Below are 60,948 nucleotides of genomic sequence, written 5' to 3'. Positions count from 1 at the left end.
AAGCCGAGAGTTCGATCCAAGTACTAACCCTCTAGTTTTGATTTCTAAAGATTGAATTTCAACTTAGAGTAAAACATAATAGTTAACACTAAACCTAAGCAACTCTTACTTTTCCATCAGCAACTACTTCCAATGGCTAAGAGTAAGCTCGTCCGGACCACTCCTATGGCCCTCTCGGCTGGACCTACTCCCACCCTATCCGACTCCAATCCTTATCCAACTTCCACTCAATCATCTCCATAAGAGTAGACTTAATAGCTATTGTTAGCCTCACTTTTGGAAAACTCACAGGATTGCTAGCTTTTCATAGAACCTGTTATCAAAACTTTCAAACTTATGCTTTCAATATGGATAAGAGACTTGCTGCCCTGCCCTAGGAAGAGTGGCTATAAAAAGCTTGCAAAAAACACTCTTGCTTGGTTGGAAGGTATGGTAAAGGTAAACTGTATCTATTTTTTTATATAAAAAAGGGAGTGCTAAAGGAGTCATTCAGAAGTGAGTGAAGGGGCAAAAAAGCTCATTTCTTTCATTCAGGAATGGACACTGGACCAGAATGAAATGTGGGAATATCGGGATTGGCAGATTTGTTATATTGAAATAAGCCTCAACTCAACACGACTAGTGAATTCAAATTATAGTCACTTGCGGATTTCTTCAAATTGTTGTAGTGTAGTATTGTGGTTTTTCAGTAAAGACCCCGACCTATAAATATTCACAGCCCGGCTCATACGGGCGGACAATATTCACCCAGAGCCCCGTTGCGACCGCAATGCTGTTCTTGAAGGACCTTACCTTAGAGCAAAAAAAGGGAATAGAAGTTAGGAAGACTACTGACGTAGGGCGGCGGGTGAGCTCAACCTCGAACCAAACAAGCAACGGATTGAGCAACTAGCGCGAAAGCCGTTGCGCTAACGCGCATCCTCTTGCTCCTTAACGACCGAGGGATGAAATCTTTCGACGACTAGGGAGGCGTCACCCGAGACCGATTCCTGTGGATCACTATAGAATCTTCTAGAAGCAAGCTAGGCTACCTTCTGGCTAGCTCTGCCATCTTAGAAAAATTCCTTCGCGCTTAGCTTAGTAAGCTAGCTTGGTAAGCTAAGCAAGCCTGGTTCTCCGGGCACTATGGTAGGACGTGGATCGATCATGACGAGAATGGACTTCTCCGTCATGTAATGGTTTAGAAGAGTCACGGTCCAGTTCCCCGCCGGGCTTTTTCCCTTCTCGACTAGACGAAGGAGATATTCATTCCATTCAGGCAGGTGAGGAAGGGCGGCGTCGGCTTGACCCTGTCTTCTCTCTTGGTCGGGAAATTGAAACTTCACCAAAGAGCAGCACATCATTTTTATCGAACATGCAGGAGAGCTGTGTATCATTATATTAAGAAGAGTAAAGGAATGGGAGATGATTATCACCCACTGGCACAGCAGTGTCACCTCCCTTTTGAAAGATCGGTTATAACAGTTGCTGGACATGACATGATATGCTGATCGTGCATTTCATCCTGGACGGAACCAATGTGCAGCAAACTATTGGGCTCCAAGTCTGATGGGAGATGTGCATCCCTTTGCAGGTACAGCATGACAAGCGCATGCAAGGCCTCACATTTGGTGAGGGGTGTGAACAGAGCAAGCCAAGCTTCAGCTTCTCCTCCACATAATCATCTAGTCTTGGATCGACGGCATGGGTAATGGAACCACTTCGCCACCCTCAAGCACCCAGTCGCCCAGTGCAAGGGGCTTTCCATGGATCATGGATGTTCACCCAGATTTGTCGTTTTCCACAAGCGACCTCCATCATCAGCACACCAAGGGCAAATACATCAGTTGCTTTGGTTGCCTTACCAAGCCGGGCCAGCTCAGGGGCAATGTAACCCCATGTGCCTGCAATACGTGTGGTGTGAGCATCAGCTCCATGATCATGCGACCTTGCGAGTCCAAAATCACCTAGCCTCGCATTCATCTCACCATCAAGGAGGACATTGCTGGTTTTGATGTCTCGGTGGATAACAACCTGCTCCCAATCCTCATGGAGGTAGAAAAGACCAGATGCCATACCTTTGATGATGTGGAAACTTTGAGCCAGCATAGATTGGTGGTGTTGTGATCTTGAGTGTGTAAGTAGCAATCAAGGCTTCCATTAGGCATGTAGCCGTAGACCAAAAGGAGTTGTTGCTCATGGCGATAGTACCCAATCAGCTGCACAAGATTGCGGTGGCGAATATGACTAAGGATGAAGATCTCAGCCATGAACTCCTTCATTCCATGCTTTGAATCTGGCGACACCCACTTAATAGCAACTGTCTGCTTGGAGACGGGCAGCACTCCTTTGTAGACACCCCCAAAGCCTCCTTTGGCAAGAAGCATCTTATCCTTAAATCCATTGGTGGCAGCCAAGAGATCTTTGTATGTGAAAGACGGAGGCCCATACTCTCTCTGCCATTCTAATTCAGTTTTCCTTGCTCCTCTTCATGTAGACCTTAGCAAGAGCAGCAGAAACAAGTATGGAAATTGCAACAATTGGCAGTATTGTCTTGAAGCTATGTGGGCGAGCATGAACTTGCTGCGTGAGTTCTTGGATAGTCTTGACAGATAAGGCGGAGTAGTTAAGTGCTGCGGTTTGTCCTTTGAGCTTGAAGCTGCAGCCAAGAACTTAATGCTATACCTAAAAATTCATAGAGGCTCAACAGTAATTTGCACTGCTTCGGTTTGGGTAGGGGACTGGAATGAGGAGATACTGCAGGTGCAGCAACCAAGGACGATGCATATTCAGCTCGACAGGAGAGGCAAACCAAAGCTGCTTCGTTCTCTTCTCCGCAATATCGATGGATAGTCTCTGGAAGCAAATAAAGCTTGACCTGGTGAGCATATAGCTATAAACTAAAGCAGGGATAATGATGGAAAGCTAATACTGTATGTCGTATCCACAAAAATCCACACAATTGAATTATGTATGGGGCCGGCCGGAGACCGGTGCCCGGTCAAGCTTTCTTTACTTCACTGCAGCTCTGGCCGGTTACCCAACTTTGCTAGACTGGTGTTTTTAACTGAATGATAGAATGCTTGGGTTTTCCCCACCAATCGCGGTGACATTTCGATGTGGAAGGCCATGGGCAACATATTGCTAATAAAAAAAAGCCTCATGGCCATTTTCAGAATCGCGGTGACTGCATTATATTGATGATGGATCCCAGAGCAGATGAACAGACACTTTCCTATTGGAACCAAAACGGCGGTCCAGACCAATGCTCTTCCAGATTTGGTAGTCCTGCCTGAAATTTGTGACTTCATCCTTCTGGGCTGTCACTGACACTCTGAGACGTGACCTGCAACCTGGGCTTTGATCATAGTATCTGCTCGTTATGTATATATTATCCACTCTGTTGGAGGTAGAATAGAAACCAATTTTGTCGGCTATGTACTGTTGTTACTCCAGAGTGTAGACAGATGGATGGACCCGTTGAGACAGTTGGATGCTTCAATGTACTATGATGGCAGCTGTGACTTCCGACTGCAGTTCAGTGAGGCACCCAGTCCCTCCGTTGATGTTGAGGAAGCAGAAAAGTCCTGTATCTGGCTATAGTATAGTAATAGTTTGTTTCAATATTTATGAAATAGATTTCAGTTTTTCCTGATGAATTTGACATAGACCAAATGTGAATCAGTACATGTTATATGAGTCTTTCAGCAGAGTGGCAGGTCCGGTGGAGGTTCATCTAGGGACTGCAACGCCCTCATCCATTGTTGTAAAAAGATCCTGGCTACTCATGCATGCTACCATCCATGATTAGGTCCTAATTGATCATTTGAATTCAGTAAGCGGAAGACAGAGACATGTTACTGCAATTGGTAAGGGTCTAGTCAAATGCTAATGCAGAGATCATCCTCTAAGCAGAGTGGCAAGTCTGAACAGAAAACATGTTGATAGCATTTAGAAAGCTTTAATGGTAAACAAAACATCGACAACTAGACTGATTGGAAGCAGCTAGCTCTTAGATGTCCCCGAGTAATAATCATCAGAAAAGCATGAAAGTTGACCAAAACTTGCAATAAAATCCTGAAAGGGCAGACCCAGAAGTCAAACAATATGCTGGCTGGCCGGTTTGGTCGCCGGGCAGCGAGGCGCTACCCTGACAGCGACCATGGCTTGCCTGCTGTCAAAGTCCATCCACTGCGTCGGCTGTCCACTGGGGAAGCTGAAGCTATATGGAACACACCGTCGTCGTCAGAGGTGTAGAAGCCTGCGGTCAGGGATGTCCCTCCAGACGGTGTTGAGCACGACGGGGAAGCGATGGTCCGCTGTCTTGTCACCACAACGATTCGAGTAGGGGTCGAGAAGAAGGCTAGCATTCTGCCAGATTGGTTTTGTCGTCGCTGGAATAGGAGTAGAGCACGAACGCGAGACCATGGGGGCCGTCGTCGGTGCACGGCGGCGGCCCCTGAATGGAGAAGACGAATGTCACGGAGAAGGATGCCGGGTTGGCGTAGCCATCTCATCTGTTGTCTCAGGAGGTGTGGAACAAAGTACGGTCTGGAGGGATATATTTAGGTGGATGACCGTAGAGTGTCTCAAATGGTGTATGACCGTGAGAGGAGTGATATGAGGTGTTATACCAAATCTGGGTTTCCGGAATCCATTGTGCCCATTTAGTGGGACAAGCGTGAACCATGCATCGCAAGTATGTCTCTAGGCATTGGTTGAGGCGTTTTGTTTGGCCATCAGTTTGTGGGTGGTAGGCAGAGCTCATATTCAGGGTAGTATCAGTTAGTTTGAAAAGTTCCCACCATAAGGCGCTGGTAAAGATACGATCCCTATGTGAGATGATAATGGAACCACAGGCCGTGTAGCCTATAAATATTGTGTTAAGGAAGGTTTGAGCTACGGTTAAGGCTGTGTAAGGATGAGCCAAACATAAGAAATGGGCATATTTGGTGAGTTTGTCGATGACTACAAGGATAGTGTCAAATGACTTGGACCTAGGCAAACCCTCGATGAGCTCCTCCAGCCCGTCACTGCATCCCCCCTCCTCCCTCCTCCAGTCCGCCACCGCATTTCCCCTCACGCTCCTCCCTCCCCTAGCCCGCCCCGCACCCACCCCATTAGCCATGGCCAATCCTCTCCTGTTACCGCCTCCGTCCTCCTCTGTCTGCTGCCTCTTGCTCTCCCCCCGAAACCCTTCCTCTCCACGGTGACACATATAAACCAAGGACTCTCGTCAGTCACAGAATCTCTCGGTTCCACCACATAATCTCGCTGTGCTCTGAGTTCATCTACACGGTGAAGGGCGGCAATCACGTTTTTGGGGAGTGTCGTCTTTTGGCACCACTACTCGCTTCTTCTCGGCTTCATCGCCTTCTTCCTATTGACAGTGCCGATCGTCACTGCGACCTATCTTCGCTGCATCGAGCGGGTCAACTACAAGTATCGCTATGGTATTCGTGCCGATCAATTTTTTTCTAAAAAAAAATGACTAGATTTGTAGAAATATGATCATCATTTATATCTCCAAATAAGTTTATTATGTAAAAATAAATTCAAGAGTTAAATACACTAGGTGCCATCGAATCAAACTTAAGCCTATGTCGCATAAGTACATGAACTTGAAAAACACATTTTTGGACCCCCATCAATTTGTTAAGAGGTACACCGCATGCCCATGCGTGGCAATTTTGGCTGACATGGCATGTATTTTACATATAACCCCTTAGTTTTATTTTTGTCTTCAAAATAGCCACCCCGATCATGATGCTCCCGGCCCTCCATAAGGACTTATCTGTCGGCAAAAGCTGGGGCTGACAGTGCAACCGGGAGAGTCATATGGCTCTGACTTTAGCTCAGTAATAGGACTTTTTCTAGCTAGTTAGAGGTTACCTTTTTGGCGCAAATGGGGCTTGCCACGTTGGGTATAGGGCTGCCTCTGTTCCTATGAGTATAGCCGCGATGGATATGTGACATAAGAAAGGGGGTTCCTACATCTGCCTGCCAAGGAAACCTAGCGGCCCTAACTTGTTAGAGAAACCTATGAAATAGCTTCATAGTGTACCCTGCCCGCTCACCTTAGCAGTGACATGGGAGTAATTAACCCGGGCATATGTGAATCACGACTCGCGGTGAATGTGCACCACCTCTGCAGAGGGTAATAAACTGTTATAACAGCCGTGCTCATGGTCACGAGCGGCCCGAAAAACTCACAGAATAACTGGCTACTTGTTGTTGATCATTTAAGTTGTTCTATAATAATATATGATACACTTGACCCTGATATCTGTTCATATGGGATTAAACGGGAGCTTAAGCATAATTTGATAATACCTGAGAATAAAAGCTTGACTTACTAAAAATGCTAACTGCAGTAAACCAGAGTCAACCTTTTTGAGCTTCATAACCCCATATTAACTTGTTAAGTACGGGATGTACTTACGCTTGTTTATTTTCTTTATTTGGATAAAAATCCCAGATGGGTAACAGATGACAACGGGTATGAGGAATTCCCAGAGGATTTTTAGGCTTGTGGTCAACCAGTTGACCTTCCTTGTGATGAAGCCCCACGAGAGAGTTACCTTTTTATATTCCGCTGTGTAATGTAAGACTAAGTTATATTATGGATCTGATGTAAGGACACCGTGATGATACTTTATGTAATTTGTCAGCTTGTGTGTGTGATTGATCCCTGGACACACACGAGTTTTGTGCATTCAATTTTATCCTTAAAATTGGGTGTGACAAAAGGCCCCTGCTCTACTTTTAGCCTCATGTATATTTAAATGTATATTAAAAACTACTCCCTTGGTCCCTGTCGATTTCGTTTCCCAAGGAACAACTTTGACTAAATATATATTAAAAATTATTAATATGTATGATACACGATTAGTATCATTTGATAGATATTTGAATCTAGTTTTTTAACAAAATTATTTGGAGATAGAAATGTTACACATATTTTCTATAAATGAAGTCAAAGTTATCGGTACGTAAATCGTGGTGACAAATATTTAGGGACGGAGAGAGTATGTTTTAAAATAAATCAAAACATAACCAACGTCAGAAGCATATTTGGTAGCTTGATTGAAGAAATGTATGTATGCAGTGGACACACAAACAGTTTCAAAATAACTAATGGCATACCGAAGTTATTATTAACTAATAAGAGGTTCTTCAGCACATCCGAACGCAAACACTACTCATAAACCCAGTAAAACACAGACTGCAGCACAAGCGCTCAAGTACTAGAGCTACACAATGGATATTATCCATAATTATGAAGGGCAGAAACTTAGACCCAGCATCTAAAGTTCAACAGCATGGCATCGTCGGCAAGTCTCGACAACACTTAGCTTTACCGTACAGGGAACTTTAGGTTCAATGTACGTCCTGATGGCCAACAGCCCTCGTTGAGCTTCCATGAGAACATGAATGGGCAATGGGGCGCACTTGTTAGTTTTATCAGCAGGCTCGAAGCACTTAGTAGAACTCTGATGGGTCTCCAATGTAAGGCATTCAAGTGATGTCATGCTCTCAACAATATGGCATGTTAGCTCAACAAGACTCTTTGCTGACGAGAATCCTTGGAGCTTCACTGTCTTCATTTTGTGGTGCTGCTGTCCTTGCATCTTCCTCAGCTCTGAGGGATCTGCGAATATGGAGACGTGTTCCATTTCATACTGGGATACCTATAACAGATAAGATGAAAAAGGAAAAAAAAAGTTATAGTCATGGTTCTGCAGTGTTAGCTACTTGTTACCATAGAAATATGAACGGCAACTTACATCCAAGACCAAAGTTTCCAAGGAAGGGCAACCATCAAAAAAGGAAACAAGAGAGAAATAATCGTAGGCCGGAGGAAAGGTTGCAGCGAAAAGTAAAATAATAAGGCTTTTGAGGTGGAGATATTTGCTATGCAGCAATGGTCTATTGATGATCTGCAAAAAAGATGAACAGGCTAGTTATACTCCAAGGCATATGACTGCTGTAAATATATGGAATCAAAATATGAATATTGCTGGTCCAGCCAAGACGAGTATACCTCTCTTCTCGAAGATATAGTGGCAGCTTTAAGGTTTGGCATGCTGGAGGGAAGTTCAACACAAACGTAACGAACTGCGCCAGAGAAGGACAAACTTAGCTCCTTCATTTGCAATGCTTCTCCGAGTGACAGTTGAGTGCGGTATCCTTCGTAGTCAAAGCTGAAAATATTTGGAGCTTTGCTTTCTATCATTTCCAGCTTCCAACAACCTAAAACCTCTAGGTACCTTAGGCGCTGCAGCGTGCAAGGGATCTTCAAGCGACCTATCCCATCACAATACCGGATTCCCAACACCTGCCTCCAAGGCAAAAGAATTGGAGAGAAGGCACCCTAACTCATCCCCAGTAAAACTGAAATGATAAAGATGCAGTTTTGTCAGGCTTCTAAACAACCAAGCTCAGATGTGGGACGGAAGGAGCAACCAGTAAATTTTAGGTATCGGATTGAGTCTCCACTCCCATTAGATAAGAGCGAGCATGGGAAACTGTATTTTGCTATCATTGGCATTAAAAGTGAAAGTTCTTCGATTCCTGATTTAACAGCAACCTGGAGCCAACTGTCGAGATAACCATTGTAACCTTCACACATCTGAATGTTGAGTTTCTTGACACCAATGCCTGAGTGCCTTTTCAGAATCTGGTCAACTTTGCTACAGAAATATCTCTTCTTATTCAATCTCAGCGTCCTGGGACTGAAAGTAAGGTTGGGATGGCATCTCCAGGAACGTAGAAAAGCTCGAGACACACAGGCAGCTCGAGCAGCAGATCGCATTGGCATTAGGGAATGTATATAACACCAGATGTCCTGGACGCATGTTACAAAAGCATGGAATAGAAAATTCAGCATTAGAAACATAAATGCAAATGGTTCCTCTAGATGGAGGGGAAAAGAACTGAAGAAAACTATGACACTGTAACCCAGGTGCTACGCGCATTGTTGCACAATGGGGTTTCAGTAGATGCTTAAAAAACAAAATCAGCGGCCAGAGGTGATTAGATACTTCGAAATCTATTCATACCTCTTTACTTACAAAAATATGCATGCATGTATGGACAGTGAGGTCCATACATGCTTCAAAATCAGGGCAGATTGGACACAACAAACATGCATGTATGGAATTATGGACAGCGTATGTATCATCAAACTACAAATAGAGCATCTGAATTTAAAACAACAGGAGGACCATGCAATTGTGTTGTATCGATCAACTTCGTCAGCCGCAGTGCAAGAGATATGATATAAACCTTAGTCACTGAAGTGATAGGATAATATACTGAACAGGACAGATAAAAGAATGCTATCCTACAAGGGTATGCACTATGCAGGTCTAAATCACAAGTAATTGCCTGTAATGGTACACATCAAGGAAACGGTACTAAATGAAGCTGCCTTCAGAGACATGTCAAGAAAGGCAATCATTTTATTAGATCATACTCCCACCATTCCAAATTCTAAGACATTTTAGCTTTTCTAGATAGATACATAGCTTTATCTAAAAAAGCCAAAACGTCTTGTAGTTCGGAACGGATGGAGTAGATTCTAAGGAATTTAAAATCTGTTGATGGTAGGTTGAGAGGCTCCAAGTCCAAGAAATTCCAGGTTTTACACATTGGAGGCCAGAAGAAGGTTTCAGCATGCTTAGGAGCAAAACACTAGCTGTTCTTAAAAGCTAATTATGCACAGTTGGAAAAACGCAAGGGTTTGGGAGCCATTGTGACACATGGTTTACTGACATTTCAGTAGCACTAAGCCTATCATTAACAATGGCGTACCTCTGGAAGGCTCGGTATCTGTATTTCAACTCCCTGAGAATCAGCATCTTGCTGGCAGGGTGAGCCCTTCTTATTATCTCGTGATGAAGCAACCAACCCATCTGAAGCACAGCAAACATGGTTATGAATAATTCAGAAATTTGCCCGGCGCAAAACAACCAATGCACTAAGATGAATCCTTTTTGTACTCTTGTCAAACTTTTGTTCGATAATAACAGTAACACAACAGCTTGTCAAAACAGAGCATGCAGGGTTTTTTTTTTTCTTTTTTTCTTTTCCCCAGAGCGTGCATGGTCATGGTATAGTAGCCTCTCCTCTGGTTTTGTCAATCTGGTGGAAGCCAAATGAGCAATACAGTGCAGGCCGTCGTCAGCCACTGCGTTCAGTATCAGGCTCTCATCTCCAATCTTTACTTATACATGTATAAAAGAAAAGTAACGAATTCAATTGGATGCACTACTGTATGTAGTAGCAATATTTTAACAAAGAGAATCTCCTATGCTCACAATTTTTGTTTCTGCAAACAGATTCACATCGGAACTAGTACAGATGGGTGGAGAAAAAGTTTTCATCAACCAGATTATAACAAGAAGAAAAAGCAAAGCAGAGGAAGGGAAGTCGGCGGCTTACGGGTGGTCTGCGCTCGCCGCCGACGGCTGTCCGGCTGCGGCTCCATGGAATACAATCACGGCAGTAGTATCCCTTCCTCCCCTCCTGTGGAATGTGGAATATAATCTTGGGCCCGCCTTAAGGCGGAATCGAATCGGTCTCTTCATCTCTGCCTGCCTTGAATTGAATCCTCTCCCTAGTGGATAGGACTAACCCAACAAATAGTTTGACTAGGGCAGCTACAATGTGTAATAATCTTTTTAAGCAAGGGCTGGAGTTCGGTTCGATTTTGTACCCCCCCCCCCCCCCCCCCCTCCATATAAAATAAAAATAAATTATAATTCTAGATTTACAAGTCAAACTTTAAGAAAGGGATGGAGTTCGGTTCGTGTGTTAGTTCATACACAGTCATACATTTTATCATTGTCGTGGTACAACAAGAATTTTTTTATAAATGATATTTTTTAATAATTAATTGCAAATCTAGCTACTGTTATATAAAAATTAAGATACAGCATACCTGTTGGGAACCGAGAATCCGTCGGCAACGATAGGGCCGAAAGGCCCTACGTGGAAGGGACTTGTCGGCCGCTGAACTACAATTTTTTTTTTATATAACAAATGCTACATTTGCAATTAATCATTAAAAAATATTATTTAAAAAATTCTTAAACTATCGTGGTCACGGCTTTGGTTCGACTGTCAAACACCTCAGTGACTTTTTGTGTGCTCTCGTTGCAATGCGCGAACAATCACCTAGTCATTAATAACAAACAGAAGACAAACATCAGGGATTCGGATTCATCCCCTCTCAAAATCGATCAACCTGAGCCCAGATCTCAGACAAAGGCGCAGCACCATACGTCCATACACGCTCTCTCTGGACGGGAACTTTCAGCAATACGTGCAATATACTTTCTGAACAAATTTATCTGTACCTGTACTGTTCCCGTTCAAAAGTTTTGCATGCTATTGCAGTATGATATATAACAATCTGACCTATATTATTCAAAGAATAAGCTCAGAAAGACCTACAATCTGACCCAAGGAAACATCCTGCCACATTCCAGGAACAACTCAGAACTTCACATGATATATGCAAGAGATCATTATTCACAAACTTCTGTCAACCAGACAAATACACGTCCCAAAACACTTTGAGCAGAACAACTCTGTACAGCCGGCAGCAACCAGGTCTACGATTACAGGGAGGACACGCATCTCGTCTCACTATCTCCGGCCAGCACTCAGAAACTACCAACAGCTACTTTCACTCGTCTTTCATGGCCATCTCATGCCTTCTCTTCTGTGCAACCTCGACAAGCAGAGTCAGCAGGGCTTCGCATACCTGCGACGTGTCCGCCTGATCCCCGGGCTCTTCTTTCAGCGACCAATACACCATCCACGCGTGGTCTAGCTTCCGCTCCGGCCGGACTGCCACTGACCCAGGAACCTCGGCGTCCTTCCGCGTCACGAGACCGTCGCTCTTCTCGCCATACCTTGCCACCAGCAGTTGCGAGCATGCTGCCATCGCGGCTGAAAGCGGCATTACAACTGGGATCCTGGTGGAATTGCCGTCGGCAGCAATCGGGAGCTCCAGGTGTGCAACGTGAGAGAGCGCTGTGAGCACACTGGGAGTGATGCTTGCCTCTGTGTGGAATGAAACGATTGGAACATCCTGAGGCAACGGGTGCTGTCGCAGGAATTCTTTCCGCCTTTCGTAAGTCAGATCTTCTAGAGCCTGCAGATCACCCTGAAGACAAGGCAACAAATAGAGTCAAGAACGCTGTCATTCAATAGGCAAGCTGGTTATCAGTGGCTGGAATGATCAAGGCAAATACCTTAAGAACCTTGGATACTAAGATCTCCATGATCTTACGCAGCCTGACGTAGTCACCAAGCTGCCCCTCCCGTAGGATATCTGAAGCAACCGGGCTTCCTCCATATGGACTTTGGGCTAATGCTAAACCTGCGACTTTGTCTTTGAGTTGTGGCCAGTAGAGGGAGAGGGCTGCAGCCGCATCAACACCGCCCTTGCTGTGACCAAGAAGTAGCACACGTTTCCTTGATCCCCAGTATATTTCTTCTATGTATTCCTTTATCTCTCGTGCATTTTTACTCACTGAAGACTGCAAAGTGTGTTTTTTTAATGTACTGCTTTGTGAAATTAAGTATTAGGAGCAAAGTTCACGTTAATTACCTCACTATGAATTTTGGCAATATGGCAAGCTAAACCCATCTTGGAGAAATATGCCTTTGTCTTGACAAAGTAAAGCGGTCCATGGTTACTAAACAGACCTATAAACAGCCAGAAATATAATGTTATCATAAAAAGTTGGAAACTGAGAGCTCATAATAGGAGAGGTAGCTGACTAACCTGGAACCAGCAAGTAAACCACTGAATCAGGTAGCTTGTGCTCATTTTTTCTGAAGAGAAATGAAATGGTCCATATGAGATAGAGCTCATATTAAATCTATCACTAAAAGCATGTTTAGATATCATCAGCATCAAGTTCGAGTTTGGTACTTCAGCTGACCTTACAGAGTCCAAAATCTCCAAGAATCTGGCTGTCCCATCCTCAGTTGTAGGTAAGCTTTGATCCCGCTGGAGCCAGCCAATATCATCTGCTGAACCACGGACTGTTTTCCGAGCACGCTCAACAAGGCTGCACAAGATATCAGGGACATCTTAGGGGATGCTATGATATCCACTATAGTTTGATTTAGCATCCAAATTTGATATAAAAAAAATATAATTGCATCAGAATGGCATACAATTTCAACTCACAACATACAGTTTTACTTTTTAGTAGGGGAAAGATAGACCCACTGTGTATCAAATTTTAAGAAAGGTGCTGCACTGAGAGACACTGTGTCCAATTCTAGTAGGATTTGCATGATAGGATAAAAACATAAAGATGCCAGAGCAATCTTGTACCCTTGGAACAGTGAAGCTCCATTCTGAAAAACTTGTGAAGGCACCATTTGTCCTGTGTTTTCTTGAGAGGGGCTTCCACCACTATCTGCCTGACCAAGGGATGAATTGGTGCCAGCAGGCTCTACTGAAGAAGTCTGAACAGAAAGCCTGCCTGAGGCTGATGCAAGGTGGCAGTGTTAATAATTCTTGGTCCTCCTCAGATAGGCCTGCATTAAGATGGTAAACATGACCTAGCAGTTAAAATGGAATTATCATAAGAGTTGACATCTCTTACACAATTGAGATGAGGGAATTATTTTCCCAGAGTAATTAAACGAACTAACCCACATAACCAGGTACAGGGAGGCACTGGGTGAGGAATGAAGCTGTCTGAGCAAGATAAGATGCAGCTTGGTTTAAAGTTGGCACGGAGCGGAATAGTTGTGAATCTTCAACCCTGTCAGCTGAGTTACTATCATCAACCTGGTTTAATCAAACAACAGTTAAAGATAATAAATAGATTAGCCAAAGAGACTATAAAGTACAGCTACAATTTTTTTGCCTATATTATACCTTTACATACAAAATCATTCAATGAGATTTAGTTACGCTGTTCTTGTTACCTGATTATGTACATGTTTCAAGCATCAAAGAAATCACTAATATAAGTGGTGCGCGGTATTGTAACAATCATACCAACAAAGCCTTCAAAAATTCAACTTCCAAAATTTGGTATTCATAGGACAGCGGTGCCAAGGACAACTAGTAGACATAGTCCATGTACTAATGTCTACGTGATGCAATAGTCGAGTATACTCGAGAAAAGAGGGTCATGGTTGATTGGTTCGTCATAACATGACATGAAAATGACTATGATATATAGTAAATACAAATTAATGCAAGTCAAACAAAGTTATCACAATTCAGTGCAAAGGATAAAAAAAAAGGTAAAATTCAGAAAGTGCACACACCGCAGAAGATGTAGATGGCTCCCCCTGTGTTGGAGGCGATTCCCTCATGATTGGTGTGGTTATCCAGAGAAGAGAGTCTGCTAGCAACGCTCCCATTTGTCAGGATAACCAATGTGCAATGAACTAGGAATGAATCCCTTAAGTAAAGTAACAGGACAATATAGTAATGAATCCCCACAAGTAAAGTAGCAGGAAAATAAGGCTAGAAGGCAAGGCTATCTGGATATGGTATATAGAACTGAGAAAGAGAGACAACTGAAGAGCAAGTCATGAGACATGAGGTCCTTTTAGAGCAAAGGAAGCACAACTGCACAAGCAACAAAAAGGTGGTTACTCTTATCATCAAGAAGGATAGGCATCAAAGCATCTCCAGACTCGAATCTCCAAAGGGATAGACATTTCCAGCAGATGACTTACATGACATCAGAAGCTAATTTCTTTTTTCTTTCTTGCTACAAGATATACAGAAAAAAAAAAACCCTCCAGGGATGAAATAATTGGTCATTTGCCATTGCAAATAGCCAACTCTCTCTCCAGGGATAAGCCCGTACTGCCAAGCCCAAGCCTAAGATTAATAGGTTTCTCTGGATAAAGGAAGGTGCGAATTCTTGCCCGAACCGAAGCAGCCGAACAACTGACGCGAGATGGCAATCGTGGAACCGAATCACATCAGGAGATGGGATCGAACAATCTCGACCAGAACGTGAAGGGGACAGCGATAAGAACAAGAGATGATATCAATTTACCGGAGAATCGGAGTCGTGGACGTCGCCAGGATAGCGGGATTGCGTAGAGGCAAGTCCTCTCCTTCCCGCGGCCGCGTCGCAGAGTCTGAACCCGCCGCCGACCGAGCCACTCTATTTTTTCCGTTTTTCTTACCCGTTTCTGTTGATTTTTCCGTTCCTTGTTCTGACTGTTCTTCCTTCGCCGGAGTCGATCACTAGGGCCCGAATGCTGGTGGGAAGTGGGCCGGCTGGCCCAGTAGTTGATGGGCCTTGTGCCGTGACTAAACTCGCTTGCTGCACCCGGCCCGGTAAACCCTCTTCTTCATCGGAGGCAGGAAGGGGATTTTTTAAAATAATACCTTTTTTTAATTAATAATTGTAAATTTAGAAGTCGTTATACAAAAATCATAAAGGAACTTGTCGGCTTCTCAGGCCTACGCCAGGGATGTAAGTAGTCCTTTCGAAATAAAAAAAGATAACCCTTTCGAAATAAATTTATGTAAATCGATATTTTTAGGTAAAAACACCCCTACAAGAATCTGCCAGCTGCAGATACGAAAACATTATTTTCTCTCCATATACGTACATATATAACAAAAGCAACAACACATAAGATTTGCTTGTGTCTAGCTGCCATTTCCAAATATTTTTTCAATTCTTCCTCCAGGTAATGCACATGCTGTGCAATATAACTGGTACACAACGTCGAGACAAACCCACTTCTTAGTCAGCATGAGCAACACAAACATTCATCAGGCCAGCTCTAAACCTATCTGATCGTCAAACATTACTTACAGAGCTCACAGCTCCTACATCTACAACCGCACATTTCATCACAACTTCCATTCAACATTACTCATCCTCTTCCACCTCTACTTCTTCCTTCTCGTAGTCGGTGTCAGAACCTTCTTCGTCTCCAAAAGGATCCTCGTCGTTGCTACCATCATCCTCGTCCTCGGAAAATTCATCAGGATAATCGAAAAGCGGATTGTCTTCGGCTGCATATATTCAATATGAAAAGAGCTTCAGCTACTCGGGAGGAGGAAGATGTTAGTTTAGAAGGTCAAGTAGTGCCTAGGAAGGATACCTTTTGATATTTAGGATCAATGCTACAGAGGGACGGGGATATTGATGAAGATGTTAGCCATAGAATCAAAGCAGAGTGGATAAAGTGGCGACAAGCGTCTGGTGTCCTATGTGACAAAAGTCCACAGAAGCTAAAAGGCAAGTTTTATAGGACGACGATTAGACCTGCTATGTTGTATGGTGCAGAATGTTGACCTACGAAAAGACGACATGTTCAACAGCTAAGTGTCGCGGAAATGCGTATGTTGCGTTGGATTTGCGGTCATACAAGAAGGGATCGAGTTCGTAACGATGATATACATGAGAGATTAGGGGTAGCGCCAATTGAAGAAAAGCTTGTCCAACACCGGTTGAGATGGTTTAGACATGTGCAACGGAGACCTCTAGATGCACCGGTGCGTAGCGGAATCCTAAGTCAGGATAGTAACGTGAAGAGAGGCAGAGGAAAACCGAAGTTGACTTGGGTAGAGGCAATAAAAGGAGACTTGAAAGGATGGAATATACCCAAAGACTTAGCCTTAGATAGGAGTGCTTGGAAAACAGTTATTCACGTGCCTGAACCTTGATTGCTTCTGATGGGTTTCAACTCTAGCCTACCCCAACTTGTTTGGGACTTAAAGGCTTTATTGTTGTTGTTGTTGTTGAAAAGAGCTTCAGCTAATCCAAGTAGCTATAGATCTCACTGAGTAGTTAGAGAAACATAATGATGGTATGATTACCATTTGAATCATCTGTGTCATACGGACAATCTTTGTAGCATTCATCTTCTCCATCATCCACTTGTAACCTTATGTAACAAGACCACTCATTAAGAAGACACTCTCACATGAGCTGAATTGAATAAAACACATGTGATTTCTATTTAGTTATTCACCTTGGATATGAAGCTGCTGACGTGGCCTCCATGTTTGTATCATCCACCTCCTTGACAGTATAGATATCATAAACTTCAGAATCTGCCAAACAGCAAATTTAGACTTGTCAAACTAGTGGCGGATCTAAACTTTACTACTTGGGTGTTAATACTACTACTAGAGTTTGAAATCACTTTCTGTTAGAGTTAATAAAGAAAGCACCAAGAACCTTCCCAATACTGTTGAGAGCATCTCAAGGCAAGAAGCAGGCAAGAAGCTTCAATACCTTCTGATTGTGCCAATGAAATTATATCCGCCTCAATTTCCTCTGCAGTTGATGGCAAGTACTCGCGTAGAAGTGGAAGAAAGTTGCATAGAACAGCACCCTCTTCAAAAGAGGTAATCCTGCAGGGAATATATTGTAAGGAAACATGCAACAATGCAACTCTACATTCCAAATGACCTGATAAGTTGTCAGAAATCAAGACTTGCCGTGGTTCTTTTGGATACTTCTCATCATCGGGGTGTTGGCCCCTACAATCAAGAACCAGGTGAGCAACCTGCTCTCCTTCTCTCTCCCTCTCACCCTGACTCAAGGTAGAAGAAGAGCCTTGAGCTCTCTGCCTCCCCACTTCCCCTCTCTGCTTCCAGCGTTGGCTGAGAAGCTGCTGAAGCCTGAAGTTGGCAAAATGAACTGCCTTTTTTCTATTGAAATGCATACACATTTATACAAGCCTCATACCAACTATATGGTACATGAGGTATGGCTGAGTACAGCCTCAACTACTCCTAGTACATGCTTAGATCAGCCCACTACTTGCTGATGTACTTCTACCAACTATGGCCTATTGCCAGTACTACAACAGTGGCAAGGACATGGACAAGCCATTCGCTGACCACCGGCCACTCCTTAATCCACTGCAGGAGAGATTAGGAGGGTTGATAGCAGATTATGTCTTACAATTCTTCCCCTAATCCTGCTGTCCACCCTTGATTTCCACCATGCCGATCATGCCCCTCAGCTCCATGAACCTAAGGCGTCCAAGCGACTTGGTGAGGATGTCAGCGAGCTGCCGGCCGGTCTCGACGAACTAGATGACAAGCTGTCCTCCATCGACGCAATCCCTGAGGAAATGGAACTTCACGTCGATGTGCTTGCTCCTGTCGTGGAGGACGGGGTTCTTCGCCAGCGCGATGGCTGGTTTGTTGTCCACCATCAGCGCTGGTGGGCGAGCCTCAACGCCAGGTGAGCTCACCCAGCAGCCGGCGCAGCCACACAACTTGGCACGCTGCAGTGGCCGCTGCGACGTATTCCGCTTCGCAGGTCGACAGCGCCACCATCTTCTGCTTCAGCGACTGCCAGGCGATTGGCGCTGAACCGAGGAAGACGAGCACACCAGAGGTGCTCCGCCGCCCATCAACGTCGCCGGCCATGTCTGCATCACTGAAGGCCGTGAGCCCTGGCTCACCATCTTTGGATTTGGGCTGCGCCTCGCTGAACGCCGTCAGCTGCAGCCCGCCGTTCTTGGGGAAGACAAGCCCCTGATCGATGGAGCCCTTGATGTAGCGCAAGCAGCCGCTTCACCGCCGTCCAATGGTCCTCCCGCGGATCCTCCATGAAGCGGCTCACATACCCAACCGCGAACGCGATGTCCGGCCGAGTATGCGTGAGCCACCTCAACCCGCCGACGATGCTCCGGTAGAGCGTCGCGTCCACCTTCGCCGCCGTGCTGTCCTTGGACAGCTTGATCCGCTCCTCCATTGGTGTCGCCATCGGCTTGCAGTCCGCCATTCCGCCCCGCTCAAGCAGCTTCAGCGCGTAGGCGCGCTGCCCCAGCGTCACTGCCTCCTTCCCCTGCTTCACCTCAATGCCGAGGTAGTAGGAGAGCGCGCCCAGGTCACTCATCTTGAACCGGGCCGCCATTTCCTCCTTGAACACGTCGATGTCCCGCGCCCGCGCCCCCGTGACAATCAAGTCATCGACGTACACGCCGACGATGAGCTCTTCCTTCCCCCGTCGTCGCGTGTACAGGGCGTGCTCCGTGGCGCAGCGTGCGAACCCAAGCTCCGCCATGGTGGCGTCGAGCTTGGCGTTCCACGCTCTTGGAGCCTAACGCAGCCCGTAGAGTGCCTTCTGGAGCCGGAGCACCTTGTGCTCTGCTCCCTTCACCGTGAAGCCTGGAGCCTGCTTGACGAAGACAGTCTCCTCCAGGTCGCCGTTCAGGAACGCCGACTTGACGTCGAGGTGATGAACCCGCCAGTCCTTGGCCGCCGCCAGCGCCAGCAGCAACCTCACGGACTCCATGCGCACGACCGGGGCGAACACCTCCTCGAAGTCAATCCCTTCACGCTGCACGAACCCACGGGCGATGAGCCGCGCCTTGTGCTTCACCACAGCCCCGTGCTCGTTCCGCTTGACCTTGAAGACCCACTTCAAGCCAATCGGCCTGGCATCCCGCCGGCGGATCGACCAGCTCCCAGGTCTGGTTCTCCTCGATCGAGCGCATCTCCTCCAGCATCGCCCTCCTCCAGCTCGCGTCGCGCTCCGCCACTGCAAATGTCGCGGGCTCCTCCGCGCTCATCAGCAGCAGCTCAGGGTCGTCGTCGAGCAGTCGCGCTGCCATCCCCGACACGTCCGCTTCCCCGATGGCGTTGTCCACCCGCCTGGAATCGGAGATCCTCACCATCGTTGTATGCATCCACGAGCTCGGTGAAGTCTGATGGCGGCGATGCGTACTCCACTTCGGCCGCCGCGGGTGTCCCCTGTTCTGGCGAAACAGGGGAGTGCGGAACAGGGGACTGCTGAGGTGGTGAGCCCGCGGCGGCTGGACTCGGCGGCTCCTCCGCCTCCGCAGCCGCAGGCTCATGCGTCCCCGCTTCTCCTCCTTCCATCTTCGCTCCCGCTTCTCCGCTAGCCGTGGATCACTAAGTGTTCCACGGTGAAGATGTCGCTGATGCCGTCGGCGCCTTGTTCTTCCCCTTCTCCAGGCCTGTCCCACTTCCATGCCGCCGCCTCGTCGAAGACGACGTCTCGGGACACCACCACCTTCTCGCCGACCGGGTCCGTATAGCCAATAGGCCTTGGACCCCTCCTCGTAGCCGAGGAACACCATCTTGGTGCTCCTATCCTCCAGCTTGCCGAGGCCCGCTTGGTGGCCTTGACATGGCCGATGTAGCCGAACGTGCGCAGGAACGTGACATTAGGCTTGCGCCCATGCCATGCCTCGAACGGCGTCTTCCCCTTCAGAGCCATGGTGGGCGCGCGGTTGAGGATGAACACCGCCGTGCTCACCGCCTCGCCCCAGAATTCCGACGTTAGCCCCTTCGCCTTCATCATGGAGCGCGCCATGCCGACGATGGTTTGGTTGCGCCGCTCCACCACCCCGTTCTGCTGCGGCGAGTATGGCGCCGTGAGATGGCGTCCGACTCCCTCGTCCGCGCAGTAGGTGGCGAATTCCACCGCCGTGAACTCGCCGCCACGGTCAGTCCGAAACACCTTCAGCTTCTTCCCGAACTCTGCCTCCGCGCGCGCCTTCACGTGCTTGACTGCCTCCGCCTGCCTCGCCCTTGCTCGTCAGGAGCTGCAGCCACATGAATCGGCTGCAGTCATCTACGAGCAAGAGGAAGTACTTCCGGCCGCCGTGAGTCGCCGGCGTGATCGGCCCGCAAAGATCCCCATGGACCAGCTCGAGCGGATTCGCCGCACGGTACCGCGCCGCCTTGGGGAATGGCAGTCCTCCTCTGCTTCCCGGCCAGCAGCTGTCGCACAGCTCGCCAGTGTGCTTGATGCATGGCAGACCGGTCACCATCTTCTCCAGCCGGGCCAGAGCGTCGAAGCTCAGGTGCCCTGAACCGTCCGTGCCAGAGCCACGGCTCCTCCGTGCTCTGCGCCGCCAGGCACACCGGCTGCTCCACCTTCAAGTCCAACAGATAGAGCCGATTATGGGAATGCGATACCTTCGCTAGAAGTCGCCGCTCCCTGTCCCTGATCCTGAGCTCGCCACCGCGGATCACGACCTCACTGCCGCGCTCGTCCAGCTGCCCCAAGCTGATGATGCTTGAGCGCAACTGGGGAATGTAGTAGACATCTGTCAGCGCGCGGTGCTCGCCGTTCCGGCACCGGAAGACGACGGTGCCTTGGCCGCGGATGGTGCGTCTCGGTCTTCTTCTCGTCGAGGGTGGAGAAGGCGGCTCTGCACCCCGTCATGTGGTTGCTTGCCCCGGAGTCAAGGTACCACCGGTGCTCCAGCTCGTCGCCGACCGCGCCCAAGTGGGCCTGCGCGCGTGACTCGTCAAGGTCGACGACCAGCGGCGCAAGACCCCTGCTCCGCCTCCGCCACCTCTGCTTCGTCGTCCTACAGCGCACAGTACTCGCCCATCAGCAGCGCGTGCTCGTCGTCGCTGTCCTCCCGAGCCAGGTGCGCCTCCTCCTTCTCCGGGCACTCCCGCGCCCAGTGCCCCACCTTCCCGCAACCCGGTCCGCCGCCTTTCCTTCATGCGCGCGGTCCACTCCTCCGTCAACAACAGCTTGCCGCCGTCCTTCTCCTTCTCCAGCGGCGCGATCGTGCGTTCCTCGACCGCACGCAGCCGCCCGGTGACGTTCTCCAGCGAGATGTTGTCGAGGTCCAGCAGGGTCTCGATGGAGAGTGCCAGCTGAGAGTACTTGGCCGGCACGACCCTTAGAAGCTTGGAGACGACTTCTTCTTCCTCCATCGTCTTGCCGAAACGTGGCCAATTGGCTCACCACGGACTGAAGACGGAGCGCGAAATCCTCCACGCCTTCGCTGGGTCGAACTTGAGGTCGTCGAACTCACAGGCGCAGCTGCTGAATCTTCCCCTTCTTGGCCCGATCCGAGCCGACGCGGAAAGAGGCGAGCATCTCCCAGGCCGCCTTCGCCAACCCCTTCTCCCCGATCGCCTGGTGGTATTCCGACGGCGTGGATGAAAGCAGCGCCTCCATGGCGCCCACCTCCGCTTCCTCGTCCGCCTTGCCGGTCTCCACAGCCTCCCAGTACCAGGCGTGCCCGGAGCTTCCACTTCATGAGCACAGCCCACTCGCCATAGTTGGTGTGAGTGAGCTGCGGCCATGTCGTCTCCCGCAGCGCGCGCACCTCCACCCTGGGCTGAGGAATTGGGAGCTCCTCCCTCGGCTCCTTCCCCCCAGCCATCTCAGCACCCTTGCTGACTGAGGCATCTTCACCCCCCATCGCCGGCGGTTAAGCGCAGCGACGGTGTACGGCTCCGATACCACTTGTTGGCCCCTACAATCAAGAACCAGGTGAGCAACCTGCTCTCCTCTCTCCCTCTCACCCTGACCCAAGGTAGAAGAAGAGCCTTGAGCTCTCTGCCTCCCCACTTCCCCTCTCTGCTTCCAGCGTTGGCTGAGAAGCTGCTGAAGCCTGAAGTTGGCAAAATGAACTGCCTTTTTTCTATTGAAATGCATACACATTTATACAAGCCTCATACCAACTATATGGTACATGAGGTGTGGCTGAGTACAGCCCCAACTACTCCTAGTACATGCTTAGATCAGCCCACTACTTGCTGATGTACTTCTACCAACTATGGCCTATTGCCATACTACAACAGTGGCAAGGACATGGACAAGCCATTGCTGACCACCGGCCACTCCTTAATCCACTGCAGGAGAGATTAGGAGGGTTGACAGCAGATTATGTCTTACACGGGGTCTACTTGGACAGCATCATAAAGATGGCATATTTCTCTCAATGAGTCATCATCATCGTTCTTTTCTCCTTTTTGACTCTTCCATATTTGTGCAAAGCGAGCATTTCTTCCCATATCCTATACATGGTCAATGAACAAAACCATGAATAAGAAAAAAAAAAAAGGGGGCGTACCCAGTGCAGAAAGCTCCCGCTCTGTGCGGGGTCTGGGGAAGGGTGTTAGTGGCAAGCCTTACCCTCGCCTGTGCAATGCGAGGAGACCGCAACTCAAACCCGAGACCTTCCGGTCACAGGCGGTAAGACTCTACCGCTTGCACCAGGCCCGCCCTTCAAAACCATGAATAAGAGTGAATGAAAAAGAACATTATGTAATTTACAAAAGATTTTAAAATAAAATAGTATCACAGTTTTCTAGTCTCAGACTAAGGTAGCAGTTCCCTCATGAAATCCTAATACATAATCTAACACTGCAAGACACATGCTATAGCAACTCCTTAAAACTAGCCATATTCTGTAATGGACCAAACCTGCTCACTTGCAACAATCAAATACGTTGCTCCTAAAGAACCTGACCGCCACATTATTTAAAACATTAACACAAATAGTGTCCAGTGCCAAGTGCCAAGTGCCAGCCATCAATATACACAACACAAGTGTACCCAGGTCCAGATTTGATAATGTAGAGCATGCAATAGTTAATTTAGCATGTAATCCTTTTACTAGCTAAATCTGCATATCTAGCTTTCCATGTGCTTGTGGCAAGGGAATGTTCCCAGAGACTAATTCCCAACCAATAACCTTATTTGGGAATTCGGATGCAACACTGTTAGCATAGATTGGTGAACCTGGTTGTTCCCACAAGATTATGTTGCAATCAGGCCCAACATGGATAAATCTGTGGTGTGGAGCTAAAACCAATTCACATATACTCGCAGGGGAGGTGTGACATACAAAATTCAAACAAGACTGAAGAAGTAGCAATGATGTAAGCACTTAAAAAACCCATACTAAATCATTATGGGAGCACTCCTGAACTAGTCAATAAATTATGTACCAATCAGAGTATGGGAAACAAACTTAATACTAGACTACGTGGAAGAAACAAAGTACACATAATATAAAACTTAACTAAACCCTGACTAAATAGAATAGAAAAATGTTTCGCTAGTTAAAAATGGTATTGAATGAATGATGTACTTAAAATCCGCATAGCAAATTACACGAACCCTTAGTTTTTCCTCCTATAGTTAATTCTATGATTGGGTTACAGCCATTTCGTGATATGCACCAACTATCAAATTCATTGCCCCTTTAGTACTTGCAGAAACTTGAGAAGAAGGAATTGGTTGCAGTCAGAAACTCAGAATAATATGATGTGTACCTCATGCCTCTGTCTGGCTGCTGATAGTAGCTGCTCTGGTTTCTGTCCGCACAAAGAGGGCACACTTTAGTATTTAACCAATTAAATTCATTTGAACAGCTATAAATATGAAAAACACTACTTTCCTAACAGTAAATGTAGTGCCAACAATGTTCCAGGAGAAAAAAAGGTTCAATTATTACATAATCCTCATGGGAATCAGTGAACACAAAAAATAATGCAGTAGACACTGCCAGTTTCGCTTACTTTGTCTTGCTTGATTCTATCATTCCACTCCTTTGTCTTGCTCTTTACCTCCTTGGCATTTGAGTCAGCAAGCTGCAGAAACAAATGGATTTGTTTACAAATAAGTCCTATCATCTCATGCATCCAATATATAGAACAAGTAATGCCTATCCATTGCGTAATGATGTTTGAGTGCATAACAAAACAAACTCCTGTTTTCCATTAAAACGATGATGAATACTGATGGTACAAATGGCAACATTCTTTTCTATTTCAAAGAAGCTGTTCAGTTGCAGTATTTGAACTCCAGAAATGCATCAAAGATTACTTGTGTTTTATATATAATACACAAAGAGGAAAATTAATGAAGAAGTCCAATGACACAGTACTATCGTTGTCACATAGGAAAAATGAAACGTTCAACTGAAATTTAACCACAGACTAAGAAACAGCTATGCCAAATGCCGAATCTGGATGCCAATCCAGCTTATAACAAGAAATAAATAAGAAACCGACAAACAACAAGGAAGGCTATATTACCAGAAGAGATTGTAGAACATCTTCAACAGCTTCAGAATGGTGTACGGTCTCGATGTGTTGGACAAGAAGCTTCTTAACTCGTGGTTCCTCTGAAGCTGTGGGCAAGGGGAGCAAGTAAATCAATCTGCAGGTGAAGGTTGCTACAATGTGTTTTTTTTTTTAAATTGTGGTCTATAATTGTTAGTCCCAATGAGCTGAATTTGGTATCATATCAGCTATCAGGCATAGTATCAATGCGAGGTGTGGTGACAAATGCGTATGGGCAAGTATCATGACATCCAGCAGACATGACAACCTTGCATTGTTTCCGGGGTAATTTCGCAAGAGCAAAGTTACTGACAATGTACGGAACGAACCATCCTCAAGTGACAGGTTACATCCTTTTTTTCGGCTCGTGTACCTTTGGCACTGGCAGAGGAGGACGAGGAGGAGGTTGGTTCGGAGATGGAGAGGCGGGAGAAATCGAGCATCGCCTTCTTCGCCGGCCTCTCATTAATCTCTAGCCCTGATAATAGAGCAGGAAAAAGGATTTCAAAACACTCCTTGTACTTCATTGAGTGGAAAATTTAAGGGGAAAAAGTGGTGGGCGGGCCATTGCGAAAGGACAGGAAAAGGAAGGGAGCTCACAGAAGGCGTCCGGCGCGGGTCTGCGAAGGCTTGCGCTTGACCCGGACGATGATGGGCTTCTTCTCCCTCGCCGCGGGCTCCGAGGTGGACGCCTCGCCGGCGGCCGCAGACGCCATGGCCGGCGGTTGGGTAGGGTAGGGGCGCGGCGTCCGTGCTTCTGCTCTTTTTTCACCTCTTCTCTTCTCACTCTGACCCGTGCTTTAGGATTCGAGTGCAGGGTTTGTGACGGGGACATCTAGGTATTTTACCATTACAACCGATGCTCACTAGATCTCATCCTACCGCAATCCTATATTATTTTAGCATCGTCTTTCTCGAATCCGTACATATTTATCACTTTTGAAGACGTGGCTAGCCAGCGCAGCCGTCCACGTCGTATCCAAGCTAAGGGAGGCAGGGTAAAATGCCTCGCCTACCCCCTGCCGCGCCGCCGTCAGGTCGCAGCCCTCGGAGGAGGCGGCGGCGTGAGGAGGTAAGGCGCGGTGACGGTGAGGTCGGCGCAGCAGAGCGGGCACGTGACGGCGGGCACGTGACGGCGCCGGCGAGCTAGGGGTCGATGCAGTCCGGGTGGAAGACGTGGCAGCAGGCCGAGAGCACCCGGAGCTCGTTGCGGTCCTCGAACGCGGCGAGGCACACGGCGCATTCGAGCGACGGGCCCGACTTGGCCGCCACGCGCACGTCGCCGTACACCGCGGTGGGGAACGACTCCACGACCTCCCTGTCGAGCCCGGCGCCGCGCGCGCGGCGATCCGGATGGACGACTGGGCCTCCTCTGCCGCCGGCAGCGGCGGCGTGGTGATCGAGCAGCGGGAGAAGGCCGAGGTCCAGATGGAGCTCTGCCAGTTCCGCCGCTTCGCCGACGAGAAGATGGCGCTCGACGCCGCCGACATCGACTAGCTCCGTCGCGCTGGCCACCATGGGGATGGGGACGGCGGAGGCGACGGCGTCCTCGTCGGCCACCTGCTTGCTGTGCAACTGGAACAGATGCTGCAGCGTGCAGCAGCCCTGAGGCTGGGGCTGCTGGGGAGGCGGCGCCTGCAGACCGGCGATGCTGGGGTGGCGGCGGTGGAGGCGGAGCGCGTCCACGGAGTCGATGTCGAACTCGACGGCGTCCACGTGCGGTCGAGGACGACGACGGCCGCGGCCTCCACCGCAGCTCGAACACGATCCCCCGGCGGCCGCGGGCACTGGGTTTTCCGCATCGACGACGGCGAAGGCAGCCACGGCGACTCCGCCGGGGAGGTGCTCTCCTCGCCGTCCCCGTCGGCGTACCTGTACCTCACCGGCGAGAGCCCCCGGTCGCTGACCCTGCGGCACGAGCGCCGCGGCGAGGATGACGGCGGCGGCAGAGCGGTCTCTATGTCCTCCTTCCTCCTCCGGCGGGCGCGCGACACGATCCCCGCGAGCCAGGAGGACGGCCTCGACCTGTACCTCCGCTCCTTGTCGCTGTCGCGTCTGTCGTCGTCGTCCGGTCTGTGGCCACCGAAGAGCGCGATGGGGGCAAATGGGCTGGTCCGGATAGCTAAGCAAAGGAGGCCAGGGGCAGGCGAGGTCATTTTACCCGCCTCACTCGCTCGGATCCGATGAGGACGGCTGCGCTGGCTAGCCACGTCCTCAAAAGTGGTAAATATGTATAGATTTGCGAATGACGATGCTAAAACAATATGGGATTCCGGTAGGATGAGATCTGGAGAGTGAGCATCCGTTATAATGGTAAATATGTAAATGTCCTGGCCTACTAGGTCTATCGGCTCTCCAGAAGCCGACAAATACCCTATCGCAACCGCTGCCATGGCGCGCGGGCATCAGCTGCCACGTCGGCGCCATGTAGGCCTGTCAGCGGCTGAGCGACCGATAGGGTGTAAAAATGCTGGTGATTGGAAGGGCTTATGTACAAGTAAAATACCACGAGTACCGCTTAAATTGCACAAATTATGAAGCACAACTAGCTTGATAAACTTAAAAACACACACCTTAATGTTGTAACCCTCTATTTTAGCACTGATGCACTGGAAGCTTCTCTCTTTATGAATTGTTGCGTAATTAACTTCCCATTACAAATTGTCTCCATATAATGTCTGCTGCTAAGCATAATAATCTTTGTTTCTCTCTTCTCTTCTCTTCTCTTCCACTCTGACCCGTGCTTTAGGATTCATGTGCACGGTATCTGATGGGAGTAGGCCGACAAGACCTATCGGCCCTTCCGGCGCCCGCTGCTCCCTCGAGTCCGAATCAATCTTGGGGCGGGGGCAGCCCGCGCAGGATTGGAGTCAAATAGCGTCGAGAAGAAGGGAAGAGAATATCCAAACCAAATAGGGAAGGGGGAGAAGAGCAGGACACAAGAGGGCCGGCGGGCATCATCCGCCATAGGACTTCTTGATCTAATGCGCCTCATGCCCATGAGACGCCGCCAGCGGGGGTGGGGCCATCAGCGCCAACGCTAGCAAGCCCAAGCTCAAGCCCGTGGTATGCATTCTCCACTTGATTAGCTCCCTCCCCTGCCTCCCCTTGTTCCTTCTCTCTTGAACTTGATTTACAATATTTGGAACAGATTGCTTTGTTTGCAAAAGAATAAGAAAAGAAGCATGCTGAACTCTGAAAATCCCCTCTAAAATGTAAAACAAGTTAATTTGTCTTACCAATTGTTAGGGTCGTTGAACAAAAGTTGGCAAGCAGAAAAATGGACGCTCGGTGTATTTAACCACACATGTTGCACTGCAGATGGATTGATTACTTCAAGGGCTAAAAGAAAGGGCTCACCCTTCCAACGAGATGACGATTCTCAGGGTGCTGACCTAGAGGTGCATTCCGGGCCAAACCTTCTAGAGGTATGGCATAAAAATGCTGATGATGTAAGGGCTTAAGTACAAGTAAAATACCATGAGGAATGCTAGAATTGCACAAATTATGAATCATAACTAGCTTGATAAAACTTAAAAACACACACCTTAATGTTGTAACCCTCTATTTTAGCACCGCACTGGAAGCTTCTCTCTTTATAAATTGTTGAGTAATTAACTTCCCATTACAAATTGTCTCCATATAATGTCTGTTGCTAAGCATAATGATCTTTTTTCGTCTCTTCTCTTCTCTTCTAGCTCTGACACGTGCTTTAGGATTCGTGTGCACGGTATCTGACGCGAGTGGGTCGACTAGACCTATCGGCCCTTCATAAGCCGACAAGTACCCTATCGGCACCGCTACCATGGCCCGGCTGGCGTCGGCGCCACGTAGGCCCATCGGCTTCTGAGAGGTCGACAGGGGTGCCATATCTCAAATTTTTATAATAACAGCTTCTAGATTTGCAATTACCCTCGCCATCTAGTGCGGCCCCACGTTTCACACGTGCGCCTCACCCTTCTGGCACCCCCTTGCTCCCTCGAGTCCAAATTAATCACGGGGCGGGAGCAGCCCGCGCAGGATTGGAGTCGAATAGAATCGAGAAGAGGGGAAGAGAATATCCGAACCAAATTGGGAAGGGGGAAGGAGCAGGACACAAGAGAGGTCGTCAGGCATCATCGCCATGGGGCTGCTTGATCTGATGTGCCTCATGCCCATGAGAAGCCGCCAGCGAGGGCGGGGCCATCAGCGCCGCCGCCAGCAAGCCCAAGCACATGGTATGCATTCTCCACTTGATTAGCTCCCTCCTCTGCCTTCCCCTTATTCCTTCTCTCTTGAACTTGATTTACAATATTTGGAACAGATTGCTTTGTTTGCTCCACAACCAGTCTTCCACCACCATTTTCCCCTTTCGCTCATGCTCGTCTCCTCTCGGTTGGAGCACCCATCCCACCAACTCCCGTTAAGGCCTTCTCCCTCTCCGATGTGGAGAGGCTCGCGACCCACGGTGGCCCCCGTCGTATCTTTCTCATGCATGCGGAGTCCATAAGCAAGGCCCGCGTGATGTTGTCGGTGCTCAGGGCTAAGGGCGTGCTGTGGAAGAAGCACAACACGGGCGACGTCTCTCCCGACAATGACATAGACCACGCCGAGGAGGGCTTCGAGAGCGGCTGGGCGGACGATTACGACCTCCGAGTTTTATTCCTGACCTAAATGTATCAACTCCTAAGTGTTTACTAATTTTCCTTCCACTATTTTTCTCATGGATTTGTCATTTTGAGGCACGCATGTTTGTGATAAACCATTATATGGATCCATTGGTTTGGAATTGCCCTATGTGTTAGTTTTTTATGAGAATTATGGAGTACAACGCAGAAACCCATAACACGCACACACATTCATCCCTATGAACACACGTAAGCAAAGTAGCAAACCCTACCCCTATGAGCACCTTCGAAAGACTAAGCCGACATACCTCGAGATGTGTTAGTTCTGGCCAAACATAAGAGGGGTGGGGGTGGTAGGGAAAGAGAGAACCGAATGAGTGAGAGCAAGAGTCCCCCACCACCTGCCCTCTCCGTCCCCTTTTATAGGGAAGGTGGGACGGGAGAGTTTCATTATTTTCCCGCTAGTAGGGATTGTATTTACAATAGACCACTAGGGGCTTCAAATGGGCTCTAAACACTACTGCCTCCATGTCCCTAAAGAAAGTCATTTTGGACATTGACACGGTCTCTAAAAACAACTTCAGCTACTACTTTTTGCTATAAAATATTTATAAATATAGTCAATATTTAAATGTCGTGGGCGTGGTTGATGTCACAAATGTCTTATATGAAGATCCCCCACTCTAATTTATGGCGAAGGCGAAGTCGAAGATGTCGATGGTGATCCCCCGTTCCCAATTGATGGTGAGTGTGAAGTCAAAGATGTTGATAGCCATCCCTCCGCTCCAAAATGTTGGTGAAAGCGAAGTCGAAGATGCCGATGGCAATCCCCCACACTAAAATGTTTGTGAAGGCAAAGTTAATGATGCCAAAGCTGGTGATGAAGCCCCTTGCCAAAATGTTGGCGAAAGCAGTGTTGTTGATTGCCAAAGTCAATGGTGAAGCCATATGCTAGTATGTTGGCGAAGGTGTTGTTGGTGACGTCAAAATCGGTGGCGAGGCCGCCCTTTGTCGAAAATGTTGGGTTGGTTGGTGTGAAGTTTGCCGAAGTCAATGGCGAAGCCCCTCACCAAAATGTTAGGTGAAGGCATAGTTGATGACGCCAAAGTCCACGGCGAAGCCCCCTCATCCTAACTCAACCAATGTCCTGAATAGTGGGTCACCAAACTTCTAATAGCAAGGTGGAGAGCGAAGTGAGAGCAAATGATAGAATTTTTAGAAAGAGTACCCCCCAATGAGATTTAGTGCTTTAGTGCTGGTATAATCGCTTTGGTGTCTTACCTTATTTTTTATGGGTGCGAAATGGGCGAGAGGCTACAAAGAAACCCCTCGGATTCTCAAATTACTTGTTGTAGAGGAATGATGAGTTGCGGAGATTGATAATCAATGAAGTTCAATATTGATGAACCCAAAAGGTTCCAAATATCTATGCACATAGATCCATATTCGTGGCGAATGCCAGCGATCAAGAAATCCATCATTTTGATGAAAATCAAAATTGTGAAGACCAGTAAAGAGAATCAATGACTGATGAAGGCCAATACTCACCAAAGAATGATGATCGTTCAAATACCAATACTATATGAATGTCAAATAACTTGTGTGTGATCCTGCATTTGAGAAACAATTTTGCTATATAGATGTGTTAGTTGAGAGGGGATGAGATCGACATAAGTAAATATATAAAATATGTATTGAGAGTACTTAATAGACGGTGAAAACCTGAATAAGCTAGTGATAGTGCCTTTGGCATGCTAGCGAAGGGTGATTATTATTTTTTAGAAAGGACGGTAAAATTCCAGTCATTCAGTTAATCAACTAGTCATGTGTTAGTTCATCCACAGTTATACTTTATCGTTGTCATGGTATAACACACGTGCAAATAAAGTTGAATTATCATGATTCCGATTTTGATAGACTATCAAACAACTTACGTGATTTTTTGATGCTCTAGTTACAACGCACAAGCAATCACCTACTCCATGCATCTCAAAACAAATGTCGCTATAGTATTCGTGCCTGTCAAATTCTTTAAAAAAATGGACTAGATTTGTAGAAATATTGTCGACATTTATATCTTCAAATAAGTTTATTATGAAAACAAATTCAATGATCTATCTAATGATACTAATTATGCACTATAAATATTAATATTGTCTTATATATATTTAGTCAAAGTTAAAACTGTTTGACTACTGGGAAAACAAGAACGACACTTATTTTGGAATGGACAGATTAGTCATCGATAACAAACAGAAGAGCACCCACTCTGGACATGCACTTTGAGCAATACATGCAATATATATACTTTTACTGTATACTCCCTTCATTTCAAATTATAAGACGTTTTGACTTTTCTAGATACGTACATTGCTTTTGCTATGCACCTACTTATACAATATGTCTAGATACATAGTAAAAGAAATATATCTAGAAAAAAACCAAAACGTCTTGTAATTTGGAACGGAGGGAGTACATGCTAACGGGTACATGATCAAAAGATATTACCGACAGCAAAGAACAAGAGTACCAGAGAAGCCCTCCCAAGTCCCATATGCAGATCACCATTCGATTGGCCTATAACATCTCCAGCAGCTGCTGAAACGACATCGACATAATATTGCAGCACATCCGAACCCAAAGACACTCGGAACAACCCAGTAAAACAGGGACTGCAGCACAAGGGCTCAAGTACTAGAGGTACACAATAGATACTACTTTCCATAATTGTGAAAGGAAGAAACTAAGACCCAGCATCTAAAGTTTAACAGCATGGCATCGTTGGCAAGTCTCAACAACACTTAGCTTTACCATAGAGGGAACTTTAGGCTCAATCTACGTCCTGATGGCCAAGAGCCCTCGTTGAGCTTCCATGAGAACATGAACAGGCAATGCGAGCACTTGTTACTTTTATTTAGCAGGCTCGGAGCACCTAGAAGAACTCTGATGGGTCCTCAATGTAAGGCATTCAAGTGAGGTCACACTCTCAACAATATGGCATGTTAGCTGTAGGGTCAAGATGGCAGACCAGAGGGGGATGAATAGTTCTTTTTAAAACTAATTGTTCCGGCTAACTGATATGAGTGTGGAATTAAGATTATCGGCCTAGCCAAGACTACATCCCTCTATCTATAACTCTAATAGCACCTTATCAAAAGATCCGAAACAAGAATATAAGGTGTCGGGCTAGCTATGCTCTCCTAATCAAGTCTAGCTTGCAAGGTCACACAAACCTAAGCAACTAGTGCTTTAAAAACCGATGAGCACCTACATAATTCTAGTAAGCAAAAAGCACAAAGCCAACCTAAGCTCACTAGACGCTCAAGGACAATAGCTACACAAGACAAACCCAAGAGCTCAATTTACTTAACTACACAAGCTAAGCAAAACAAGGGAATTACTTCTAGCTACACAAGAAAGAAGGTAATTAGCAAGCTACACAAGCAACTAATTACAAGAGCAACTACACAAGCTATATATGAATGTAAAGAATGTAAATACAAGCTTGTGTATCGAAATGCAAACCACCGAGTAGAGATGAAGACAAAGTTGACACGGTGATTTTTTACGAGGTTCACTTGGTTGCCACCAAACTAAGTCCTCGGTGTGTCGACCAACACCTTGGTGGTTCCTCCGGTATGTGGCTCCCAAAGCCAATGCCTCTCTAGGCACGCCTCTCAAAGGCACCGCGAGCGAACACACTTGTGTGTGGGCAATCTAATAGAGTTGCTCTTCGTGATCCCCGCGGGGTGAGCACAATCCCCCTCATAAATCCTCCTCCGGAGCACCGCACAATCTCTAAGCGTGCTTCCACGGAGTCACAAGCTCCAAGCCGTCTTGATGATGGCAATCACCAAGAGTAACAAGAAATCCTCAATCACAACACCACCTAGTGCCACCAAATGCAAATCACAAATGCACGTACACTAGGCTCTCATCCCTCACTCAAATTAGCATCAAGCATGAGAGGGAGAGGAAGGGGAGGAGGTGGATCTTCACTCTCTCATCCACACCCACCAAGGGCACTCAATCTCTCCAAGGAATTTCAGCTCAAAAACATGGGAGAGAGAGAGAGGAGAGAGGAAGGAGATGAACCCTAGCTTCAAATTGAAAATGGGGAATGAGCTTAAGGAGGAAGAAGGGGGCAGCAGCCCCTCTAAATACTCAGCTCGCGCTCCCAATGGTTAGATCTGAGCTGAACTGGAAATTCCAGTTCGGGTAGGAAAAATATCCAGTTCGGGTACCTCCAATTTCCAGGCAACAGTCATATTTCTCCCTGAATTTCTAGTTTGGATACCACCAATTTCCAGGGAAGGGTGCTCAGCCTCGAAGCGTGTCCTTCTCCATTTCTCTCTAGTTTTTTAACTCTTTTTCATCTTTTTTCATGTGCTAACTTTTCCCATAAATGCCAAACCATTTTAGCACTTAAGTTAGCAACTCTCAATGATATATTTTAGGGTATTCTCATCCGCCTCACCATGCCACTAAGCATAATGCATATGCAAATGAAACTCACACTTAGTGGCACTAGATAACCGTTGTAACTAAAAGATTTTCCCTCTTTATAGTACGGCTATCTATCCTAAACCCGGTCAAGCACTTCTCTACTCAACTTAGACCGGTGAAATGAAATTCCCTACAAATATACCTTTGCCTTGCGCATTCCATTCCATCCATCTTCATCTCCTCCAATGTCGGTGCAACCCATGCACCAACATAATCAAGAATGATATGACCTAATCCATATCATCACATGATCGTATTGGTCCATCGATCTTAACCTCACTTGCTCTTCACCGTTGCGTCGGTCCATCGGTGCCAAGTCTTGCTCAAGCTTCACCGCCTCGCGGTCCATCACTTCAAAGCCTCTGACTTGCCCTTCACACTTGCAACCGGTCCATCAAGCCAAGTCTTGTCTTGATCTTCTTCACCTTGATCACATGACTCCATGTCATGTCTCATGCATTAAGCTACTTCATCATCACTTGTGTGAGCCTTGCAACATCTTCAAGCCATTTCCACCATCATGGCATATGTTGCTCATACACATGTACCTATGGATTAATCACCTGTGTATCTCAATCATCACACATATTAGTCCATCCTAATGTTGTCAATCAATTATCAAAAACCAAATAAGGACCTTTCATTAGCTCAACAAGACTCTTTGCTGACGAGAATCCTTGGATCTTCACTGTCTTCATCTTGTGGTGCTGCTGTCCTTGCATCTTCCTCAGTTCTGAGGGATCTGTGAATATGGAGACGTGTTCCATTTCATACTGGGATACCTATAACAGATAATATGAAAAAGGAAACATAAAGTTTTAGTCATGGTTCTTGTTACCATAGAAATATGAACGCCCTAACTTACATCCATGCATCTTCCTCAGATCCGAGGGATCTGCGAATATGGAGGCGTGTTCCATTTTCCATTGGGATACCTATATAACATATAAGATGAAAGGGGGAAAAAAGTTAGTCACGGTCACGGTTCTGCAATGTCAGCTACTGTTACCTTAGAAATAAGCGTTAAATTACAAACAAGACCAAAGTTTCCAAGCAAGGGCAACCATAAAAAAAGGTTGCAGCGCTAAGAATAATATTAAGGTTTTTGAGGTGGAGATATTTGCTATGCAGCAATGGCGTATTGATCTGCGAAAAAGATGAACAGGTTAGTTATACTCCAAGGTGATATGACTGCTGTAGCATAAAAATACAAGTATTGCTTGTCCAGGCAAAACTTTAGATTATACCTCACTTCTTGAAGATAGGAACCTAACCAACTAATCTATGATAGAAAGAGAGATTTTATATGGTTGTGGCTTCTCAAACCTGTTTAGCCCTTTACCTTATTTTTTTTGAAAGAGCAGGAGGAGCCAGAGGCTCCTACTGAAAATTTTATTTAATAAAAAAGAACAAGAGTTTAAAGATTACAACGCCAAGGGGCAGAAGACAAGAAAACAAGAAACAAGAAAGCACTAAGACAAGCTAGGGAACCAAGAAGAAGGAAAATAAATCCAGCAGATTACAGACAGCCAATTATCCATAGCTCCAGAGATGACCGAAGTGCAGGCTTGATTCTCTGAAGAAGAAAAGAGGCCTCCTCCTTAACATGTCTCTTGAAGTTTTGGACAGAAGGATTCAGATTTCTAAAGATGACATCATTTCTCGTCATCCAGATACCCCAACATGAGAGAATAAATAAGTCCAGATCAAATTTCTGATGGTACAATTCTTTCCATTCATGAAAGATTTGAGCTATATTGAGATGATCATTGAAAAGAAAGTTCAGAGCTCCCTAGCAGTCTCTTGAGAATGGGCACTGGAACAACAGGTGCATTACTCTCTCCTCAACGTCGTGCTGACAAAGAACACATTGGTAGCTCTGAAGAACCATACCCCTTCGCCTGATCATATTCCTTTTACTTAATCTATCCCTCAAAATTAACCAGAAAAAAATCTTATGCTTTCCTTAGCAGGCAGTTTTCCAAAGCCATTTAAACAAAGGGTGGACTTGAGGGTGACCGGAGATTGCTTTATAGACTCTTGAAGAAGAGAAGCTAGGAGAACCCAAATGTAGGACCAGGTATCATTCAAATCCACCATATCTAAATCTGTTAGCTCCAGTTGAAGGATCTTAAACTGCAAATGCGCCTCTACTTATAAGGGGAGGTTGAAAAGATCCAAAAGGTCTTCTGTACTTATAGCTTGGCCCACACTTATAGCTCTATTTTTTGCAAAAGAATGCAGTTCAGGAAAATTCCATTTTCTAACATTACCATTCCACAAATCATCCCAAAGAAGGCAGGACTGACCATTGAACACTGTAGCACCAGCCAGACCTTTAAATTTGTCCAGCAACTTCAGAACATCCTTCCACCAGAAAGAGCCTTTCCTTGAATTTGAGCTTGGCAGCTTCCCATTGCTATAGTGTTTATCCCAGATTAATTTTACCCATGGGACATTATTTTTATTGAAAAACTTGTGCAAGTGCTTAAGCAGTAAGGCTTCATTCTGAGTTTGAAGATTGAGAACACCCAAACCACCCTCATGTTTAGCAGTACAAACAACTGGCCAAGCTGCCTTTGCCACTTTTTTTTCACTAGCAGTTGAGCCTCTCCAAAGACAATGTCTCCTATATTTATCAATTTGTACAATGACTGTTTTTGGCAAGAGGATAGAGCACATGGTGTAAGTAGGCAGAGCCAACAGGACTGAGTTAGTAAGTTCCAGTCTTCCAGCTTGGTTAAGGAAAGAAGAGATGTAGTTCAACCTCCTTTCACACTTACTTATGAGAGGAAGGAAGTCATTCACTTTTAGCTTCACCAGACTCATTGGCAGACCAAGGTAGGTGAAAGGGAAAGAACCAGCATTACATCCAAAAGTTCTAGCCAAATGAACCAGTCTTTCATTGCTCAGATTTATGGGGATCATCATGGATTTAGAGAAATTTATCTTAAGATCAGTAGAGTCACTGAAGGATTGCAGCACCCCTTTCAAGAAAAAAAGTTGTGTTGCTGAGGCCTCCAGTATTATCAGAGTATCATCTGCATACTGAATGATAGGAAAATCAGGTGTTGAAGATGGGATAGGAAGTTTGAGTAGATTGAGTTGGACTGCCTTGTTCAGAATAGATTGCAATAAATCAGCAGCTAACACAAACAACAAAGGTGAGAGAGGATCCCCTTGTCTGACTCCTCTTTTACAGTGAAATGTTTTACCAGCCCATTGAGCAACACAGCCGAGGTGCCAGAGCTGAGGATTGAATGCACCCATGATCTCCATTTTGGTCCAAATCCTTTATGAGATAAGACATCTAGAATAACCTGATGCTCAATTCTGTCAAAAGCTTTTTCAAAATCCAATTTCAGCACTATTATTTCTTTCTTGGAGCGATGACAAAGATGCAGGTACTCAAAAGACCAGGCCAAGCAATCCTAGATTGTTCTTGATCTTATAAACCCATATTGATTTTGATGAACTATCTGTAGAATGACAGCCTGCAATCTATTTGCCATGAGCTTTGTGATCAATTTCAAGGCCCCATTCAGCAAGGAGATAGGCCTGTAATCTCCAACTTTTGTAGCTCCATCGATCTTAGGGACTAGAGTGACATAGGAGTCATTTATGCTTCGAATGCAAGATTCATTATTTTGAAAGGCTGAACATAGATCATAGAAGTCATGCTTAATGAATTGCCAGCATTTTTTGATGAAATCATTGTTAAACCCATTCGGACCAGGAGCTTTATCATTTGGCAGATTCTTCACTACTTCATCAATCTCATTTCTAGTGAAAGGTTCCTCTAGCCATTCCAAATTGTTGTGCCTTTCTAGAAAGAAACTCAGGTTAAATACCATAGCAGTATATTCAGACTTACCAAGCCTCTCTATAAAAGCTTCCCATAGGACCTTCTCTTTGGCAGTATGATTGAGAACTATTTCACCACTGTCCTTTTGCAATTGAGGTATCAAATTATTCCTATGCCTGATTGTTGCATTTGCATGGAAGAGTTTGGTTCCAGCATCACCTTCTCTGACCCATCTGAGTTTACTTCTTTGCATCCAGTAAATCCTCTGTTGCTCTAATAACTGATGTATCTTTTGTAAAACAGCTTGCTTGAAGTTCCATTCTGAAATAGTCAGGTCTCTGTGTTCCTCAATGACCTCCAGAAGGGAAAGAACAAGCTTGGTATTGACAAGAACTCTCTTTAAATTAGATAGGTTTTGTTGCCAGCCCCTTAAAACTTTTCTCAGATTTTTGAACTTGGCAGAGACCCTTTTAGCCTTGTCCTGATGATTATTGGGATCATACCAACCCTGCTGAGCGGTTTGCCAGAAGCTTGGGTATTGCATCCAGAATTTTTCAAATCTAAAACACTTCCCCTTAGGAATATCAGTTGAAATTGAGATGTTGCATGGCCAGTGATCAGAAGTTTGCATCACAAGAGTGCTAACAGTTGTATTGGGGTAGACAGTTGTCCATGAGCTAGAAGTAAAAAACCAGTCCAACCTTTCTAGAAGTGGAGAAGGCTGCTTATTAGACCATGTGAATCTTCTACAATATAAGGCAATTCCACCAGACCAAGACAGCTAATTGCATCATTAAAAAGAAGCATCTCATTCACATCACCACCCGGCTTGTTTCTATTCTGTGGTTTCCTGATCAAGTTGAAGTCCCCAACCAGAAGCCAGCTGTCATCATCTGTAACTGCATAGTGTTTGAACCATCTGAGAAAATCCCTTTTCTGATCATGGTAGGCCCATAAATATTTGTGAGAAACCAAAAATCGTTATTGTGTTTAGCTGTCAGCTTAACAGTGATGGCATAGTTATTCTGAAAAATAGTTTGACCACTGAACACACTACTTTTCCAGCATGTTAACAGACCTCCAGAAGCCCCATTGGAAGGCAGGAAGACAAACGAATCAAAACCAATCGGACTGAACTTTCTGAGGAACTGCATATCAAAATTTTGTTTTTTTTTTTGTTTCGTGGAAGCAAAACACATCTCTGCCTCAACAATTGTATCCCTGATAGCATCCCATTTTTCTCCAGCGTTTATGCCCCTGACATTCCAGCACAGGACTTTCCAGAGTTTCTTAATTTGATTATTCATTTTTGCGTATTTCACTATTCATGACCAAACTAGAAATAAAAGGCACCATTAAGATTTTAGCCATCAAAGCAGCCACACAAGTAACAACAGAAACGGCAGTGGAGCTCAAATTCAGCAGGCAAACTGATACACATCCAGAGGAGTTTAGCAAACCACTGACGACGACACGCTGACATATCAAGGTTAAGCAGCGACAACTAATACTTGTTTAACTTAATACAGACTCTGATAAACAATGTCTCTAAACATGGGATGACTTGACGAGAAAAGATAGATAAAAAAGAAAAGAAAAGGTGCCCAGCAAGTGCTCCAAGGCAGCACCTTAAGCTTTCCTTCAAAAGATCCAACAGCTTCATTTCTTGGCTGACTGGCCTGATGCAGCTCCATCCTCGCTGCCATCATCCACTTCTTGAATGTCAACCCCTTTCTTCTTGTTGTTTTGTTTTTTCTTCTTCCTGCTGTTCACAGCTGTTTCCTCTTGCAAGCTCTTCTTTTCAATGGCCTTGCTACTCTTCTGCTTCTTCAGCAATGCCTCTGACAGCTTATCCTTCTCAATCTGACAAAGATCAGTTCCCAATTTTTGCATTAGATGTAGAGAGGTCAGGAGTACAATCAGAAGCATCTTCTTTCCCTTTACCTTATTGTTATGGTCCCATTTCCTTACCAAACTCTGTTAAATGTGTCGTGGTCATTTTCTCACCACACTTTTTACTCACCATACTTTTTTTACTGTAGCTATACTTTGCTATATAATCGTGAAACGATTGGGTAGACAAAAGGCAAATATGGAACTTCACCTAAGGTCCGATCCAAGCATGCATGCTCATGCACACCGTAATTCGAAAGTCACTGTTCTACATACATACGATGGGTGTGTTCAGACAAATTACAGTTTTATTGAGGAAGGACGCAAATTATAGTTTGAAGAGTTGCGTGTGTTGTAACTTTGTACTAGTATACGAAAGTAAAATAATAATAATAACTCTGAGAACGACGTTCTTTTTAGAAATTTAGTTAAATGCACCACAGGCCCCTGAACCTGTAAGCGTGTGTCACATAGGTCCTTGAACTTGGAAAATGCATTTCTGTCCTCCTAAACTTGTTAAGTGGTACACATAGGCCCTTGAACTTTGAAAATGCATTTATGACCCCCTAAACTTGTCAAGTGGTACACCACATGCCCCTGAACAGTAACTTTTGCTATTTTTCTAAAACTTTTTTAGAAATCCATTTGCAACGCTCCGTATACACAGTCATATATATATACGGTACAGAGCAGCAGGGCATCCATCAGGCGATATGATGCAGCAGGGTGAGACAGGAATGTAGTAGCCAATAGGTTTGGCATTGAACGTGTAACTGCATGCTCGGCGTGCATGCCTTGGTACAGCGGCGCCTGACTCGCTCGCTCTCTTGTGCCTGACTGCCCCTGCCTGCTGCTGCCTCCCTCCATGGATGGAGAGACACAGGGAGAGAGAGAGAGACAGACAGACCTGCGCGGCTGTGCCGCTGCTGCTGCCGGCGTCTGGCCGGTGCTGCTGGTGTTGTTGGCGTGAGGAAGAAGAGAACCGGTGCTGCTGCAGTGCGCGCATGGCATGGCGCATGCGACCCAGGCTGAGGCTGGCCGGCCGGGTGACCAGGTCAGGTCAGCCACGCACATGCATGCATGTCCATATAAGTCGCCATGCGCACACCTACATATATGTCGTCGTAGCACGTAGTACACCGCACACACATCAGTACATGCATGCATGCATTGTACGTACCAGTGACCGACCACTCATGCCAATGCAGCAGCAGCTCCGCCGACCCGGCCGGCCTCACCCTGCTGCATCATATCGCCTGATGGATGCCCTGCTGCTCTGTATCGTGTGTGTGTGTGTGTGTGTATATATATATATATATATATATATATATATATATATATATATATATATATATGACTGTGTATACGGAGCATTGCAAATGGATTTCTAAAAAAGTTTTGAAAAAATAGCAAAAGTTACTGTTCAAGGGCCTGTGGTGTACCACTTGACAAGTTTAGGGGGCCAGAAATGCATTTTCAAAGTTCGGGGACCTATGTGTACCACTTAACAAGTTTAGGGAGCGAGAAATGCATTTTCTAAGTTCAGGGACCTATGTGACACACGCTTACAAGTTCAGGGGCACATTTAACTCTTAGAAATTCGCGTCTGGCCTGGACCCTTCCTTTGTACGCGGAAACTAAACTACGGACGGAGGTGGCCTGGTCTGATTGAGGCCCAAGCCCAATACCAATAGCACCATAGCTTCCATAGCCCATCAAAACAGAACAGTAATCAGACTGGGAACACGGCGGCGATGATGTCCGACGAGAATAATCAGTGTGGGGGATTGTGGGAACGACGGCGAGCTAGGTAGTGGATCCCCGGTGGCCGGCCGGAACGGCGATGATGGGCGAACGAACGCTTTACGGCGGTGACTCCATGGCCACCAGCGGAACCAAAATTTCCAGTATCAGCACTGGTTGGCTGCCCGCCCACCCAGTCCTCCAATCCCGCCACGTGGACGAGACAGCGAAAACTCGAATAGGAATGGACAAGGAGATCACTGGCGCCGCGGCACGAGCGGAAGGCTGTCTGTCGATGCTGGAGCAGGAAAACAGAGGAACTAGCGTCATCATTCCATTCCAACTTCGAGCGCCGAGATGGAGATGGGACCGGAGGTATGACGGCGCCTAAAGGCTGAGGAGGGTCGCCGGCACCTACCAAGGCGACCAGAGTGGGCGTCGGCGGGCGGCTGCTGGTGGGAGGAGAGGCGTTTCTGGGTAACGGGCTGGGAGATGCAAAGGGAAGCGGAAACGTTTGCCATCATGGCATATACCCTTGAAACTGAATGAAACACAAAATGCAATTGGGGGTCCAGCATGACCAATTCATTTGTCAACAATATCCGCTGCAGATATGATACAGGATGTCTCCATTGCACAGACCTCAAGTTAAGAATTTCACCACAAATCATCTATGGAAATTTAATGAACAGTAATTATGTTTCAGTAAGCCCAGTTCCAAAAAATCATCCAAGAGAACTCAGAGGTAAGAAGAATACAACTTACATCCTCCATGAAATCTGCTGACAGTGGAGAAGAAACACAGCTCATTATAGAGAAGAAACACAGCTCATTATAGAGTAACTTGCTTTTATTTTGTTAAAAAATGACAGCTTATTCCACATTTGGGAATGCATTTTGCCCTGATAGCACAAAGTATACAAGTGTCATTTAAAGCTGGACTACATTAAGGAATCAAAATGTAAAGTTGGCCTGATTCAGTTTTTGCTAATTAACAAAAATATAGGAACCAAGAAGATTATTATTTCAAGTTTCTGAAACACAACTTATGACTATGTGCTATATAATGAAGTCTTGAAGAAACTAGAAAAGCTTCACATTTGCTAGTGCCCCACTCGGCCATCAATCTTAGATGTATGCCATGTCATTTGCACAGCCAAACCCAAAATGGTCGGCTGCACCATATTCTATAACTTCAGACTATACTTGGAAACAAAAGAAAGGATTGCATGAATTATTCTATTCTATTTTGCAAGAAAAAACTGGCGGTATTAAGATACTGAGGTCAACCTAAAGATCATAAGGTTTATAACCCCCCTCCTCCAACACACACATACAATGCATCGTTAATACATACTGCAGTACAGTACACATCAAATCTATCAATTACATGCTTACCAAAGTTGGCCAATTGGAAGTAATTAAGCACTTAAGTTTTGAACATTAACCAACGGTGACAATTATTAAAAACAGAAGAAGTATCTTACTAGAAGCTACTGGAACATTGACCAGTTTCTTCCATACAGATTGGGTAAAGTTTCTGCCCAAAGGAAAAAAGGAAAAGAAACCTAGCCATACCTGTGTTATCTAGACACAGAGAAGGAAAGAACCTGACTACAGTATTGAAGGAAAATGCCATTTAATTGATAGGAAAAAATATTATTTAATAATAAAAAAATCCACACACCCTGCAGTTAAAGGTCTACATTAATGTCAAGCATCTGAAAGCATAAGTAAGCAGCGCATAGGAATTCTCTTGCAAAATACAAGGAAAAATCTCATCCAACCTTTGGCATATTCGTTGTTTTGTTGAATATATGTACCACAGTACTAGGCATATGCTTTGCTCATAAACCTTTAGATCTAGAGGAAGATAGCCTTCAACAAAATACCCAAAAAAAAGTAAGGAGTAGAAATCTAACAACTAAGTTTTTTTTAATCCATTCCAACTCTTTCAGAGAATAGCTGAAAAATTACCAATATATACCTAGTCCATAAACAGTAATATATGTATGTACTGCAGTGCTAGTCAAATGCTTCGTTCATAAACCATTTAGAGTAGGGCAGCTTTGCATAAAATCCATCAAAAAGTAGATGTCTAACAACTAAGTAGGTTGATCCATGCGAACTCTTTATAGAATAGACAAAAGTTACCAATATACGCATAGTCCATAAATAGTTGCTCCAAAGTTCAACATTTGAACAAGACTGCAGGGGAAGATGTCCCCCCAGTTGTTTATTAACAGATAAGGAAATCGACCAAGGGGGTTGGTTGAGACCTCACTCACCTATCATTTCTACCCAGATCTCCTTACTAGTTTGTGAAAGTATCCCTGTATGGTTGTATCAATTCTACTCGTATGCTTCTAACTGTTATCCAAACAACAAAAGGGAACTTGACTTCAATGAACTGAGAACTATTCTTACCTTCAATGATTGCTTGCCTCTAGACATTTTTTGCGGTATGAAGCAATTTTTCTTTCAGTCCACCAGACTCCATCACAGCATTTGTAATTCTACACAAGGAATAACCAACTAGTAGTTAGCAGTATGAACAGAACATATCAATGGTTAAGAATTCATACCAACCATAAAAGTTAATGGCATAGTTTAATTATGCGGCATAAATTCTGTTACATAGCTGGGTAACAGTTGCAGATACTATCAGTCACAAAGCAGCCAAATCATCCACGAGCTTCAAATTGTATCATGGAAATTAAAGCAGTTATGTCAGTCCAACAATCACATAAACGGAAGAACAGCTGCCTGAGAAAAAGATTGACATCCAACATCACATGACTGAATTTGGTTTATTATCTCAACATTTGTTTGGTTTCGATTCGAGGCAACAAGCTGCTGTTTACATCAGAAACTGAGATTTGGATGCAACCAAAGGCAGAAGGAAACTCTACTCATAGTATACTACTACTCAACCCAATTCCCATTAACAGTTTGCGGCCGGTTTCCATATCCACACTATTGTATCTACCGTGACGAAAAAACACAAAACGATGAACGAACTCAGAACCCGATGGAAACATACCTCTCTTTTGTAGAACTTTAGAGAACTCTGCAAGACTAAGGAAGACCATGGGCTATCTCTCTTTCTTTCCTTCCTTCTTTCTTTCTTTCTTTCTTTTCTTTCTTTTCTTTCTTTTCTTTCTTTTCTCTTTCTTCTTCTTTTTTTAGTTGAATACTTTGGACATTTGTCCCCCTTTTTTTCTTCTCTTTTTTTCAATACTCTTATTTTGCATGGCCCATGCCTCCTGTCTGCAATACAATAATTATTGAAGAGATAATAAACAAGAATTTGGAGCTTTATTTTGTGGCAAAGGATGATTGGGTGGATGGATAAGGGACATATTGTTACGTACTTCTAGTGTAGAAGCAGCATATTTGGGTGGAGTGTGCGTGATCTTGATTTTAAAAGCATGACAAGTCTCTAAGGTATCAACAAAGCTTGACAACACTCAATGCAAAGCAAGCAGCATAAATGTGAAAATTTTCCTAGGCTACTTGGCATGTATATGGCTATGGTAGAAATTTTAAGCTCTATCGTAAAGGAACTTATCATGTTGCATTTTTAAGTTTTCAAAAGAAAAATCTCCAGAACTCTAGCCTCACTGCTAGGAACAAGATAAATAGCTGCTCAGACCTTGTCATATCATATCCGTCAATTACCTAGACTTAGATCAAGCATATGCAACCCACGAGTTTCAAGTTGAGGGTAAATCTTAGGTCAAAATAATTTTATTCAAAACTCGGAAGAATTCAAGGTTGAAAACTAGGTACTTGAAAGAAATTACGACAGAGCAACTATTCATCATTTCCATACATGGTGATTATCTTCAGAGTTCTTTTTATCAAGAAAACCTTAACACACTCTCTTTATTTTATTTTCACACTTTAAAATAACAAAACTATTAAGTATATATAAAACAGGAACTCTTTATTTGATTTTATGGTTATGCGTCTTTTTATAATTATATAGATACTACCAAAACAAACTTAATCAAATTGTAAAGGGATAAGGAATACTTATCGGGATACATGGGGATGCACTCCCCCAAGCTAGATGTTAATGTAGTCGTTCATTCTTGTGATATAGCAGACTGGCAGCGGAGATGTTCTTCCTCTATTGGAGCATTGATGTTGATGACTGTTGAGACAGCACCCCAACAGTGGATAGAACGTTTCCCTGCTTGTCAGCTCTCTTGATCCTGTGGAACTGAAATAAACAACAAAACTTGTGGAACAGATTAAGCGTTAATGGTTAGCCACCTAAGTCTTGATTGCCTAGAGCTCTCTCATTTATAATTGTTTTTTTAGGCAAAAATTCAACAGGATTTTTTTCTCATTATTTTTGTTTTTTTATGATGCAAGAGAATGCAACAAGATGAATGCATATTTATTTTTATTTATATGCCACCACAATGGATATCTCTGTGGGTTGTTACACACCACAGGATTATTCACATGAGGCTTAGCTTTTTTAGAATGTAATGCAAGAATATTTTTATTTTATTTTCTAATGCAAATAGTAAGGTAAATATGCAGCAATGATTAATTATGCATTGAGGGAAAGTAAATATGCTAAGGATGAAATAATTAATGCAATGCTGAGAAGAGAAGTATGGATAACTACCAAGTTACCTTCTCGGCGAGGGTTCGGTGATTTGAGTCCTCCGAACAGGACTTCTTACCATGTTCATTCTTTGGGTGCATCGTCTGATCCCAAAGGTGGAGATCTTGATGACGGCACCTCTTGAGATGGTGATTTTGAGGATGGTGTCACCCATATTCTTTGCTCGTCCAGCAGTTTGCAGTGAAGCTTTAATAGTGGAAACTGGTAGCATCTTGCTCAGCGTGTATGTGCAAGTTCAGATCTTTCACTTGTAGGATCAACCCTTTCATTTTGCTCAAAGTGTCTCCTGCTTGCAAAGACAAGGTAGAGATCAAGTACATGGGCCCTGTTGGTGATAAAACACCAACAGAACCAAAACTCTATTCATTCTTCTCTAACCTTAGCTTAAGCAAATTTACATAATCAAATTAATGTTTATGTATTTTGTTCATTTATAACATGGGTGGTAGGATCAAAAGGGTGAGCATGAATGTGGCATTTGAACACATGACTGAAAGAGTGGAAGTGCTTAACCCATGGAAGGATTGTCTATCTTCAAAATTTGTCAAACTTGCATGACTATCAATTTCTAAAGATAAGGTATGCAACATTTTAGCTCATTTGGTTATGACTATGAAATCAAGAGAGTGATGCTATGAACAAGTTTAATGAACTAAACATGTCGAGCTAATCAGGATGGATCAATTAAGATTGCAACTCAAACATGTTCGATTCTTCATTTATGTGCAAACCAGAATCAAGGAAAAGCTTTTTAAGGGATGACCACTTACCTTGAGATGTTACCTTTATCATTGGAGTGTAATAATGGGTAGATGACTTGTGGCGGTCTTTTCCTTCTTTGAAACTTGCCTTACTTGACTGGTTGTGTACCTTGTTCATGAACAAATTCTCTATGTTGCACTCCTTTCACATCCTTTTGTCACACCATCTTGTTGTTCTTTCTTCAGATCTTTTGCTCCTCTTATTGTTTTCTTCCTGCAAAGCGTTAGCAGACAACACATACCCGAAGGAATGTACAAACAATAACAAAGGTAGAGTTGTCATTGAGCTAAAGGCCACTTTCTATGCTATACAAAAGTTGGTTTGAACATTTTAATTAGCATAGGGCATTTATTCACCATTACTTATTCTCTATAGAATTAATTTTAATTGTCATCGTAAGCCTGTTTTTTGTGTATCTGAGTTGTAGAATCATTCAGACTTATAGAGAGAAGTAATTGTGAGTGGAGGGATTACAAACCAGTGTGCCAGAGCGACAGGAGCTTGAGAGGAGGAAGAGCATTGTTGGATCATCTTTAGAGCAGTCATCGGCCTTCCTCCCCCAAGCTTGAACCTTGTTGTCGCTCAACACTTCAATTCAAGCGTGATTGTTGAAACATCCCTAGCGTGTGTTGTACTCTATGTCCTAAGACATTGTCCATTCGTTGTTCTTAAATCTTCACCTGCAATGATTAGTGACAAGAATACCCGAAGGGAACTTGTCCTAGGAACATGTTTTTTTAACTAAGCATGAGCCTTCATGTGCTCACTTTTTTTTGTTCTTTTCCCTTTTTCTATACTTGGACCTTCATGTGTCCATATTTTTTTTCTTTATTTTCTTTTACATAAATATATAATTGGACCTTCATGTGTCCATATTTTTTTTATTTTCATAACTTAAGGCAAAAGTTGTATATAAAAATAAGTATGAGATAAATACCAATTTACCTGTCTGAGAGGGCTCTTGATCTTAGGTTGTTGAGCAAAGACCTCTCTCTCTCTTGGATTCTGCTTTTCTTTGGACTATCTTATCCAGGAGATGATGAGAGCAAGCCTCAGATTGGCCATGAGGTGAGCTGCACCTTGTTTCTCATCGGCATCCTAGCTTGACTTTTTGGAAAAACTCATGCTATGATATCTCCAACATTGGTCCTTGCTATCGCTTTGTTCATCCACTTCCTTTGAGTGAGTGCTTTTGTTGTAGATCCTTCATAAGGCACTCTTGTTTCCTCTTTTGTTCCATCACTGAAGTGGTGATTTGGCACGTTCATGCCAAATCTTGAACAGGCATAGCGTAGATTTATATTTCCTGCAAGATGTTAGTGGACACATACCCGAAGGATTGCAATAATTTCAAAGTATGGGTTGTTGTCCACAATTTATATGAATTTCATCTATGCTAATGAAAGGATAATTTATGAATCACTTTATCATAGGTTTTGTTTATCATTTTTTAACAAAGTTTATTTGTTCACTGCATTCTACTAGCATGGTTCAAGGCAAAAGTAACTTGAGCAAAAGATGAAGTGAATGAACTTTGATACTTACAATTCTTCCATCAATGATGAATGAGCCGTGTCTTTTGCGCGAAGTTGTTGAAGTTCATTGTATGCCTTGCTTCATCTCTGATGTGAGTTTATCTCTTGAATTACCCGAATTGGATTTGAGCATTTGCTGCAGGGGGGTTAGTCTGACAAAAATAACCAATGTCTACACAAGCAAATTTTAGTTCAATAACCAAACTAGACTCCATGTCTAATTTAATTAAGGAAGACTATTTAATCTAAGCACCACGCTTACATTAAAAGCCTTTGGAAGTACCCATATGGCCATATGAAGCACTTTCAAACCAAAGCATACAATAGCAAACAAAGGTAGCATGAGAGCACTATAGAGATTTACTCAAACAGAGATGAAAGAGCATGATCATGGTGAAGATTTTTTTCTTCTTTTTAGATGCAAGTGACATGAATGCATTGCATTGCGAGGAATTAAACATGCTATGGATTTGATATGAGAAAACATAAACTAGATAGAGTGTATATGCATGGATTATTCAAAAGTAAATATGCAGTGGAATGCGAGAATTTAAAAAGATAACTACTCATATAGTTTAAAGTCCATGAGCAAGACTATCTCACCGTTGATCATACTTACCATGGCTCACAAGTGGGAAATGTGAGTAGTGCAGCTTCTATGTTCGTCACTTGAGATGTGATTTAAATTCTTGTGACGACAACCTTTTCTCCAATCTACACAAGGTTAGAAATGTATATGTATGCAAACCTGTGAGATGGCAGGGTTCCAGAGTTGATGAAGGATCATTAATGTTCAGGTACCCTGGGTTCTTCAATGTCTCTTTTTTTTCTTGTGGAAACTTGTCGGAAGGTCGAAGCGGCATCTTTTGTCCTGTCTATTCCACAACTCAACAGAACAGGGGTAATCCTACTAAAGCTAGTGGTACACTAAATTAGCAGACATCAAGATCGTTATCAAAATCTTTACACCAATTGCTTCCCCGGCAACGGTGCCAAAAATGCTTGTTTTTTTTTAATCAAAAATACTGTGGAGGAGATCCCCACAGTGCAGGACTTTTAATTAATTTTTAAAACAAGGGTACATAGTTTACTTATATGCAGCTTAACTGAAAGCATCTAACCAAACACAGAAGGATGATCTTAGATCATCCTTGAAATGAATAGACTGAAGATTACATTGGTTTATGAAATTCGACAGCCATAAGCTCGGGGTTGGATCTCTTCTCTGAAACACTTTGTCGTTACGAACCTTCCATAGCTCCCACGCCGCTATCAGAGTTGCCTCTGTGAAGAAGGGAATGGTATGAGCTTCACAAGCTTGTGTATACTTGTCCAGCAGCGATAGCGATACATCCCAATCTATCTGAATGGTTGCCCAGCACTCCTTTGCGAATTGGCATTCAAAGAAAAGGTGATCAAGAGTCTCCTCTTCTCTAGCATCACACATGACACACATGGCGTCACCTTGGATATTGAGATGTCTTCTTCGTAGCATAGTTTTGGTATTAAGCCGATCAACTAAAACCAACCAAGCAAAAAATTTCACTCGTGGAGTACACCTGGATCTCCAGACGATCTTGTAGGCTGGGTGTGCATCAAGATTGTTGAACACCTGTGAGTAGAAGCGATGAGCTGTGTAGGTGTTCCCCCAGGTTGGGACCCAATGATCTGCTGCCTCCTCATCATATGGTTGATCTTCCAAATGAGCTTGTAGCATCTCAAGTTCTTCACAGGCTTGCTGCGAGAGGGGTAGGAAAAAGATAGTGTCCAAATCATCTGCTTCCATAATTTCCATGACAGATGCATCTTCATTTCTAGCAAATGAGGCCAATCTTGGGTATGTCTGAGATAGCACTGAGTCTGTCCAGAGATCATCCCAGAAACAAACAGAAGCACCATTGCCTAATTCACATTTGGCAATACCCCTGAAAATGATGTTGAGCCTGAGCACATCCTTCCACCAAAAGGATCCGACTTCTCTAGCAGCATGTGGGACTTTATGGGTATAGTATTTGCTCCATATTAGCTAAACCCATGGGAGATTTGCTTTGTTGTAGAATTTACTTAAATGCTTCATGAGCAGGGCGTCATTATGCAATCTCAAGTTTAGGACACCAAGTCCCCCCTTTTCTTTCGGCATCATGACAGTTTCCCAAGCTACCAAATTGCCACCCTTCTTTCTATTAGCATCATTACCACGCCATAGACATTGCTTTCTTGCGCGATCAATATTATCAATGACTCCTTTAGGCAGTTTGACTGTGCACATTGCATATGTGGTGATAGGTGTAATAGCTGAATTCAGCATCTGTAGCCTCCCTGAATAAGATAACCAGGTCGAGCAAGCTGAGAGCCTCCTCTCCACTCTATCCATCATCGGTGTGAGGTCCTCCATGCGCGGTTTAGTTGTACCCATAGGGAGTCCAAGATATGTGAATGGCATAGAGCCAATATCACATCCAAAAGTACTGGCAAGGTGCTGCAGCTTTTCCTGGGAGACATTGATGGGGTACATGTGTGACTTTCTGTAGTTGACATGCAGTCCAGTCGAGGCTACAAAGCTATGGAGCAATGCTTTGAGGAAGAATAACTGTCTGGCGTCAGCTTGTAGAAGAAGTAGAGTATCATCCGCATACTGAACAATCGGGAAATCACTCATAGGTTGGGGGATTGGTACAGTAAGTTGGTTCATAGATGCAGCTCGGTTGATCAAAACTTGCAGAAGTTCAGCTGCTAGCACAAATAAGAGCGGTGACAGTGGGTCACCCTGGCGGACACCTCTCTTACACTTGAAATATTTCCCTGGTACTCCATTTAACAAGACTGCAGAAGACCCCGTTGATAAAATTGCATGGACCTAAGTAAGCCATCTTTCTAGGAAGCCTAAATGTCTCATGACTTGAATGATTGCCGAGTGCTCCACTGTATCGAATGCCTTCTCGAAGTCTAGCTTGAGTATAATTATCTCACGTTTGGATTGTTGGCATTGATGAATGTACTCATAACTCCAGGCTAGACAATCTTGGATTGTGCGGGAGCGAATGAATCCATACTAGTTTTGGTGTACAACTTGTAGAATGACTGATTGTAACCTCTCAGCTAAAACTTTGGTGATTACCTTCAGGGAAATGTTCATGAGTGAAATAGGCCTGAAATCGTTAACTGTTTCTGGGCTGTTCTTCTTGGGCACCAAAGTGATGAAAGACTTATTTATGCTCTCTAGGTTGACCAAGCTTAAAGAGAAACCTGTGCACAAGAGATAGAAGTCATTCTTAACAATGTTCCAACACTTCTTGAGGAATAATCCATTAAAACCATCCAGGCCAGGAGCTTTGTCATTGGGCATATGCTTGACTACTGAATCAACCTCTGCAGGTAGGATTGTTGCTGCTATATTCTCCAGCCCTTCTACTGGTGTGATAATGCTAGCAAGATCAAAGAGCATGGTGGGGGAGGAAGTAGTGCCCATTCGATTTCTGTAAGAAGTCCATAAAAGCCCGGCTTTGCTTTCATGTTCCTAAACCCAGGCTCCATGCTCATTCAAGATCTGTGAGATGGTGTTTCTTCTATAGGATATGGTTGCCATGCCATGAAAGAACTTGGTACATTCATCTCCAATTTGATTCTGTTTACTGTGTAGCGCTTTCGCCAATATAGGTTTTTGTAATGTAGCCAAGTCTGTAGCTGCCTTTTGACTACATTCCTGAGGTTAGCTTCCGGGTTAAAGAGACCACATCTATCTTCTAGCTGATCAAGAAAGCATATGACATGATTGCAGTTTCTGATGAGAAGCCGTAAATTGGATATGTTCTTGCTCCAGTTCTTGAGGTTGGCACGTAATCCTTTGAATTTGGACGAGATATTCCTGGCTGCATCAGTGAAAGACTGCTGGGAGGACCACCCTTCTGACACCGTCTGGAGAAAATCATCTTGCTGTACCCAAAAGTTCTCAAAACGGAATAGATTTGCCCTTGGTATGCTGGTACCCAAAAGTTCTCAAAAATGCTTGTTGGCATTTATTAAGTGCAAAAAGAATATGAAGGATTCTGCAAGCGCACAGAACACCATTGTAGCATTTTACCGAGAGTATTCCAGGTATCGTTATTTATATTTTATCACAGGGAATCAAGGTTAAAGAATATGATAATTCACCATCATGTATCTACTAACTTAGTAAACCAACTAGACTAAAGCAGGGGTAAAATAAATGATAGGAGTGATGCATAATGACACTCAGGGGATAGGTCACTAAAGATAGACTAGTTAACTAGGGAGGTCAAGGATGAGGTAGATTCATATGAAGTTGTTATTACATGGTCAAAGAATACCCAACTATGTTAAGACTTACCATACTCTTGTGCACTTTGGGACACCACTTAGATAGGAGAGAGTACCACAAAGGATACTTCTACTGACGTGACTACGGTCCTACAATTTAAGAACCTGCTCGATTCGGTATAGACTACAAAGTATAGATGGGGCAAAAGGTCACCCCCACTGCTACCATACAACCAGGGAACAGGGTGTACTCATAGGCAGAACATCATATAAGCACCATGCTTACATGAGGCTCAGCTACTTAGCCCAACTGATAAAGCATAGACTAAGCACTCTATGAACTAGCACACAAAAGTAATGATAAACTTAACTAGCAAGATATATTCAAAGTAAGCATAGCCATGTAAATAAGAGAATAACTATAAGTCTTACAGAATGTCGAAGTGAAGATACAAGGCTTGACCAAGCCTCCAAGACTAGATCTGGAACCTTGGGCAATCGCCCAACTCGACCCTCTCTCCCGAGTTACTAATCTACTACATTGGAGGGTCTAGACCTAATCCTCTTGGTATATGCAGGAGAGGTTATCCTTTCAAGGGACACCTCCTCAATCAATGAATGAATCCCTGAACCCTGGGGTCTGGGGCTATTTATATAGCCTAGTGGGTTGAACCTCAGCCCTTGGATCAAACCGACCTAGCGGAGGGTGAAGATGAATCCTCAAAGGCAGTGGAGGGTCCACGTCAAAGCGGAGGCGGTTTCGTTTTGGAGTGGGTTCGGCCCAACCAGGGGTGGGTTCGGCCCAACCCTGTTGGGTTCAGCTGGGCCCCGCCTTTTGGGGTCTGCCTTCTTGTGTCTTCTAGATGCTTCTTAACTTGGTTTTACGTTGGAATATGGTTTTTAGCCTGACATCCTTCATATCTTTTCTCCTTTTCCTGATAAACCCCTGCGAAAACACAGATTCACCAAAATTGTGGAATTCTGTTAGTTTGAACCCCTAAGTCTATGTTGGTGATTGTACTTATGCCCTTTTCCATGTTTAGTTGATAGCTTAAAATGATAGTTATCTACCATCAACAACTCCCCCAAGCTTAACCTTTGCTAGTCCCTTAGCAAAGCTAAGCTCAACAATGGATCAGGAGTTGCATCAATGCTTTCACACCTCAAAAGTACACATGCTTTCAAACAAGAATTCTCCTCTGGATTAGAGTTAACTATTCTGACCTTCAAACTTACCCATATTACCTTCAACCATGGGGCTTGTAGCCTTTACTTAGGTCTTGGGTAATTGAAAGACAGAACGATCAAGTCAAGCACCATATCTCAAGTTCTTCAATGAACCTTCATTCCGGAGGTTTTGTAGGGTTTCAAAATAAAACTCAGAGATTCCTTTATATGACCCTCTCAAGTCTCTCATATGTGATATTTGTGGATCCTTACCAAGGTAGTAATGGTGTTTTGCCTTCTCTCAGAATATATGGTATTTTTGGACTAAGGCAGAATAACATTGTGCCTTCTCTCTTTCACCCTATAACTAATAGGCTTATGTGGAGCTCATAGGTGGGAGACAGCATATACATACTTGCAAAGCATATAATTGTAAAGTCAAATAATGGATCCAAAGAAACAAGTCATACAATCAAATCAATATGTGCATGTGTAGCTATATATATGGAATGGCTGAATATGGTGGTGTATGTGGTAAATGGCGGCAATGGTAATGGTGGTAAAAACCTAATTCTACTTTTTCTCCTTGTAAACATACCTCTCTTTTGTAGACCTTTGGAGAACTTTGCAAGACTAAGAAAGACCATGGGCTATCTTTCTTTCTCTCTCTCTCTTTTTTTGATTGAGAACTTTGGACACTTGTCCATTTTTTCAATACTCTTATTTTGCATAGCCCATGCTTCCTTATCTGCAATACAATAATGATTAAAGAGATAATAAACATGAACTTGGAGCTTTATTTTGTGGCAAAAGATTGATTGGGTGGATGGATAAAGGAAATATTTTTGGATGTGTTACTCTCAGTGTAAGAGTAGAACATATTTTGGAGTGGATAGGATATGGCATGTTGTTGCGTACTTCCAGTGTAGAAGCAGTATATTTAGGTGGAGTGTGCGTGATCTTGATTTTAAAAGCATGACACGTCTCTAAGGTATCGACAAAGCTTGATAGCACTCAGCAAGTAGCATAAAGATGAATAGTTTTCCTAGTCTAACATGTATGGTTGTGGTAGGAATTTCAAGCTCTATCATACAAGGAACTCATCATGTAGCATTTAAGATTTTAAAAGATAAACCTCTAGAACTCTAGTACTGCTAGAACAAGATAAACAATAGCTCAGACAAGACTCATCTCATACCTTTCAATTACTTAGACTTTAGATCAAGCATTTGCTACCCACAAGTTTCAGGTTCAAAGTAAATCTTTGAGTCAAATTAGTTGCATCTAAAACTCGGGAGAATTCAAGGTTAAAAACTAGGTACTTGAAAGGAATTACGATAGAGCAACTATTCATCATTTTCATGCAAGAGCTCATTTATTATTCTAAACAAGTTAACTTTTATTCGCCCTCTCTTTTATTTTATTCCACACCAATCTAATATATAAATAGTAGGAAAATATTTATTTAGTTTTATGGTTATGCATATTTTTATTTCTTTTCTTAATAAATATCACACTCAAAATAATCGAATAAAAGGAAAGTAATACTTAGCTAGATATATATGGGGGATGCCTTCCCCCAAGCTGGATGTTTCCGTAGTTACGCATTCTCATGGGTTGACAGCAGCGGAGATGTACTTTGTTGGTGATGTGACAACCTCCTGCTTGTCTGTCACCCTTCTAGTCCATTAAATTCCTGTAGAGCTCAAATAGACAGCACAACTTGTGAAACAGATTAAGCGTTAGTGATAAATCCCTAGGCTTAGCTGTCTAGAGCTTTTCCTTATTTAATTATAACTCTTGTCCTTCTCAGCAGAAACTCGTTACGATCTCTATATTTTTGGTATTTTCTATTTTCATGATGCAAGATTGATATAACAAGATGAATGCATTTTTATTTTATTTTTATGCCACCACAGCAAATGGCTTATGGGTGTTTATGCCACAAGATGTTCACATGGGGCTTCAAGTTTTCCTATGCATACAAACATTTTTATTTTCTTTTCTAATGCAGATATAATGAAGTAAATATGCTAAAGGGAATTGTTATGCAATGCTGTAAAATAAATATGCAATACTAATTAATGATAACTACTGAGTTATCTTTTGGCGAAGGTTCGGCGACTTATAGTCCTCCGACAGGACTTCTCGTTTGCTCATACGTCCTAAGGTATGTCAATGGGTCTGGATGGTGACCCTAACTGTACCTCTTCTGTTGGTGAACTGGACGATGATCCCTTTATCTTCCATACCTCCTTACCTGGCAGTGTTGACTTTGACTTGGGTGATAGGGACTTGTCCTTCATAACTTCTTCTGATGTTGTCTTCTTCTTCCATACTTTCTTGATTAGGGATTCTTCTGTTGGTGGCATAGCCTCTTCTGATACTGGTGGTATGGCTTTGTCGATGGGGAACCCTACGCCCCCCCCCATAGACTGTACTGTAGGGAAGTGGGCCTTGGTAACGAGGCCCATAGCCCAACCACCAAGAAGAACATGGAGCAAAGCAACGTGCAAGACCAATAACTCCAACTCAGACTATACAAGGAAAGGCGCCCGAAGCATAGCTTAGGACTCTGACCTTGTATCCGAGTAGAAAACAAACAACTCCTCCCAGCACCTGGACTATAAAGGGCTGGTGAGGATACCCCTTATAAACGACTGAACATACCCAATACTCAAAGCAACACGACACAAATAGGCTAACGCCAAAACTGGACGTAAGGTTATTACTCGACCAAGTCGAGGGCCCAAACCAGTATAAATCGTGAGTCTCTTTGCATAACCGCCGAGTTCCACTATTTGCCGAAGCCCAAACAACTGTCTCGGGTACCCCCGTGGTAGGCTATCGGTGGTAAAACATCGACAGCTAGCGCGCCAGGTAGGGGCTTTCGATGAATTTTTTTCTCGAGAGCTCGGCGGACCTCGACCTCAACATGATTTTTTTGGCAGGAACAACCTTTGTCTTCGGATCCTGGATCTGCGAGGCAGACGGCGACAGCAAGCTACGTGCCCATCTCCGGGAAGAAAAAGAATTCGGTGATGAAGTTGAACATGAACTCGCCGAGAAGATGACGAAACTCTCGACTTCGGATCCAACTCGGAATGACGAAGAAAGCGGATATGAAACCGACTCTAAGAAAGAGATACAACCCGACTCCAAGACAATCTTTACAGCGAAAGAGCCAAGCCTAATTGGACTTGGAGACGCAACAACAATTGTGAAGGAATACAACCCGTACGACTCCAAAAAGAACTCGGGAACGTATGGACTATACAACACGGCATCAATCTACCAACACTTTACCCAAGACAAGATGAACTCAGCAAGAAAAATACTCCTAGAGGGAGCACAAGAAGGGATGATCATGACAGTTACCCCATAAGACTATGTGGTGCATTGGCCGGGTTCTTTCGCCTCAAGCAAAGCCCAGACTAGCATGTACATTGAAGAACTACCTTATCAAGAGGGAAAAGAACTCAGATCTAGCTCAGAAACTACCGACAGCTCAACCAAACGAAGGATGAAATACCGTACAAGAAGAGCTCGGAAGAGGTACACTGTATACATGGCAGAGTAGTTAGAACAACCTCTGGAACCACCACAGATACCAGATATAAAATCTTCAAACAAATCAGAAGGCAATATCTCGCCGGATGAGAAAAGCGACAGCAACGAAAATGATAAGCAAAGGCTAGCAAGACTAAAGAAGAATAAATTGAAGGCTGGAAGAAGGAACAGGGCTAAACAAAGGAAGCAAATCTAGAATAAATATAAGGCGGAACTAACGGAATACAACAGAAAGAAGGCGGAAAGAGAAGCCGCAAAAAGTACAAAAAGGGAAAGAATTGAAGAATTAACAAAAGAATTGCACACCCTCACGAATAACGGAAAGTCAAAGGAAGACCAGAAGAAAGAATTCGGGGGACCAGAAAAACAACCCGGCGAGGAAGTTCCACAAGAGCCACAAGGAGAGCAACCACCCAAAAAATCAATTTTTCAAAGGCTAGGACCAGCAGAAAGTGCTGATGCCAATGGAAGGCAGGAACATTACTCAAAGCAACAAGAAAGAGGCAAACCAGAATTGAGCCAATGCTACCAAGAAATATTAAGAAGATTCGACAAAGAGGATGACTATGGAGAATCCAAGTTAAAAGAAGACATGTCTTATTACAGAAGGGCAAGATCGCCAGACTACGGAAGAACAAAACCATACGACAAATTCCCTTGGTTCACAGGAAGACTACAAACATTGAAGCTACCACACAAATTTAAACCAACAAATCATTCCAAGTACGATGGCAAAGTAGAACCAAGACAATGGTTAAGAGTTTATTCCCAATCTATTGAGTTAGCCGAAGGAGATGACGACATCAAGGCTCTATTTTTCCCAATGGCCCTCGAAGCAATGCCACTATAATGGTTTGACAAATTGAGGCCAAGATCAATCAGATATTGGGAAGACTTGCAAGAAGCTTTTTGTAACAACTTTGCAGACATTATTACCCATCCAATGACCGCAGCCGAGCTGAAAGGAGTAAGATAAAGGAGAGGAGAAAGTCTAAGAAAATACTATAGAAGATTTGGAGAGTTCAGGGCTCAAGTCCATGACATTACCGACAGAGAGGTGATAGAGGCCTTTGTGGAAGGAATCTTAGCAAATTGGCAATACAAAGACTATTTCAATGAGAACCCAAGGACAAATGAAGACTTCAAGAGGGTTGTTGAAAAGCTGATTTCATCAAAAGAAAGAACCCAGCACCGGTTTGCTAGGGGCAACCCGGAGAATAGAGGAAGACCCGATTACAGACAACAAGACAAAAGGCCAAGGTAGGACAACATGGTGGCAACCACAGATAACAAGAGAAGATACAATGGCAATAGCAACGATAACAACGGTGGTAATTACAATAGCAACTACAACAATAGCAACAACCGTAGCAACAGTGGTTACGACAGTAATAACAACTATCAGAGCAACAACTATCGAGGAAGAGTGCCAGAGAACATAGAGAACATGCCGTGTCACATACACCTAGGGGCCAGACACAAGTTAGTTGAATGCAGCACTTTTCAGCGGCAATTCATGAAGAGAGAAAACAGAAATCAAAACAACTCGGAGCAAAAACAAGAAGATTCTAAGAAGGAAGAAAAGAAAGCTGAAGGAGATTATCAAGAACCCCAACGCCAATTAGTAGTAATATTCTCAGGTGTTCCTAACACACGAAGTAAAAGGCAAGAGAAATTAGCTCATAGAGCCATCGTGGCAGCTAAACCAGCCACCCCAAGGTATCTAGATTGGTCAGAGTACCCCATCCACTTCACAAGAGAAGACCAATGGACCAGTGCAGCAAACGCAGGATGCTACCCATTGGTACTGGGTCCAACTATCGCAGGAGTGGCAGTAACTAAAGTACTCATCGACGGAGGAGCCGGGCTTAACATAATTTTCGCAGATACTCTCAGAAGGATGAATCTAGATTGTGAAAGACTAATGACACCAACAAGCACACCATTCTATGGAATAGTACCTAGCAAAGCAGCCATGCCACTCAGGCAGATAACCATACCAGTCACCTTTGGCATACCAGACAAATACCGGACGAAATTCATCAAATTCAAAGTTGCAGACTTTGAATCATGCTACCACGCAATACTTGGGAGACCAGCTTTAACAAAATACATGGCAGTACCACACTATCCATACCTACTACTCAAGATGCCAACAACAAAGGGAGTATTATCATTGAAGGGAGATCTAAAGAAAGCACATGATTGCGACGTACAAGCAGTACAAATATCTGAAAGATTACAAGACATGAAGGAAGGAAAAGAGATTGCAATGCTAGCCAGCGAAATGAACCCGGATGAGATTCAGATACCGGCTAAGAAGCCAAGCAACTTCGCACCACCAAAAGAAGTCGCTACCAAGACTATTGACTTATTGACTGGTGACCTAGAGAAGACGGCAATCATCAGTGCAAATCTCGATCCCAAATAGGAACTCGCGCTCACCAACTTTCTTCGAGACAACAAAGATATCTTCGCCTAGAAGCCGGCCAACATGCCAGGGGTCCCAAGAAAGTTGGCTAAGCACATAATTGATGTAAACAAAGGGTCCAAACCCATTAAGCAGAAGCTACAAAGATTCGCTCTAGATAGAAAAGCAGCAATCAAAAAAGAAATCACCAAGCTCATGGCAGCAGGGTTCATCAGAGAAATAATCAACCCGGATTGGCTTGCCAACTCGGTCCTAGTAGAGAAGAAGAATTCAAAAGAATGGTGCATGTGTATTGACTACACAGACCTCAACAAACACTGCTCAAAGGATCCATATGTCCCACCAAGGATTGATCAAATCATCGACTCAACAGTAGGATCAGTCCTATTATCCTTTCTGGATTGCTATTCAGGCTATCATCAAATATCTCTAAGAGAAGAAGACCAAAGCAAGACATCATTCATTACACCCTTTGGGGCATATTGCTACAAATCAATACCTTTTGGGCTAAAAAATGCAGGGGCAACATATCAAAGAGCAATTCAAACTTGTTTAGGGAATCAAGTCAGAAGAAACGCAGAAGCATACATTGACGATGTGGTAATCAAGACAAAAGAACCCAGATCATTGATAGAAGACCTTGAGGAAACATTCAAGAATCTAAAAGCATGGCAGTGGAAGCTAAATCCCACAAAATATGTTTGCGGGGTCCCGTCAGGACAACTACTCGGATTTCTAGTCAGCAACCGAGGAATTGAAGCAAGTACAAAACAAGTTAAAGCCATCATGGATATGAAACCTCCAAAGAAAGTTAAAGACATACAGAAGCTTACAGGGTGTATGGCAGCACTCAACAGATTCATCTCCCGGCTAGGAGAAAAAGGGCTACCCTTTTTCAAATTATTGAAAAAGACAGGAAATTTCGAATGGACAGAAGAGGCAGAAGAAGCATTCCAAAGGCTAAAAGAATACTTGACATCATCACTAGTAATGACACCACCAAAAGGCAAAGAAGACATGATGCTATACATTACAGCAACCAAGAACGTTGTCAGCACAGCAATTGTGGTTGAAAGAGAAGAACCCAGACATGCATACAAAGTGTAGAGACCAGTCTATTACATAAGTGAAGTACTAACAGAATCAAAAGTGAGATACCCACACGTACAAAAGCTACTTTATGCAGTGT

The 60,948-nt window shown here is 44.3% G+C and overlaps 1 protein-coding gene and 4 pseudogenes across 1 annotated transcript; all 5 read right to left on the bottom strand.

The window, feature by feature from the left end:
- Window positions 1-1,432: 1,432 nt before the first annotated feature.
- On the bottom strand, window positions 1,433-5,107 carry LOC136543878 (L-type lectin-domain containing receptor kinase SIT2-like; annotated as a pseudogene).
- Window positions 5,108-7,156: 2,049 nt separating this feature from the next.
- LOC136545940 (F-box/LRR-repeat protein At3g03360-like) lies at window positions 7,157-10,512 on the bottom strand (annotated as a pseudogene).
- An 877-nt stretch (window positions 10,513-11,389) lies between these two features.
- LOC136545939 (uncharacterized) lies at window positions 11,390-15,185 on the bottom strand (annotated as a pseudogene).
- Window positions 15,186-15,592: 407 nt separating this feature from the next.
- Window positions 15,593-25,669, bottom strand: LOC136541777 (RNA-directed DNA methylation 4-like; annotated as a pseudogene).
- A 294-nt stretch (window positions 25,670-25,963) lies between these two features.
- On the bottom strand, window positions 25,964-26,335 carry LOC136543877 (E3 ubiquitin-protein ligase ATL9-like). Its single transcript, XM_066536211.1, has one exon. The coding sequence runs from the start codon at window positions 26,333-26,335 to the stop codon at window positions 25,964-25,966; it is 372 nt and encodes a 123-aa protein (XP_066392308.1).
- Between the last annotated feature and the right edge of the window lie 34,613 nt (window positions 26,336-60,948).

Source organism: Miscanthus floridulus, chromosome 3 (genome assembly GCF_019320115.1).
Source record: "Miscanthus floridulus cultivar M001 chromosome 3, ASM1932011v1, whole genome shotgun sequence".
In the NCBI taxonomy this organism is placed as follows: Eukaryota; Viridiplantae; Streptophyta; class Magnoliopsida; order Poales; family Poaceae; genus Miscanthus; species Miscanthus floridulus.
Note: the sequence above shows the minus strand (reverse complement) of the source record. Positions and strands in the feature narration are given on the sequence as shown.

Coding starts and splice junctions, on each gene's coding strand:
- LOC136543877 (XM_066536211.1), bottom strand. CDS start 26,335: ATGGTGGCCAGCGCGACGGAGCTAGTCGATGTCGGCGGCGTCGAGCGC.